Source organism: Condylostylus longicornis, unplaced genomic scaffold (assembly GCF_029603195.1).
Source record: "Condylostylus longicornis isolate FDR11 unplaced genomic scaffold, ASM2960319v2 ptg000118l, whole genome shotgun sequence".
NCBI classification, from domain to species: domain Eukaryota; kingdom Metazoa; phylum Arthropoda; class Insecta; order Diptera; family Dolichopodidae; genus Condylostylus; species Condylostylus longicornis.
Window position 1 is genome coordinate 95,725 of NW_026578086.1, and position 72,089 is coordinate 167,813.

Consider the following 72,089-nt stretch of genomic DNA (forward strand, 5'->3'; position numbering starts at 1 on the left):
ACTCTATTTCAATTTTTATTTATAAACAAAAAAATTAATTAAATATTTTGTAAAAAAAAAAATGTCATCTATACTCAGAAACATAATGACATTCTCTATTTAAACAGTAAATGTTTCATTTCTCATTTTATTCCATTTTCTTTCTTTTTTGCTTATAGTTTCAATTCATAAAAATCATTTAAAACTCATTTGATATTTTTATGTGGGACAAGAGCATTCTTTAAATGTCATTCAAAAATGAGATTGAAATCTTACACATAAAAAAAAAATATTGATGGTTCGAAGATCTTTTGACCATTTCTATTACATTATGAAGGTCTCAATAATAATTTTCATAAAATTTTATTTTAATACTTAAATGTTCTATGAAGCCTATTTCTAAAGTAATAAATATTTTATCAATATAAAAAAAAAAAGAAATTTTATTAAAAATAAAAAAATAATATAAAAATAAATTTTAATTTATTAAAAATAGAAGCATTTAAAATTGTAAAACCCTATTGAGTATTTGTAAAGTTGGTAAGAATTCCGGAGAGAAGTTTATGACAGTAAAATAATGGACAAGGCGTCGGTCTGTAATGATTGTACATTTAAACGTTTTTATATGTTAGTGATTCAGTCAGAAGTTTTACATGAAGTTGAGACACGAATAAAAGTTCTCGATAAAGAATATAAAGAGGCGATAACGGAACTTTACAATTATTCTTATACTTTTATCCACAAATTCGGATATGGCTATGTTGGGTAGTTGCAAGTTTAGCATGGTTAAAATTGCTACTACTAATGAAGAGATATGTGTAGATCAGAAATATATAAATCAGCAGGAAATTGGAACAGAAGGGATACGAATATTGACGATTCAGATATGGATCCTTGGAACAATAACTATGTAAGCAATTAGACGGTAAAATTAATATGAGAGTTCTATATTTTGATTAAACGAGAATGTAAAAAAAACATATATAAAAGCTGCATGCATGGAAAAGTTTTTGTTTGCCCATAGATATTAAGGTTTCTACATGCATAAGAAGGAAAAAAATAAAACCGTGCGACTACAGACATGGTTACGAAGTAAATGACATCTTCATTCATATTTTTTTTTCTTACACGAAACTGAAAAAGAAAGAAGAAGAGATTTATGATACCAATTTTAGTAGACATTTATTCCACAGTGCCGCAAAAGATAAAAGGAACCTGACAGTATTGAGGTGTGTGTTTCTATTATCATAAAAATTGTTATACATATGCAATAACCATTACTTGACATTTCACAGAATTTCACAATTTCATACAAAAATTTTCGTTTTAAGAAACTAAAAAATTACAAATGATAATCGACCAATCAACACCACTAGAAACACAGTTTTCATATATCACAAAAGACCACCATTGGGCTAGTAAAAATTCAACACTTTTTTTTTTATATATAAAAATTGAAAAAAATAGAAGAATTTGACACAAATTTGAGTTAAAAAAAAAAACGGCAATAAAAAAACGAAAACAAACATAAAAATGAAGAAGAAAAAAAGAAAAATAAACCAGATAAACGAAAAGATAAAGATGTCCAGTTCCATCAAAATATTTCCTGAGTTTGAGAGAAAAAAAAAAAATGTAATATAAATAACTGGGTCAAAAAAAAAAAAACAAAAACAAAAACAAATCAAATGAAGAAAACTTTCATCCCCATCTGTGCTATTAAAAATTCAACAATTTTGAATTCAAATAACAACAGCAACAAACATTTAAAGTGTCCTTACAGATCACATCAAAAATATATATACAGAAAGGGAGAGAGAAAGAGAAAGAGAGAGGCAGAAAAAAAAAACAGGCAGTATAGAATTTAATAATTTTTTTTTTTTTCATTCCATGCCATGAAATCTGAGCCTTCTGTCACATCCTATACATCCCTTAAATGTACACATCTCAATTCAATAATATTACAAAATGAAAAAAAAACCAAAAAAAAAATATACGTATTTCCCATCCTTGTTACGGCTCTTCATTTTTTATTTGTTTATGCCTGTTGTGCCGTTTATTTTAAAGGGTGGCCGGTGGTTATACAAACATGTTGAAAGAATTTATAGTAGGTATCTTATATATTAAGTAATTTATATGAATATTTTCTTACTTAATTTCAGAGTTTCTACCCAGGTTTATGGAATGAGCTCTGGATGTCATTTTATCTCCGGTCGATTTCCTTTAATCTATACCTTTCCCCTTTCCTAATTGCATTTTGGAAATTTTTATTTCTTAGTTCTCATTCCTACATACTATTTTTATTCAAATGTGAAGTTCTAGTGGTAATCAACAACTAATTACTTACAGTTAAATATTGGTGACCTCTGCCCACCTAACAAACCCTACATAGTTTTCACCTATGATAAGGTTAAAAATCCTTGATAATATATTTTTCTCATTTCTTAATTTTTCCATTAATTCCAATCTAAATACTTTCATTCACAATAACTATTGTATTTTTTCCTCTATTATATTAAAGTTAAAAATTTCATACAAATTGGCAATCTTATTAAGCAATCACATGCACGATTTTCTCCTCTTTTTTTTTATTAAATATATATATTTATGAATATATCAACACATACAAATGAACACACATTCATTCTGAAAAAGCAATATAATCCTTTTTTACTGTTTTATATATATATATATATATATTTTTTGTTCCTTCGAGAGTTATTGCCATATTACTGGATTTCTTTTTTTTTTTGCCATATTACTGAAGTTTTCTTTTTATGAGGCTCTGTTGTTGTTCTATTGGATCAATTTTTGTTTCGAAAAAAAAAAAAAATCACAAAAAATTGAAGAAATAAAATTACAAAAAAAAGTAACTTTTTAAAAGGAAATTAAAGGACTCGTTTTTATATCATCATTATCATCAATAATAATCATCATCATCAGCATTATCATCACTGACAATATTAACATCAAAAGAAAAATCAGAGCCGGCACATATGCGATGTTCTGAGGCAAACAAAAAATGTACAAAAAATAAAAGTGAAAATTTTCAAAGGAGTAATTTGGAATAATGCAAAAAAAAAATCAAAAAAAACAAAACAAGAGCAAAAATATTTTTTTCTTGTTCTCATTTTTGCTTTTCTTTTTTCTTCTTCTCTTACAAAATGTTATCCATGTAATTTTAAAATCCACTTTGTTGTAATGGTGTATATATGAGATTTTAAGATTTCTCTTCAATTCTTTCTCTTCAAACGACTACTAGAATTATAAAGAGTATACGTTAATTTGCCATACTTTTAACTTGATATAGTATAGGCATACATAGGGGTGTAGGTTCGCTTATATGGCATGGATAAATTTTTCATATAATGTGCGTGTATTTGTTTTTTAAATCAAATTTATTACAGCAGCCAGTAAAGGTATAGTAAATTTCATTATTAAATAGAAAGCATCCGCAAAAATGTTTTTCTTATTTATTTTTGCTCGTTTTCTTTGTAATTTTTTTGTTGTTGTTTCTTTTTACTCATCTTTAAAATATTTTTTAAGTACCTTATCCTATAAGAAAATTGAATAAATGGAAAATGATGATGAAATGTTTCAATTTAGTTTTTATTATATAATAAATTTAAAAAATAATAATAATAATAACAAGAGAAGAAAAACAAAAATTTTGCTCAAAGGATACGATAAGGACGATCTGAATGAGCAAGTTTTTTTTTTTTTTTGATTCAAAGTAGCTCTCTAGATGCACAGTTACAACTCTATGTGTGTATATAACGAGAAATTAAAATTAGAATTCTTCTTTATGCTCAGTTCCTTTTTGATTCTTTTTTATACTATTGAAGTTCTTTTGATGTCAAAAAAGTGTTCTCTTTCTCTCTCTCTCTCTTTGTGTATATATGCTATAATATGGAGCACACTTTTTATATTTAGAGAACTAGAGAGCTTATAAAGTAATTAATATTTTTTTATTTAATTAAGAATTGAATTTTCTAAAGTTTTAACTTTATCTTTACAGCAGTTTTGATCTATTATTAAATATTTACTTTGAAGAATTTATTTTTAATATTTGGTGTACAAGGAGTCCCGGGACTATATTATGTATTATCTATGTCATACACATGCTGTAGCTTTATTGGTGATTATTATTATTTGAATTATGAGTTGCAATCCATTACAATTTAGAAGGGTCTATGTAATTACCAAATCTGTTATTTATTAAAAAATTTTGGGAGATTTGCAAATTTCCTGTCCGTATTTCTAAACTGTTAACTTAAAGAAAACTTTCGCTCTGTTCGGCTAAATTTCAAAGACGTACACTTGACCGGCCATATAGCTCGTAAAGAAACTCTCAAGACAAGAATTATCAGTTATGGTTCTTTCTTGTTACAATGATTTTTTTAAACTGTTTCTGGTCATAATTATTCAAAAATTTTTTCTAACATCGTTGTATATTGCAAAAATATTGTGATGTAGATGATATGAAGAGGTTAACTCACGAGGTTAACTCAATTTTAAATTGTATGATTTGCTGTTGGCAATGTAAAAAAACTTGTGTATAAAAAGTATTTGTGACCTGCCTATTTTCGTTACCATAAGTGTAATATTCCTAATTATTTACTCTCTTATATAAATTAGTGATTGAAATTTGTCAAAAATTTTTTTTGTGTTCCTTACCTCGGGGAGGGCCTGATTATACATCCGTTAAGATTATCACATTGTTCTTTTCCATCCGTGTTATCTATTTGAGCATTTTCATTTGGAGTTTCACGGAAAATAGCTCATTTCTATTTGATTTTTTGGAATTTTGTACAATTTAAACTGAGAAATGCTGTGAAATCAGGAAATACATACGTCTTTTCTTATTCATTCATGCGTTTGGTTTGAATATTTTTTTAAAATATTAAAAAAAATTCTACAGTCATAACAATAATTGTCATAAATGTCCTATAGTTATACTTAAATTCTTCTTTGATTAGCATAAACACGGAAAAAACATTTCCAAATATAATTCTATTAAATTAATATTCCTCCTGTGAAATATTCCCATTGTCCTTGGGTGCTTTCAAGCATTTTTTCTTCTTTCGGTATCTTTTGATTTCCTCAAAATTTTTTTTTTTCAAATCAAAATATAAAGAGTATATGAAAGTCATATTTTAACTCATTTCCTTTAACATAAAAACAACAACAAAAACAAAATATTTTTCTTCCTTGTGTGTAGGAGAATAAACAATGTTACACAAATACACAAAATTTAGCTTAAAAAAGCAAATAAGCCCAAAAAGAAGAAGAACCATGAAAACATCAAATAAAACAGCAGGAGTTGCTATTATTTTTTTAAAAACTTCTCAAGATTTTTAAGAGTTTTTGTGGAAGTAAAAAAAAAAAATAACAAAAAATAAATGGAAGTTTATAACTTTACTTCCGTTTATTCAACTTTAACGAACCGTCAATATTATTGGCATATTATGAAAAAGCACTCGAATGCGAATAATAAAAAAAAAAAAAATAATATAGGAATAATATAGGAAAAATAAAAGAAACAAGAAGAAATAGAGTTGACCATGTCAACAACCCGCACGAATTTGTTAACCGTATTTGAAAGTATAAGTTGCCGTATTACCATATTAATTTATACAAAATTTCAGCACTATCTTTTCAATATTTTCTATAAGATATGGCCACACTACTATTGAAGTTTTATAGTTGACACAAGAAGTCAATAAATTTAAATGATTTTCCATGTGTCATGAACAGCCCAAATGTTTTCACTTTTTTCAATGAACACTTGTTTTCACGGAATTTCTAGATAGCTTCAATAATTTCTGAGATTATGCCATAAAACTTCAAAATTTATTGGAAGTTTTCAAATAAATTTTGAAGTTTTATTGGAAGTTTTCAAATAAATTTTGAAGTTTTATGGCAGCTACCCAAAACAGTACCACGATCATATCCAATTTAAATAGGGTTCTGGCATTTTCTATAATGAGCCATTTGTGAACATTTGGTGAATTTAGTTGAAATATTTTTCGAGTTATCGTTGAGACAGACGAACAGACAGAGCTAAGTCGACTCAGAATTGGAAGCTGATTAAAAACATGCACTTGAGCCTGTATCTTGTATTATTATCAACTAGCGTTACAAATGGTAAGGCAAGTTTACTATACCCTTCGAACATACATTCGTATGGGTATAAAAATTGGAGTCAAAATATATAGAAGGAAATAAATCCATTTAGCATTTGTAACTATTATTATTACTGTTATTATTATTGTTATTGTTATAACAATTTTTATTTATTCATAAATGAATAACATAGAAAAAAATAAAATGAAATATTATGTAAATTGTATACATATAAAATGAATGACGAAAAGCGTTTTGAGTATTAAAAAAATTTTTTTTAGATGGAAAAAAAAGGAAGTCATTGTTGAGAGTAATTATAAAGTGTTTTTTCTTTCACTTTTTACTCAAATTTGAGAGAAAGAGAGTAAATATAAAGCTTATAAAATTATAACTATATTATTGTTTGTGTATGTGTTGTTACCATTAAAATAATAATAAATTTAAATTTGTTTATAGATTTTTTTAGATTATCATTTATTCCGAATGTGAATAATTCACAATAATGGATTATTTATAAGAGAAATCAAAGATCATAAAAATTTTAAATCTAAATATAAAATATGCATAACATGTTTACTGTTAAATCTTAGAATATACAAAATATTGCATACTTCTTGGCGTTGTGAAATATTAGGGTTGTAAAATCGGCCCTAAGATCAATTTCCAAGCTCGGATCTTTTCAAAAAATTTATATGTCCCTTGTTTTAATACGAAGAATTCAAATATTAAATTTCAATCAAATCGGTTGATTATTCCTTTTTATGTATATAAAAATGTATATTTGGCCTGTTGTAAACGTTCAGTTTGCTGACACCTGATTTCTTCTAACACACCTTCTTCCAACCTTTCGCGAAACTTTTTAAAAGTTAGATGGTTTTGCGGATGATTGAGCTATCTTATATGAAATTTCATGTATAAGCTTTTTATAATATACGAAATATTGCATACCTCTAGGGGTTGTGAAGTCTAATATTTCACAATATTTCTACAGTACCATTATTTTTTCATCATACACCATAAAAATATTTTAAAATTAACACTAAAACAAATTGATTTGCCGATTACAATATTATTCTCGAAAACATATATTGGGAAGTTTGGAGGAATCAGAGCACTTTCTGCAACTAATTTATGTCATATTAATAAGCACACTTCACAGTTCTCAAATTATTTTTCGTAAACCTACAGGAACCACAAAAGAATCAACCTTTAATAGTATTTTCAAATAAAAGATTTTGAGATTATTTTTCTTCAGTTTTCTAACATTGTTCTCCAACTATCTACTGAGAAATTATTTGAAGTTCAGAAATTTACAGATTTTATTGAAATTTAGAATATTATTAAAACTCTTCAAAAGTTTTTAAACATTTCCTTAAAAAATAGAAAGATGTTCGAAACCATATTTTGGATTTCTCTCCAAGGAATTAAATTTCTAGTATAAGAGATCAATTTGAGTATGAAATTGCAGTTATAAACAGTGTAGAAGTTTTGTAAACAGGCACATGAACGGATAAAGGGACACAGATGAAGTCAAACTAGGAATTACTTGGAAAAGAAGTTTTAAAAATTTTATTAACTAGATTCTACAATGCTTGGAGGGTAATTAAATTATTATTCAGAAAAAGTGAAAGGGCTAAAAGGATCAATGATTAATTTTTTTCATTTAAAATTTAAATAAATTTGGACTTGTTAGAAATTTTAAGAAAACCGAAATTTATTTTCGGTTTAGTCTCGAAATTTTGGTATCATTGAGTATGCAATTTTGTTATGATCAACAAAATACAGGATTAAAGAAAGGATTTCTTAGATTATGTGAGATTTGTGAATGGCCTCTCAAAATTGTGAATACGACCTATTTAATTTAAATTCAATTTAAATATTAAAAAAGGTACTGCAATATTCAAAATGTAGTAAAATTACTATATTGCTATTATTAAAATTTTTTAAATATGTTCCAGGATACCAAAATAATTTTTAATGATAAAATTAAATTTTACGAAAATGAAGACAAAACTTTTATTTTCCTTAATTCAAAAAAGCAGAAAAGAAAAACCAGGAATAGTGGAACCAAACAAATAGAATTCTGCACTTATTTATAGGAACAAAAAAGATAGTAAAGGAAGAAGAGGTTTGAGGTATGAAAAAAATATGAGAGAAATTTTTGTTTTTTTTTTTCGAAAACATTAAAATTAATTTTAATTTGTTTTTCAACTCGGCATCTCATATTTTCAAACGGAAGACGCTAAAACTAGAACGGAAACTTTTCTTCTTCTTATTTTTTTTTTGTTTTTGCGTTTTCTGTTGTCGTTTTCTTCACGTTTCAGTTTTAATACAAAAAAAAAAAAAAATTTTAATTCAATAAAAAGGATTTTTCTGCTCCTTTTCATTACAGCAATCTTCCATTTCTTTTTGGTGCTTTTTTTCATGTTTTTTTTGAAAAAGTTTTCGTTGTTTTCAGATTCAGAAGTGAAAACTGTGCCAAAAAGAGTTATGAGAAGTTTGTCGTTTTTTTTGTTCTTTTGCAGAATGTTTGCAATTAGGTTTCCACTTTCTCTTTATAAAATTTCTGTGTTTTTTTTCTTTATTGCAGTTTTTGCTTTCTTTTTTGTTTTTCTTTTGAATAGTCATTTTTCCGGTTTCCTGTATTGAAAACGGTAGTACATAGTGTGTTATCCTTTTAAATTGAATTTGAATTATTGTAAAAATTAAAATTATATTGTGAAGATTTTGGGTGATTCGCTCTCTCTCGCTCTCTCTCTATATAATTGGTGGAATCAGTGGTGGTTAGATTTAAATGTTAGATCTAGTTTATATTTTGAACCACGGAAATTCAATGGAACAAAAAACGAAAATCTATTTTGTTTTTTTTTTTACAATTTCATTCGATTGTTCCAATTTTATTGAAAAATTTTTTTGCATTTTCCATTTCTGATTTGATTTTAATTTTGTATGCCATTCGATTTATTGGTAACTATATTGGAAATTTTTTTTCTTTAATCCTGTCATTTCCGAATATTCTCCCTGTATTTTTTGTAATTTAATTCTGATTTCTTGTTATCCTTGTATTTTTGCAAATTTTGTAAGTTTTTGTGTTTTTAATGTGTGTGAGTGTAGTCCAACTATTGTTCGACTCTTGTTAAATAATTTTTATGTATGTGCATGTGAGAGTATATGCATGGAATGAAAATTGCATAATATTCGGTTGGATATGATAACTAGGACATCAAGAAAAAATATTGTAAAAAACCTTTATGGGTTTTTTCTTTTTTTTTTTTTTGTTATTCTGGAGTGTTTTTTGAAATTTGTTAGTAGTAGTTTTCCTTTTCGCAGCTAAAAAACAGAAAATTTATTGTCGTCCTTAATTTTATATGTAAAATATGGTATTGTTTTTGTCAGTTATTATTCGCGTTATTGTTGCCCCGGAAATTTTTAAGAATTTGATAGGAAAAATCGTATATATATATATTTTTGTTTTTTAAACAATACTTTCATTAATATTGTATTTTCGATGGGGTTAAATTTAGAGAGAATCAAAAAAAAAAAAGCAAAAGAGAAAAAATAGTTTCCTGTTACCCGCGGTAAAACGCAATATTTTCAAAATTTATTTTTACTTGTTTTTGTTAAAAGGTTTTAGGTTATTTTTTTAGTGACATAAATTTTTTTTTTTTGGAAATAGCATTTACATACAATGTGTACTTATAGTAAGTAAGTACATAAATGCGAAAATATTGTATTAGGAAAATTAAATTAAAAAAAAAATAAAGTTGGATCAAAGCAATGGTTTGTAATGTAGCAATTTTCCTTTCAACAAGTGAAAATACTACTTTTAAAAATAACCTTTGTGCCTAGACCTATTGCACTATTAAAATTACTTTCATTCATATACGATACTATTTCAAAAATTGCATACCTCCACGATGAGCGATGTATTCAATCTTTGAATAAAACCAAAAAATTAATTGGAAAAATATGTTAAAATAATATTCGAATTTAAGGGTTAATTGAGTGAGTTAAGAAAAAAATAATTTCATTTTTAAATGGCATAGAATTTACCATTAGCTTTCTGCGTTTATAGAAATTTGAAATATCTTGCAGTTTCGGAAATATAAGATGCTAAAAATTCAAATTTTACGAAATCTCGTGAGGCGATAAATTGAGAGAGGGTGGAGAGGAATGAAATGAATTATTATGGAGAGGAATGAAATGAATTAGTGTCTAAGAGCTGCTAAAATTTCAGATTTTCACAACCTAGGGTCTATATGAAAAATTGAAATTAGAAAAACGACATGAAAAATTTCGGAAAAAACGGATTTTAGATAACGGTAAACTTTAACGATCACTTTGTATTTTAAAAGTTCAAGTATAGCACGCCGCAGTAGAAGAAGCCAGTCACTATTTTTCTGCGTTTGCAAAATTTAAGAAACGCTTATGGTGGCACTACAATAAATAGCTAAAAAATGTCTGTTTTAAAGATTGGGGGGAGGGATAACTTTTTAAGGCGGAGAGATTTTAAGGGAGAGACAGACGGCCGGACAGAGTAAAACTAATAAGCACTTTTTTTAAAGAAATTTTTTTGGAAAAATCCTAAAAATAAAAAATTCATAAAATTAAATAAATATTTTCGAATAAGCAAGACTATAAAACAGAATGATAATAAAACAGAAGTTAAAAAAAAAAAATTGCTGAAGATTAACGAGATAAATGAAAATTGCATACTGTTAGGCGTGCAATTTTTTTTTTCGTATTTAATTTATTTTGTGTTTTTTTTTTGATTTGTGAGTATAAAATCGGCTAAAAAAAAATTAAATGATAACAAAAATATAAATTATTTATGAACAAATATATTTTTTATGAGAAATTAGTTTCTAGAAAGTGAAGAAATAAATTTTTAGAGAATTGGAGTAAAAAAAAAAAGAATTTCAAGTTTTAGAGTTTTTAAATAATTTATTTGGTCAGTGAATTAGAATATAAAAATTGGAATTTAGAATACAAAATAGGAGTTACATGACGTGTATGTTGTAAGTAGATTAAAATGAGACCAGAGTAAAAATTTCAAAAAATTTATGGCTGCTGCTCTATTAAAAAATTTTTTAATATTTTTTATTTTAATGGTTCAGAATAATTCGGAATAATTGGATTGTTATTTAATATTAGAAATTTGGTAATTTTGAAAATTAATTGAATAAATTGGTTTTGAGTCGAGAAATTAATATCAAAGAATGTATAAGTAAATTTAAGTATACTAGATACACAGAGAAATGCGGCATATTGTTTATACAGAAGAGAAATCTGGAGAAAACCTAGATCTAAGAATAGTTAGAAAAATAATTCTATTAATTAGACTGATTATATTACCTACTTAACAATGATGTATATTTTGAACTAGAATTCCTAAATTTCCAATTATTCTGAATTCGATTTATTTTGATTTTTAATTCAATTAATTTAACTACATTATATAAATTCACAATATATTATAAAATTTTAGGATTTATTGTAAGATAACACAAATATTCTATAAATATGTCGCATATATCACACTTATCGCACATTTACGAGAACAATCACATATAAATCAAAATGTAGAGTCCCAAAACTTGCTTTTATTACTATTATAATTTATTCATATACTTGTAGAATAGTTCTACTACGATAATAATTTTATTATAATTTCCGGAAATTATAGTTATATTTTTGTGTTTTGTTGTTATTCTTCCCAATGTACGATATATGGAATATTTCTGTTACAATACAAAATTTGTGGCAAAAAACATTGCCGGACATACGACTAGTGTCGTATTTAGTTCAATTATCGGAGTGGTAATTTTGTCGAATTAGTTTTCATATAGAATTTATTATAATATTTTCAAGCTGAAAATGGAAAATATTTGAATTATATAAATTGGTATAATAACTCATAAAGAACATAATATTATTGTGAAGTTCAAAAACTTTCACGAATTTTAAATTAAATACTTAAAGAATAAATAAAAAAAATTTATTTTCTATTTCCGGACACGCGTGTATATGCAACCCTTGACCCGTATTGCACGGTGTTCCAGGCCGAAATACATGCAATAGAGATCTGTCTGAGAATCAATTTGGAAAGGGGGTATAGAAACCGCACCATCTATGTGTTCTCAGACAGCAGGGCTGCACTGCTGGCGCTCCGTTCAGCTCAGGTTACATCCAAGCTGGTCTGGAGCTGCCTTGCTGCACTTATGGAATTGGCATCGGAAAACAGAGTGATGCTCATTTGGGTGCCGGGCCATAGTGGCCATGCGGGCAACGAAGTTGCCGATGAGTTGGCGCGGAGGGGATCTGGGGCTGCCTTTGTGCAGCCGCTGCCTTTCTGTGGTCTGCCTTCTTCCGCCGTGGGGGCCAGGCTTGCCTGCCTACTCGCGGCGGAATGCAGTCGTCACTGGCGGGACACGAAAGGGTGCCGTCATGCGAAGGTGTTTGTTCCGGCGTGCTCCGGCGGATTCGCTGCGGAGTTGCTGGGGATGAGCAGGAGCCGAATTCGCACTATTGCGAATTTCTTCACGGGGCACTGCCCGGTGAAATACCACCTGCACAGGCTGGGGAAGTCGGGCTCCCCCCTGTGCAGATTTTGTGGGGGTGGCGATGAGACCGCCGTGCACATTCTCTGCGACTGTCCGGCACTGGCTGTTCGGCGCCGCAATTGTCTTGGACGTGGGTCCCTAAGTGTTCGGGAACTATTGTCCAACTCCCTTAGGGATATCTCCGGCTTTGTGATTGGGACGGGGATATTATAGACGGGAGGGTGGGGTGGCTACAATAAGTCAGAAATGGCTGCGGTGGCTTGGGGGGATGCTCCTGTCCCCACTCAGTTCCCTTGGAATCTACCAATCTACCAATCTATTTTCTATTTATAATAATTTGTACTTTTACGAGATTTATTTAATTTTCTCATTATTAATTCTTGAAATTTAATTGAATATAATTATTTCTAAAAAAAATATCCTATTGTTGTACTCATAATTATTAAAAAATACTCATTCATTTATTCTGAATAAAATTAATTTTGAATAAAAAATAAATTTAATGAAAAATATATTATCAGGGGGGGAAGGGGGGGGGGGAGGGTACTTACTCATTTTAAATAAAAAGAATAAATTGTTGCTCTCTGCTTTATTTTTCCGGTATATAAGAATTTCTTTGAAAAAATTTTATTTTTTTTTCAAAAATTTTTTATTTTTTATTTTTATTATATTGAATTTGTTGAATTTTTTTTATTTTTTTATTATTTAATTGTTAAATAGCACCACAATAAGAAGAACATTTTGTTGGTATTTTTTTGATATAATTTTTTTTTGTTTTTATAATAAAATTTTCACAAATTTTTTTCATAATTTTTTTTTTCAATAATTTTTTTATACTATTTAAATTCTTAAATAGATTTTTGGAATTTATTATTTTTAATTGAATTATTTTATTAATAAAATTGTGTTGAACATATTTTGCACTTATAATTTTTTTTAAAGTTTATGGGACGAGGTGGGGGACGAGGGAGCACGAATTAATTTTTTCGATTTACGAAATTGGAATTGTTTAAAATTTAATTATTAAAAATTTTCGGTATTTAAAGTGAATTTTTTTTTGAATATTTTTTAATTTGTAATTTCTTAATTTAATTATTTATTTAATTAATTATTTAATTATTAATTTATTCTTCTTTAGTTTTCAAGTTTTCTTATGAATTATTTGAAATTATTTATGAATTTTCAGATTTTATTAACAATAAATTCCTAATTTTTAAATAATTTTGTTTAAAATTTTTTTTATTTATTTTAATAATTATTTTAATACTATTTTTATTTTTAAATAACAATTTTCAATAATTTTCAAGAATTTTCGTTTTAATTTTTGATTATTTTTTATTTTATTTGATTTTCAATGGGCAGTATAAGTTGTTTAATCCTTGTTTTAGTTTTTAAATTTATTTATTAAAATTATTTTTTAATTACAATATTTTTATTTCGAATATAAAAGAAGAATAAAATAATTTCGTATTGAAAATGAATTAGAACAAAAAAATTGAGGTTATTGTTTACTTATTTTTTATCGAAAACAAATTCAAATTGTAATTGAACACTTTGTTTTTTTTTGCAATTTTTCATTCAAAAAATGAATTTTATTTGTTTTTCTTTCTAGGAGTAAATAATCACTTTGATATTTAAATGGAAATTATTGTTTTTGTTTTTTTTTCTAAAAATAAATAAATTTTTTTTTAATTTATTATTTTAATAATATAAAAAATATTATTGAAAATGAAAATTTGTTTTAGAAAATTGTATATTTGTGGTATATTAAATTGGGATTTCCCGGCCGAAAAACAATCAGAGGTAAAAAGGATTTTTTAATTGAATTTTTGAAAATTTTTAGCAAGATCCTTACGACAATGAAAAATTACCCAGTTGTAGATAAAAAAATTTTGAATATAGAATTTTAATTATTTTTAAATCCGTTTTCGGACCAAAATATTAGATCATTTTTAAAGGATTTTATTATTCAATTACCTAACACATACATTTTGATTATAATGATGGTTCCAGGTTTGATGTTTAATTTTCGATTATACACAATTTCGATATTTTAAAATTATGGTTGGAAATTGATTTATGTTCATCAGAATTTTCGGAAAAATCTGAAATGAAAAGAAAATTGTATTTAAAATTAAATTTTAATTATTATTTTTTATAAATTTTATTAATAAAACATCTTAAAAACCATAAAACTAATATTATGTACTTAGACAGGGTTCGAAATTTGGATATGAAATGAAAGAGTGTAGGACAGAAATTCAATGACTGCCGTTATATTTCTGATTTCATTAATTTCTTTATTTGCATTTTAACGCATATAGCATACATAGAAATTTTATTGAAACAAGATTTTTAACGCTCTATAACTGCAAAAACCTAATTGTCTAATTTAAAACTATAATCCGCTTATATTCTCTGTTCAATCCGTGTTCATTTCTATTTCAGTTTTAATGCTTATTTGTTTTCTCTTTTTTTTGTCGCAAATACTTTTCAATCAGTGCGTTGTACTCTATTTTCTATAGGTACTGAATAATTCTGTGTGAACAAGCAATATATGATCTAAGTCTGTTATAAAATTACAGTAATTCTATAATAATTTTAGAATTCTTTTCAATATTTTCTGGTTTTTTTCGTATATAGTTATAATTATTATAAAATTTAATTTTATATAACAGTATATACACATAAACATATATATAAACTCGCATCATACATTGTTCCTTGTTAAAGTTACCTATTATATATTGTATATAAAAATATAGTTGACGGGAAAAGAAAGCAACGTCGTTGTAACCTATAAAAAAAAATATCTAAGGAAAAAGATAAATCGAGAAAAAGAGTAAAAATTTTATTATTATTTTTATATTTAAATGGAAAAATTCTGAAAAAACAAAACCTTTTTTAATTTAAAAGAAAAAATAAATGTATTTTTTTCCAGTGTAATAATTTTATTTTTCTGTTGTATAGACAATAGAAAAAACGCAAGAACGTATTCTAAATTATGCGATAGAAAAATTTTAAAGCCTCTGGTTGTAGGTTATTAAATAAAAAAATTTTTCCACTTCCCAACCACATACTATAATAATATTGGAATGGTGAATATACGGATCTTTAATTAAGATAAAAATTAAATTAAAATAATATAAGAGTGTCGTCACCATATGGTTTCACTAATTAACATAAAGTAGTGATAGTTTTTCATAGTTTAAATTGTATTTAGATTAGATTGGATTGAAAAATAAGACGATGACATACCACTACCTAAAATATCTATTGTCCTAGACAACCCCCTTGAGACCCACACCCTTGATGAATCCGAGCAATTTTTCTGTAGGGATGTCTGACAACGGCATGTCCACCAGCCACATCTCGCCCAAACTAGCTCCCTCTTATGGACCAATGCTTCACTGAGAAGGTACACCGGATTCATAAATTGTATGCAATAACACAAGCTTTATGTATAATTTTACATTCGCTTAGTTACTCATTTTTAATATTCAACTGTATTGGTTTGATACATTTTCAAGGATATATTTTGCCACATATTCTAGGTTTGGGAGGAGCTAGTAACGGGGACGGAAATACTATGCAAAATGTTTGTATTACATGTTAGTGTTGAAATATTTTTCATTTCCTTTGGAATTTTAGCAAATTTGAAGAAATTATATACAAATTTGAAGGCATTCAGGACCGATTTATTTCGTTAATAACTCTGTTAATAAATTTCACAAAATTTCTGATAAATCTTTGTATCGAGTCTATAGTTTTGATTTTTCAATAAAATTTTCTAGCCAAGGTACTTTTATTTTTATGCAATCAGAAATTCCCACATTTTAATTTCTGCAATCTGAACACAAAAATGATTTTATGTAACATTTCAATTGTCTGCCATCTATTGAACAGCATTCGTAACCTAGATTCATAATATTTATGATTTCCATTTATATTTCATTTTCGTTTTTTTTTTTTTACAATTACCATTGGTTTTACATAATACGAGTATAAAAAACAGAAAGAGAGAGAGGGGGAGAGGGAGAGACTCGTAGTAGTAAAAATGTGATAAAACATAATTTCAATTGCTTCAATAACAACACTGTTCTCTAAAAAAAATTCTGACAAATATAGAAAAATAAAAAAATAAAATAAAAACAAAAAATATAACAATTTGAGTAAAGGAGATGGATGGATGAATGTTGGGAATGTAAAACAAATAATAATGTAAAAAATAATAAGAAAAAGAAGGTAAAAAAAAAAATTGAGAAAAAAAACTTAAAAATGTCCTAAAAGTCAAAAGTGGAAAAAAATGAGAGAAAAAGGAAATAAAAAAAGGGAAAGCGTTTTATTTGTTTTTTTTTCTTCTTTTTTTTTTGGTTTTTGAAACATTAAAAGCATCTCAAGTACCATTCAACTTCCTTTGCTCTCTTTAACTTCACTTTACTTGAACATTTTGGATTTTATTTTTTTTCTTACATTATACAAATATTTCGTGGGTAGGTGGGTAGGTATGTGGGTAGATGTGTGGGTAGATGGGTAGGGGTGTGGGTACCCCTTAAAAAAAATTTTTTTTCTATTTTATTATTTAAAATTTTTTTCTTTTTGAATTCCTAAAGTTATTTGTTTGTTTTAGCAACAGTTATTTTTATTAAATTTTACGTTTATCTTAAGAAATCTATTTAATCACCAGCATTGTTCTTGTATTTCGAAATTGCGGCGAATTATTACTCAAATTACTTTAATTTTCAGTTCAGGTCAGCATATTTTATGGTAATAATGTAAAAATTGCTGCAAAAATTTAAATTTCTAACTTTGGAGCTAATACTGTTGTTTTGTTTAGTACGGGCTCTGAGTTGAACAAATAGGCAATTTAATTAGCTTGCGTGTTTAATTAATAGAATGAGATTAGCTAGTTTCTACGAAATGTAATAGAAAATATAATAAAATTAATTTTTGTTATATTAATAGCCGTGTACATATTCCATTATTATCAGACTTCAATACTCCATTGAAATATCATTGTTCTATATTTTTACATATTATTACTTTTCATTTATCGAGTGTTTGTAGAGCAATTTACTAATTTTAACACTTATTTTTTACTCTGTCTTTGCCTCTGTCTCTGCCTCTTCTTTCCCAATATCACACATCTCTCTGTCTCTCTCGATTTTAAGGAAATTTGTATAAAACTGTTATACAATGTTTGAAATGCACATATTTCTTTTTTATAATAATAATAAGATAATGGGTGAGTGGATAAGAGAAAATTCATATTTACCACTTTTTTTTTTAAAGTATGTTTGTATATTTATATAAAAGTATTTGAAGAATAAAAGATAGACATTTTAATTGTATATATTTGCATATATGACTATTATACTTATAATACTTTCATCTCTATATAGACGTGCAAATATATTAATGTATACACATTTATTTGCACATTGTATATAATATTGTTTATGTATATTATAATTTTGTGTTTTTTTCTGTAAGTGGCATATAATGTAAAATGTAAACTGAGGCAATAGGACATTCAGAAAATTCAAAACAAAAAAATATTATATAACAAATAAAGACAGAAAAATCATGAGAACAAGAATTAAAGAAACAAGTGAAATTAAAATATTTTTTATAATAAAATGGCGGCCATATACCAGTATATACCAAATGAAAAATACAAAGTACAATAATGCAAAATACAACAAAAATAAAATTTATTATGAAAATTTATATTGAGAATCATAAGCAAAAATCTACCTTTTGATATGCACACATACATAATAAATGATGAGAAAATTCATACTTACATTCACACATACACAAAGTCATATATGTAGAATTTAATATTCAAACAATAATGTAAAAAATAAATAAATTGTTTCGTTTTTTTTTTTATGTTTGCCTACTTACAAATATTAAAACAATTGAAATTTATTTTATTTTATGTAACTATGTATGTACAATATGAGTGTCATAATTATTTATGTCACAATAATATTCACATATAAAGTAATTGTTCTAAAATATCACATATACTATGTAATTTATAATTTATATACAGAGTGATTTGCTTAAATTATACACTAAATTAAATACTAATTTAGAATCTGTTTAATTTTTCAATATTTATGGGAATAATATTTTTAAATTATAATTAAATTTTGTGTTGTTCAAATGGTTACCAAATGGGTTGTCAGCAAACAGAAAAAAAAAATATTTTTCGAAAATTCATGGTTAATTTCGAAATTATTTTAATATTGAGTAATTGTATACTCTCTTTCTCTCCCTCTCTCTCTCTCTTTCAGTAAATTTATTCGTTGAGAAAATTTTGCATTCAATAATTTTTCATTTGAAATTGACAACCTGGCCTGATCAATTTTTGACATATCTTAATTCTCTTATTTCAAAGAATATTAAAAAATGTGTCCGGTCTGGTTTATAACTGATTATATCACCGTAAAAGTCGTCATGATCGCTTAGAAATTTTATTAATTAATTTCAGTCCAAAAACAGCTTAACATTTCATTATTGCTGAATCTGTGTCATAAATTCCGATATTTGCTATTCGATACTTAAAGATTTTAGAGTGTTCTAAAGAAGTTTGTAATTGGAAAATTTTCTAATTTAATCCAAATATATTCCAATTGCATTCTATTGGAAACTGTATAAAGAATTTGCTTGTTTGAATCTTAAAGAATTTTGAAAAATGTTAAATTACATGGCAATAACATCAAAATCTAGAATTTTGAATCAAAACTAGAATATATAAATAAGTAAACTTCAAATAACTTATGTGTAGTCAGAACATTGTACATAACCTATGCATAAACCTATGTAATTGAGAAAAATTTAATTGAGAATTTTGTGTGTGTGTGTGTGCGTGATGTCAAGTTAAATGTAATATACTTAAACTAATTGGTAATATTTTTTCTTTCCACTCAGTTATATTTAAATGTATATAAGACACGCTATACAAACCATTTACAAAATTCTGCACATAACATGCTATACGTAATATAATAGGTACAGTATGTGAAATGAAAGAGCATCAAGAAATCCGAGTTATAAAATTCTACTTTTTCTAGTTCCGTTCTATTCTGATTTTGTTACCATTTTGGACTACATATTCTTTTTTTTGTTTTAGTATAAGAGAATGAAAGGGATAGGATTATATGGTGTGTATGACGATGATGACGATGACGATGGTGCTATTTGTTTTAATTAAAATTAAAATAGAGGTCGGTTTTTATAGAGAGGAGATTTTTTTTTTCTTCCTGATTTTTTTTTCCCTCTTCTCTATTTTATTTTTTTATTAAAGATAATTTTTTCATTTAAATTAAAATAAAACTTATATGTAAAGTAGGAAAAACAAAACACAAAAGTGAAAATTAGAGAAAGGAAGAGAAGAAAAATTTAGGACGAAAGGATTTTTTTATTTTTTTTCAGAATTTTAAAGATATGGAAAAAAATTTTTTTATTTTTGTTTTGCTGCGTGTTAAATGCTTTGTGTATGGAAAATGTGTTGGAAAAAAGAATTTTCATATTATAATTTAAGAAATTTCGTATTTAAATATTTTGTTGAACTAAAAATTAGACTAAAATTATGTATGTATTCTGTTTGAGTTTGAATTGTAATTTATTTTATGTTTGAATTTTAAATTTAAGAATTTTTTCTATATTCTCTATTATTCTTGTTAAAGTAATATGCAAATATATATATATATATATATTAAATTAGTAAAGGGTGGTGGAGGAGAAAATTTAAAAGCTCTAATAATGTAAAATTATGCGTTGGCGACAGAAAATTAAATATTTTTTCAGTATACAATCATATTATTTTTCTCGATTCCATAAAGGAAAATATGGAAATTTTCTTCAAGAAGCAACAAAATGCTTAAATTTTTTTTTAGAAATAATATTAAAATATTTCACGCAAATATTTAAGTAATTTTGAAAGTAAAACAGTCAAAATGATTGGTAGTTTTTTTAAGAAATTGGGTCAGACAAAGCCCCTTGAGTTTCTCAGGCCGTTTTTCTATGATTTTTGTATCATATTGTATAAAATTACTCTTCTATCGCTATATTGTTAATTTTTCTCAAAATATTTTAATTTTTAAAGACGAATTCCTTTAAATTAATGTTAATTTTATTGCTGTAGTACAAAATATTTCTGATAATAAATAAAAGTGCCGTGTTCCAATAGTTTTCGCATAAAAACATTTTCTATTAGTATTAAAACATTAAAATTCCATTAAATTTCCAAAAACTATCATGTATTAGGGAATCTTATTCTTCTTGAAAATATTTTTCTGTATTTCACTATTTTTACGAAGGAAGTAATAAATGTATAAATTCTTTGCAAATTATAAAAATTTTATCATAAATTTTTCAATCGAATTAAAGACAATTAATTGCGCTTTTCCAAATTCAGAAATTTGAATTTTTTTTTCCTTTAATAGAGGAGCATTCGAAATTTATAAAATAGTTTAGCTTAAAATATATGTAAAATATTTCAATTATTAAAATTGAGAAAAGAAGCAAAGGACTAGATGAAGTATTGAAGATTGAAATCGGGGATTTACCATAATTCTACAAAAGAATAGAATGACTTAAATTGGCGCATGTAATCGTACACTCAGTAACAATCTGGTGTTTAGAGAGTGGTAACAAAAAAAATGATAAATTTATGCTAATTCGCTTGTCCATTCGAGAGATCCATGACCCAAAGTGCAAGATAATAAAACTAAATATAAATTTTTATTATCACACTCAACCTAATATCGTAGTAATAAGTAAAGTAGTAATTAAAATTAGAAGGTCTAATTGGCTTTTGTTTTAACTAATTGAAAAAGCTATTCAAATTAATAACAACATTTATTTATTTATTTATTTATTTCTCTGAAGAGCAAGGTCTGCTCGTATAGAGTGTACAATGTTTAATTACATAACATACCATTATTTTTGTATAAAATTACATAATAAGTAAGTTAAATTTAAAATTAAGAACAAATGGCAAAACAAAATAAAAAAAAAAAAAAAAATAAACAATTAAGATAAGAAAAATAAATTACAGTATTACAAAATGTTTGTTTTTCTATAGAGATACATATACGTATAGTTAATACAGAGAAAAAAAAAAAAAAAGAAATTCTATAAAAGTTAAAAGTTTCAAATAGTTATTAAATAATAAGAAAAAGAATAAGAAACATTCAATTGATTAGAGAATTAATTGAGGACAAATTAGATTTATCTATTTATTTGGAAGCAATCTCGGATGTTAGTTGCATTATTAACCAAGATGAGTTATTAGATGTACGATTTTAAATGAAATTTGAATGATTTATTTTTTATTGTTTTCATCCACGTAGGAATTTTATTGTATTCTGATACAGCAGCATTATATATTTTACTGGATCCACCCTTGTCTGTTCTGTAGTTTGTAGCAGTTCTTGTTGGATAGCTGTGGATCTGGGTTCCTTGTGTAAAGTGAGTGTTTGTTAAGATGTGTTTTTGTAAAATATTGTGTATATATTCAATTTGTAGCAGTTTTAGTTGACGTTTGACATGAATCAGATTAAGCTTTTCATATAATTGGTCAGATGATGTTCTTAATGGTAATTCATATAAATTTTTGATAGCTTTGTTTTGCAATACTCTTATTTTGTCTAAGTTTTTTTTCGACCCAGGTCCCCAAATAATGATTCCATAAGTTATAACGCTATGAAACATACTATAGTAAATTTGCCTTTTTAAATTGTCAGGTATGATTGAAGATACTTTTTTAAAAATAAAAGCTATTTTCCTGCATTTTTTACTGAGTTCGTCTACGTGATAATTCCAGTTTAATTCATTGTCAATTTTTAAACCAAGATATTTATAGGTTTTAACCCTTTGAATGACGTTATTGTTATATTTTATATTAAGCCTTTCGTTGTTATTTGTGTTGAATATCATGTACTTTGTTTTAGCAGTATTTATTGTCAGTTTGTAGCGATTCATAAGTTCCAGAATTTTTTTATTATCACAGTTAATTTTATTTTGCATATCGTCATAATTGTCGTCAGCGTATACAACAGCTAAATCATCAGCATACATATATATTTTACCGTTAAGGACAGTGTTGGCGATTTGATTTATATAACACAGAAATAGTGTTGGCCCCAGAGAGCTCCCCTGAACAACACCATAGTCTATATCTTCAATTTTACTTTGTAGGTCTCCGTTTTCTGTGTATTGTTTCCTGTTTTCGAGGTAGCTTACAAACCACCTAAATTCGGTTCCAGTTACTCCTAAACTGCGTAATACTTTTAATAGAATATTTCGATCCACTGAGTCAAAAGCTTTTGCCAGATCGAAGAATACTATGGCTACTTTCTTTTTGGCGTTCAGCTCTTTTTCAATATGGGTTATAACATCAAATAACGCAGAAGTTGTGCTAGATTTCTTTTTAAAGCCGTATTGCCTTTTACTTATTATATCATACTTCTCTAAATAGTTATATAGCTGAGTATTGACCAAAGTTTCAATTATTTTTGAGGTTATAGATGAAAGTGATATCGGTCTATAATTTGTAATATTATTTTCGTCACCATCTTTATATATGGGGACAACCTTACTAATTTTAAGACAGTTTGGAAATGTACCAGTTTGAAAAGAAGTATTTATAAGTGACGCTAGGAATGGAGAAATTTCTTTCTGAGTTTCCTTGAATATATTCACTTGAAAATTGTCATATCCTGCTGACTTAGTTTGCTTTAAATTTAGTATGCAATTTTGCACTTCAGATAAACTGATTTCATTAAAGTAAAATTTACTTGCCACTTGTATTTTTAAATAGAATACCTCATGTTGAATTACTTTTGCTAATTTTTTACCTATGTTACAATAATAGTTGTTGAATTCATTTAATTTTCCGATTTTGTCATTATTGGAATCGCTTTGCTTGTAAAATTTTTTGGCATTAAGTTTTCTAAAGCATATTATGTCTTTGATGTTATTCCATGTCATTCTAGGGTCATTTTTGCATTTTTTAAATTTATTCAATAGTTAGAAAATCTTCATAATCACTTTGTAAACCTTTATAAAAATATTAAAATAATCGTAAAAAATAGCAATTTATCATAGTTCCGATTAGAATTTTTAACAATAAAAATAATCTACAATAAAAATTTTAATTCAACTATCAAAAAAATTGCATACTTTTAGGCGCATTTAAAAATTTTATATTGCTTTAATAAAATATCTAATAAAATATTAATTTTTAAATATCAAACAAAATTATTTTTATTTTTCACACATTAAAAAATAATAAAAATTTTTAGTAAAAGATGGTTTTTTTTTTTCGTAAACATTGCAGTAAATTTAAACTGTTAGTTTGTTGTAGCACTCTATATAAAAAAATATTACACAATAATAAAAAAAAAATGAGGAAAAATTGCCTGGAAATTGAAAGGACTGGGTTAAATTTTTTCATTATTGTAAGAAATGAGGGCCATAAAATAGAAACGATAGTTTTTTTGTTATAGTATAGCGCCCCTTTTTAATAATTTTCTTCCCAATTTTTTTTTCTTTTTCCTTTTTACTTTATGTATAGTCCTTAAATTTTGTTTTGCAGTTTCTTTTTCGCCTAGTTATTTCTAAAACTTATTACATAACACTAAAAATAAGCAAAAAAAAATAACTACTAAATTAAATAAGAACCTATAAAGTTGATTTTTTTTTTGTGCCTGTTTACTTGCTTGCCGAAAACCTTTAAAACTTTTTTTGTTTAAGGGTTCAAGTCTTTATAATGTAGTTTCGATATTATGGTGTAAGCTGCTATTATAATCTGTGACTATATACTTTATTTCCTCCTCTTTAATTTATTATTATAATTTGTAGATATGTGTATGTTAATAGAGAGTTTTATGTATATATATATATATAAAAATTAATACTATACAGTTTAAATGAAAATTTTGTTGTAGTTTTATATAATATTTAAGGAAATCTTTGTGTTGCTAATGATTGTATATAAGATTATAGGTGCTTTTATAGTACAGAGTGTTTGAAAATTTAAAAAAAAAAATTGTGTGCTCCTTTAAAATCAAGAATTCGTATGTTTCTTTTTTAAATTTCTAAAAAAATTAAGTAAATTTTTAAAATTTTATTCTGAATTAAGAGAAAATGGAAAATATTTCATTGGTTTTGGTATAGTCTTAATATAGAATTGCATCTGTAGCGAAAAAAAAATCAGCACGTTCAAAAATTTTAAACTCCTTTAAGAAAAGATGATGTATTTTAAGGGGGCATTGATATGAAAATTGAAAATTATAAGAATTGAATTAAAATTTGGACATTTTAAATTAAAAAGAGGCGACTTCCGCCATCTATACTCGACTGCCTCTTCTTATAGTTGGGAAAATGAGATGATTAGTACTTGAACAAAACTAGTCTTCTTCAAGTTTTCAAAATTTTTTAATTTGATGTAGTTTCCGTACTTAGACAATCGGCAGCTCTTTAAAACGTGCTGTCTTCTCTGTGTATACATCCAATGCATACTGGGTGCTCTTTGCATACCTCTCTTATTATTACATCATCAATATTTTTTACAATATTCTAGAAAATTTTGTTCTGAAACTTCTTTAAAGTGTTAGGAAGGTTCTGTTTATTACGTTAATAAATATTAGCACAGATTCAGATAATTGTGAATTTATTTTCTTCAGTATAGAGCTGTTTTAGAGGGTAAAATAGTAAAATTTTCCAGAAAAATAGTATTTTTATGTACAGTGGGGTTGGCCTTTAGGAGACACTTCAGAAGCTTGTCCCACACCTATTGGAGTGCACAATAGATCATTCATGCTAACCGCGTTGCACTAAATTGCGCTCATTCGTACAATCTACAAGAGGTGTTTCAAATTTTCTAAACACCTTCTAAATACACAATATTTTGAATGTATTAATATCGTTTAAAGAGTCTCCGATCCTATTTAATTTTATTGGTTAAGAACATTTTTTTATGCCAACTAATTTTATTCTCATTTCATTTTTATTATTTTTGCTATAAATATCTTTAATGACGCTGAAACACAAAAAATATTATAAAAATCCGAAAAGAAATAAAAATGTCCTTTAGGAAAAATGTGTATAACAATCACATAAACATTTATGGAAATCCTTTTTTTTTCTTTTTGGAAAGTATTTAAATTTTTCTCCTTCGTTTTTCTCTATACAAAATGAGAATGAAATGAATTAAACCGTGACTATGAAACTCCAGTTAGTATATGAAATTTAGTGAAGAAATATAAGGAAATTGTAGAAAGCTGGAAATCTTTATTTAAGCTATCATGGGATAACTAGATAATGTACTTAATCTTCAAAGTTCTAACGAGATTTACATACTACAAAATTGGAATTAGTGAAATTGTCTGGGAATTTATTTAGATAATTTCAACGAGTTTGGGGTGAGGGTTACGCCTGGCAATAGTGTCTTGGAACATAAATATATTTATAATGAATTATACCATAATATTGTGTTGCCTCTATGATCATATGTGTTCCAAATTGTGGTTGTGGGTGTCGGAGATAAGGCGAGTTGTATGAAGAGAGTCTCGAAATTTTTGAGGTGAAATTGATTTTATTTTCGAAATTTGTAGTTTAACAAATATTTTAGCTCAAAGCTCAATTTGCACCGCAGGACAGGATTTTAGTTCATGATTGGCTGTACCATTCATTTGAAAACAGTAGATTTGCTATAAAATATATATATGTATAGGGATGCCACACAACTTTCAAATGTTGAGCTCTAAAATGATTTATTGCGTGCTCAAATTATGACTTACGGTTTTAATGTGAAATTTTAAGGTCATACTGTTATATAGAATTCTAATTCTGAACAGTAGCATGCTTTCACAATATCTTAAACATTTTAATATTACAAATGAGCCACAATAAATTTTCAAGGTTACGGTGCTTCATCATCATAACAATTTGCAAGTGTTATAAACGATGAGGCACTATAAATTATACCTTTTCAATTTTATTAATTAGTTCAGTTGTATAACATTTTTCGAAATTAATATTAAAGGAGTAAAGAAAGAAACTCTTTATTTGGTTGTGCTTCTTTGCGCCTTTTTTTTATCTTGTTTTTCTTGGTTTTTCTTGAAATAATAACAAAATTTTGTTTGTCATAGTATCCTTTCGTTTTATGTCCTATGTACATAAGCCATACATATATACTACATACTGCTCTATATTGTATATATCAGTATATAACACTAGCCTTGAAAATTAAATTTTTACTTTAGATTCAATATTTTCTGATCTCAATTTCTACTTTCTTTTTATTTATTTTCAGGACTTGTTTTTATAGTTTCAGATTGGGTTAGGGTTTGTTTTTATAATACCATATAAATTGGAGTTTTTATATATTATGTATATACGTGTATAACATTATTGAAAGCTATATGTAAATTTTTTTTCAAAAAAAAAAAAAGAGAAGAAATAAAGGATTAATTCAGATTAAAGAATGGTGTATATATAAAATAAAGGATTCTGTTGATGACAGACATTATATTTTATGTTGTTTTTAGCTGATTTTGAGAGTTTTTATATTGGAATAGATAAAAGGTATGTACATATATATATATATATATATATATATGGGATTGAAAATCGATATATGAATTCGCTCTGTTTCCTATGTACTCGTAAATAGATTATATTAAATAGTTTAGAATGGAGTTTAAGGATTAAAAATGCACACTCAAATAGGCTTAAAATATAAGGAAACTAAATTAGATTCAAAATTAAAATTTTACTGGAATTCGTAGAATTTTGTTGGAATCATTAAATCGGAAAATATTTAAGCAATTTAATAATTTCATATTTTTAGCCAAAGTGTTAACAATCCGAGAGTTCCTAGGCAATATGTCATTTAAGAATTCAATTTCTTGTTAAGAAATTCTTATGAATTTCCAACAAAATTTAATAGAAATTACAAGTTTTTTTATTTACAATTTCGATACTGTTTAAAAATCCTTAATTTAAATTATGCAACCCCAGTTCTTCTCTTATTTAGTTAAAAGAAGTTTTCATTGAAAATTCGATTAACTTGGTTATTATTTTCTTTATAAAACTACTTAGTTATTTTCCTTTAATAAAACCAATTTTCTCTCGGCATTGACAACCAAAATTCCTATTAAAAAAGTTTTATAAGAAATTGAAGTTGGAAGGGGTGAAACACAGGGAGGAGCAAATAATGTTTATGACATGAAAAAGTATTAAAAAAGTGAAACTTTTTTTTTCTCTCGAGGGAAAACTATTTTTGGGTGTTTAATCTATTTTTTTTTTCTTCCTTTTAATTTTTTTCTCACTTATTCCTTTTTTGCGCAAAGTATAAGAAAAATTAAGGAAATAAGAAAAAAAATGAAAAGGATTTTCATTAAAAGGATATGTTCAATATTAATCTCTTTTTTTTGTTTTTTTTGTTGTAATGAAAATTCAATACGTTGATTGGTTAAAAAAATTGTTTTCAAAATTGGACCATATTTGATTAATAGGAATTCGTTTGTTGTAGCCCAGACCTTAAAATTTAGGCTCTAAACTGGGAATAAGATATTGAATTAAGGTAGGGAGTCATTTATGAAAAATTTTTATGCTTAACATACTTTTGAACAAGAAAATTTTACGAGTCTTAGGGTATGTAGTCGAAATTGTTGAATATTAATTCTTAAATCTTAATTCTATTCATTCTTCCAAGAGAATTTTTTGAAATATTTTATGTAAAAACTGGTATAATGGTAAAAAGGTGCACAGAATACTTATTTCTGGAACACAATTATATTATACAAAGGCTGGACAGATTACCGTCGTTAACCATCTACGGCTCTTCTTTAATTCTTTTTTACAAATTATGCTTTATTCGCCTTAATGAACATCTTTTGCTCAATTCTTTTATACAATCATACATTTCCTAGAATGAGAATATTATTTCCATGAAGAAAATCTTAGATTTCTATAGAAACGTTTTCGAATTTTTTAACTAATTTAAAGGGAAAGAATGTTAATAGAATTTTTAAACATCCTGCGTAAATAAAGTGTATGTGCTCTACAAAAAAAAATTTTACATAATTACTATTGTAGTAAGTATACAAAAAAAAAAACGAAGAGAAAACTAAGAAAAACTAACAAGAAACCTTAAATAAATAAAATAAAACAAGAAAGAAAAAAAAAAGGTCTCAAGGGTCAGTCAAATATTTGCAGAGTTTTTTTTTTTGCTTTCTTTACCATGTTTTATTGTGATAGGATTGGAATTTTTTTTGTTTTATTCTTTTTGCGTTCTTAAACTAAAAATAAATGGAAAATATTTTTTTTCTTTTTCTTCTCTTTCTCATTTCTTTTCCTTTTCTATATCATGTTCATTATTAATTTTACTATTTTTATTATGTTCTACTTTCTAAAAAAAGGATATGCAATAAGATGAATTTTAATGTGTATAACACTTTCCCTCTAGAGAGAATAAAAATTACATACATTTAGGCGTATATAGAATTCGATTTCAAATTTCTTACCCTAAGTATAATATGGTGTCTTTAAATTGTGAATGAAAATCTAAGAATAGTTAAGTATTTGTAGAAAATAACCAAGTGATTCTTGTATAAGAAGAGAAAAAAGAACAAGAAAAGAAATAAGATCAAGAGAGAAAATTTAGTTTTTTGTCCAACTTGATTCAATCTCATTTTCTTCTTATTTCCATCGGAAGAGCACCTATATATTTTCTTATTTTAGTTAAACTATTTCAAAGGGGATTTGTAAATGTTCAAAATTCGGAAAAGTATTCCTATAGATTTTTCCCTAATTCTTGTTTGTTTCAAATCTCTTGTTAAGGTACTCTTTTTAACAAAATCTGTGTTAAATTATTTTAGATTAAACTGATAAAGTGTCTTTAATAAATAAATGGAATTCTTTTCGATTTTTTGAGAACAAGAAAATAATCCTTGTAAAAATAAACAAGACTAAAATCAGGAATAAAAACAAAAATAATGTAAAAGATTACAAGAGAAAAAAATTTTTACTTTGATCTAAAAAAAAAAAATATGAAAAAAAAAATGAGAAAAAGAAGAAAATCCTTTGGCAGGCATTAAATTTCAAGGAAATCAGGATATTTTTCATTTTTAGGTTTTTTTGGTTTGCGGTCTTTTTCGGCAAAAAAAGCAAGAAAATAAAATGATTGAAGGTGACAAATTAATCCAATGAAATTGGTATGCGGACAATTTGGTTTTGGATAAAATTCGAAAAAACAAAATTACAACAACAACAATTTTTGATTAATAATTTTCTTGGAAAAAAAAAAACCAAAATATTTTTGATTATTTTTGAAAATATTTAAAAAAAAATTGAAGCAAGCTGAGGAAAGAAATTGAAAAGGGGGTTCATCGGACTAATGAAGAAATCGTGCAAAATTCCGATAATCTAAGAAGCGTCTGAATGAAATTAACGAGAAGTTTCCAAATGGGTAAGAGAAGGGATAAGAAACAAGTAAGAGCATTCATGAGTCTATAATACAGGCATTGTCACAGCAGAGAATACTTGCATATCAAGGGTTTAGAGAAAGATAGCACCTGAAAATTGTGTGAAGAAAGAGAAGAAAACGTCTTCTTTTAGATTATGAAGTTTGAAATTCAAGATGAAGAGAGTCAGTCTTATTGGTAGTAGATGGGCGGAATACTGACCCCCCGGTATATACTAAAATTAATTGAGAAAGTAAGTCTCCGGATAATATTTAAGTAAATTTGAGAAAGCTATAAATTTCACAAACAAAAATCAAAATTGCCTGAAATTCAAAATTTTTCAATTAATTAAAGAAATTTTTAAGTTATTTTTTTAAAGTAAAAATTATTAAATGTGAGACGTCCGTCAACGGTCTATCATAATTATCCTCTGTGTCACTTAAGATATCTGTGATATTTTTTTCTTTTTATAACCCAATTATATCGTATATATACAAAATTCATAAATCTAAATTCATCACGTTTCAATTTCCATTCGCATATATATGAAATATCCGAACATATTTTTATAGTTATTTAAGTACATCATATTCATACTCACGTATAAGTTTGATAGTATTATTTTATTTATATAGAAATCATATACCCGTATTAATTCAGAAAAAAAAAATCATATTTTATTTAATAAACCATCAATCAACGCCATATTTAAAAATATGAATTCCATTATAGCGAAATATGGGGTAAGAATTATTAACATATACACGTCATAATTTACTCAGAGTGTGAGAGAAAATTATTAGTATAACAGAAGAGAAGAGAAAAGAGAGAAAAGAGTAAAAGAAGACATCTAAAATCCTTGATGATAACTAAATGTCTAATTAGAAAAGGAAGAGATGGAGAATAACAGAAAATCAATAAATATTTTTTTTATATTATTACAGAGGAATGAAAATTTATTCGTGAATATTATGTAAAATAGATCTAAATAAGTCTGAAGAAGTTTGTTACGAAAGACTATTACTAAAATAATATACGATTTGTCATAAAATTTATGAGCTCTTTTATGATAAGTTTTCAATGGCAGCCTATTTTTAGAATACTATAGAACACCACTGAATTCCTGCAATGAGGAACGATTGTACGTACCAGAGAAATTTGGTAATTTTTGTGATTGTATAAACGCAATCTACAAGAACAGCCACTCATAACAACATCTTCAAGAGTCCAAATTTAACTTTCAAATATTTAACCATCTTCGTACAAAATTACGTACCCAGTCTACCTATTATAAATTTATTTCAAATTTAAATTATTCATTCCGGCTCTGGCATCTTCTCTATAATAATATTAGAAAAACTATTTTAGTTTCTTTTAACAAATACCATTTAAATGATAAATTGCGGCATTAAATTTGAACACCATTAAATTTTAGATGAAAAAATAAAATTTCCTTTTTCACTAAAACAAAAAAAAAGGATATAAATCCTGAAATACTGAAAAAAAAACAATAAGAAAAATTTTAAATGAAGGTCAGTTTTCTTTCTAATTTCTCTATATAGCATTGTAATTTTTACATGTGTAGATATTTACATGATGTTTGTTAATATTACGTAAAGAAAAAAATACTACTAAGTAAGGAATAAAAAAAAAACTAACCAAAAAAATTAAGAGAAAAATAAAAATGAACATGAAATTCGCAACGGATGCTATGAGAATAACGAAAACACACAAAATACGAAAACTTTTTAATTAAAAGCGGAAAACTCGTCCCCAGCGTCTACCAGACCAAAAAAAAAAATAAAGGGAGAAATAAAATTTCCTTCATTAAAATTAAAACATTTTTCTTCCAATTCATTTCAATTACAAAAAGACAACATTTAAAAAAAAAAATATTGCAAAAGTAATTTTCAGTTAGGACTTTGGAGAGTAGCCGTACTCAACAAATTTCTGCGACGGAATCAGTAGATCACTAATGTCAGGCAACTAAAATATTTAATTTACTCAAATTATGAAACAGATTAGAGTATCAGTGTAGTATTATCAGAGCTACTATTGCAGGAACAGCGAAAAATACGAAGCTCGAAAAACTTCAACAACGAAACAATATTTCCACTATTTTGGAAGCTGTTGTTATTTGAAAATTGTAAGAAATTCCGTTTCTAAAGGCTGCTATTAAATACAATTCGTATGTAACAAAGTGCAGAATCGATTTTGAAAGAAAACATTTTTTAAAAGTAAACCAAAACACCAAAATTTTTTAAAAGTATGCTGTTTTTCGGGTATGAAATTATAAATTACACACTTAATCATTTGTGTGAAAGAGCCAAAACAATCATCATTGAGACACACAAAATGCGGCTATCAGAGTAACTGACAAAATCGTAATTAATTCATGAGGGATGGAAAGGATAGTGAAAAGCTAGCTAGTAACAGTAGAGTTTATTAATATTTCAGACACAACAAATAACTTTCTTGATGTGCTGGCATCCCTGAACAAGTAAAACGAACATAAAAATTAAACTAAGAGAGAAAATTTTATTTTTTTTTTCGTTCACATTTTTATTTCTCTTTCAGTTTTTTTTTTCTCGTGATTTCTCAATAAATTCTTTGTTTTATTAAATTTTTTTTTTTTTTTTTATTGCCCAATCTTACACTGGTGGTTGGTAGTATAGTTATAATATAAACAAATAATATAGGTGGTACAAAACAAAAAAAAAAAACCGAAATTTTAGCTGAGGTTAGGGAAGAAAATTTTTTAATTCCAAACACAATATTTGAAACCTTCAAAAACCTTAAGAAACGGCAAGAACAGAGAAAGGAAAAAAGAAATAAACGTACTTGGTAAAGCTCTTTGACGAATTTTATATACCACCTAGCCACCTAGCTATCATTATTTCTTTTTTCACCACGTTTCCCCACCGCCTCTTCCCAATTTACTCAATTTGTAAGTTGATTTAAAAAAAAAAATCGTTTCGTTTACCGAAAAGCATACGTCGGTCGTTTACGGTTTTTTTTTAGCTTGTGTAATTCCCGTAAGGGACGCAAAACAAATAAAACTTTTGTAATGAATATTTTTTCGCTTTACTTCAAACAAAAAAAAAAAAACAAAAAATGAGAGAGAAATAAAAATATTTTTTTTAAAAAAAAAACCTCAGTTGAAATTAAGGGAAAAAAAATATTGCAGATAAAAAAACAAACTCAGTAGTTCAGTAACAGTAAAAACTTATGAAGAAGCTCAAGTAAAAATCTCATGTCATACTCATTTTTTTTTTCTTTTCCTCTCTCCCTGTCTCTCTTTTAATAATTTTTTCTTGCTACTATTTCTCTAATTTTTTTTGTTTTTCTTGTATTATTGCATAACTATACCCAAAAAAGAAAAACTTTGTCATATTCTCGTATTGATTCACAATGGTATAAAAAAAAACAACTGAGAGAAAAACAAAAATTAAAATGATATCAGAGAAAACTAAAAGAAAATATTGTACAAAAGTTATAATGAATCGTCTCAGCATGATGTTCACTTCTCCGTAACATAAACTAAAAATATCATATAAAAAAAAAATATAGAATTGAAAATAGTTGGAATGGAAAAACACTGAGCGGTCTTGAATTTCAACAAAATTGATTTGGTTTATTATGAAAATGACAAATTTTCTAAAACTTGCATTAAAGTCTTGGAGTATTCAAAGGCTCAATGACTAAAAGGCTGTAATCACATTGAATTCGACGATGGAGTTGATTACATAATGGTCTTTAGTTTTTCCATCGTTTTGCAGATGAACGTTCTTTCTTTAGGAATATTCGTTTTGAAGAAAACTTATACAAGCTGGTTTAGCTCAAAATTTTAAAACTCTATACCTAATAGAGCTCAATCTTGCTCAATTGTCTAAAAATTCTATGAACTTCAATAGTTCGGCTTGAAAATATGTTTAAAGATTTTACAAAAATTTTTTTGTTCAATGTGGTGATTTATTTTTAATAGATCTCTAAAGTAATAGACTCTAAAGTTTTTGAAAATTTCTCATATCAATTGTATTGTTGCTCTTTTCAGAAGAAGCTATAGTCTCCTACCAAAATACTAATTCAATGTCAACTGAAGTTGACCGTGTTTTAAAGTTGTCGTCTGCTACCATTCAAAACACTTACAAAATATCAATATTACCTCGATTTCATGGTAATTCTGATATGAAATTCTAGAAAAAAAAAAGAGTGCAAAAAACAGTGCCAAAATAAAAACTGAATGAGCATAAAGAAATTTTTTTCTCCCACTTTTACCATGTAGTTCAAGGCCATTTGGTTCTTTGCTTTTTTTTTTGCTTTTTCTCTTAACTTGCATTTTATGTAATGTAGAGGGAAAACAAAAACTACCTACACTCTTCTACTGTAATTCTTACACTTGCTTATGTAGAAAAAATTTTTTTATATACGTATGTACATATGTACATACATATTTTAATACCCTAACTGAAAAAATGTTAACTGAGCGAAAAAAAAATAAAGTTCATAAAATTTTTCTTCTTCAATTCACAAAATGAATGTTTTGTGCTTGTTAAATGGTTTTATGTTTGTTTTCTTTTTTGTTGTCTTGCTGAAAATTTCATTTACGCAAAATTTGCATATAAATAGGCGCTGTAGTTAGCGTAATTTATAGAGGTGAACATTGAACCAAACAAAAAATTGATTGAATGCAGATATTATCAAGTTTTTTCTTTAAATTCTTGTTTTACTGCAATATTTTAATGTCAGCCTGGGTCTAAGATCACATTTTTTTTTGTAACATTTAATTGAAATCATTCAATTTTATTGTTCAGGTGTAAATAATGAAAATATTATAGAATTGTTGATGAACGAATATTTTAATTTGAATATTGTGTTGCCATAGATGAATCAAAAGTTATGTACAACATTGCGCGAATAGTTCTTTCTGTATATTTATCCTGAACAATACGTTATCCTAAATAATATCCTGAATAAATTTGAATTTTAAATTTTTATTAATGGGACACGTGACTCTTTGTTAAAATATTTATTTGAATTTTAGTAGTTTAAAATATTTGTAGTTGAATATTTTAAAATTGTAGTTATATCAATTAAAATATGAATAATATTGTATAGGAATAAATGATGGAATGGTACATACTATGGTGCATGACATTTTCAACTCTATACTTACACTAAATATGATTCCTTTCATATGCCTGGTAATATTTTATAATTTTGAGTTGATGGACTTTTAAATAAATTTTATTTGTAAAAGAGATGGTATGAGAGACATAACGTTAATCTTGTGTATAAGCTGTCATAATTACAATGCATACAATAGGTTAATTAATATTTAGGGAATAAATTTGAGTGGCAAACTTATATGAAGAATTTAATTCCAACTTACGTAATCGTTAACCTCTTAATCTGACTTAAGTTAAATTTGAATGTCTTAAGTATGAATAGCATGCAATTCCAGAAATCAATTCCAAATCATGCCTTTCCATTGAGCCACTACATTTTACAGAAACGAAATTAGGCAAAGGTTAGCCACTAAATTTTACAGAAACAAATAGGCAAAGAAATCAGTTAAAAGTTTTATGAGATTACCCAGTGAGTCTATTAGTATCACAATCTCAGCTCAGAATTGTATTGCTCAATATTGGTCCTTGCTTTAAGCTATAAGTATTTTCACTTATTTTTATGTATAAAACAAAAACAGAACCTGTACACACGCTTTCATACACGAATACATAAAAAAATATAAAAAATTTACGTAATATTTTTTTTTTCTATTCTCTGGAGATTTATGAAACGATAATAATAGAAGGATAACAAGGATAACTTTGAAGTATGTATTTTTTTATTTTTTTTTCTTTATTTCTTTTAACTTTTATATTTTTATATTTTTGGGATTGCATACATTATAAAAAAAAAAAAAAAAATTCAAGGTTAAATTTTTTGTTAGTATAGATAGAAAAAAAATAACTGTTATACACATGTAGTTACGAATCCTATACGTACATAGGCGCATTCAATCATAAAAAAAAAAAAAATAAATTTATTTCGTTCTGTTTATTTTATTCTACCCCTGATTTTTTCTTTGTGATTTTATGATCTATGATGGTTTTTGTGTCATTGTAGTGAATATTAAATTAGATAACAAGTATAATAGCACGGGTAATGATACATAGAATACCATTATAGGTAACTTTTGTTGATTTTATACATACGAGCAAGAATATGTAATAGAGCAGCTATAGGAGAATATTTATAGTGCATTTTTTGAAATTTGATCCTTTCTAGCACTCAGGGCTAAATCTAGACTTCTCGTTCATTTTAGTCATTCAATTCTAATCCTCTGAGTCTATTCAATTATAATCTTATGAGTCGAGAAACCTCGATATTTACATGTTGTTCTCAACGTACCCTATATTTCGTGACACTACTACTTTCCTCATTTACTTGGGAATACATTGCGGGAAACTGAAAAATATTTTAAATTTCCAAAATGAGAAAGTTTCTTCATAGCTTTACGTATTACATTCAAATAATTAACAAAAATAATCCGATTTGTTATTATTAATATAGTGCGATATTTTAATAAGGACTCAAGACTGTTAGCTAAATTTTGTCCATTAAAACAGAAAATAAAAATTATTTTTGGTAAAGGTCACATATATTTCAATTAATCCACTGATTTTTAGTAAATTTTTTAAAATTTCGAATTCTATTAATTTTAATTAATTTTAGAAGCAAGTTCTTTAATAAGATCGTTGAAATCCCTGTAGAATGGCTGTGGATTGTTTAAAAAAAACAAAACATTTTTGCGGAAAATTGGCAATATCTGAGACCTAATATTAACAAATTTTCAAAAAGTGAGTCAAGTATTTGAGCACTGCCCAGAAAATTTTCATAATTTCAACTACAAATACTAAATCAATTCTAAAAAGCTAAGCACAGTAATAGTGCTTATTTTTTCCAACAAAGAAGACCTCGTATTCTTATTGTATAATGGGAATATAAATATGAACACACACACTTATACACAGTTATACGATTTATTCCATATAAAAATCATATTTCATTTTTTTTAGTCCTTGAACTTTAGATTTCACTTGATTTTTTTTTTTCGTCCTCCATTTTTATAGCAATATGAATTTTTTATCATTTTGAATATTTAAAAAAAAAAAAATTATTAAATAGGATGCTAAAAGATTCTCTTTTTTTATTTTATTTTATTTAACGGTTATGATGGAAAAATTTCTACTAAAATAACGGTTTAATTTTGTGGTTTTTATTCAAAGGATTTTTCTAGTATTTTATTAATAATATTTTTTGTTCATGTTCAAATTCAATTTGGAAATTTGTGTGAAATTTTGTTGATTTATTGAAAATGTGGTAAAAAACCTAGAAATTAACTACAATTTTATATGGGATTGAAATTTTTTTTCAGAGATGCTAATGAAATTCATTATTAATATTTGTAATTGAATGGGAATTTGAAAGGAAAATTTATTTAATGAAAGGAACCAGCGGAATGGAAGAATTTTATGTGATTTTTGTAGAATGTAGATGGTAGTTTTATTTTTTTTATTCTTAAATATTTGTTTAATTTTTTTAATTGTTATATACCTTGGAAGAATGGATGCAAATGCATATTCTTTCATATTCTTTTCAAAATTAAAATTTTACTGTTACATATACTTGCAATATATTATAAAAATTCTTATTGAATTTAATTATTTTACTTAATTTTAGGCAAGAATGGAGTAGTAGTAGTAGTGGCACCTATACAGAAATTACAATATTTAAAATTGCATGCTATTAGTGAACCACTGAATAGGCTTAGAAATTTTTTATTGTTACAGATAACAATTACGATAACAAGAGAATAATGGTTAAATTCCTAGCTAAAGCAACTTTTCTCCCAACAATTTATACAATACGAAACATCTGAGACTTTTAATTGATGGTAGTAAGAAAGGCCGCCCACATGAATTTCATGCACTAGGTTAACAAAAAGACCCATTCGTTTAAATTAACATTCAGTAATTCCCAATGTAATATACAAACCCGAAAAACCATTTATAATAACTGATCAACCTTCTTTAGTGAATCTCAAGAGCCATGATCAATTATTAACTTTTAAATTTGAACATTATGTTAACACTTTTTTAAGCATAATTTTTTTGTTCTCAGCCCGAATGTATGCAATTTTTCATAAAATACATCTATGTCAATTACTACAATATCTAGATAGTGCGACGTATAATTTTTGGTACAACACAATATTTTCAAGGGAAAATTGCTATTTTACAAAACCAAAGATTTTTGATTCGAATTAATAATTTTATAATTTTTACTGATTTATACAAAATTTAATTACTATCAGAAAATTGATATATTCATTATTTATTTATGAAATCTAATATTTCCTCCCTAAAATATGCAAATTATTATATTGTATTTAATCAATTGTATGCAAAAATAAATTGAATTCTAAAAATCATAAATTTAAAAATGAGCACACAAAAATAAAAGAAAAAAATTTTTTACTATTCAAAATGAAATTTAGACCAATATTCCATAAAAATAACCAAAGATTTAAATAAATTTTTTTCCTTTTTTTTGCTTTTGTCCCGTATTTTTTTTCCTTACATTCAATTTTATGTTTGTTTGTTCTATTATGCTGTATTTAAAGCATCACAAACTCACATACACAAAATGTGTTGGCAAAATTACGAAAATCACATTTATTAAATGTTGAATGAAAACCACAACCATTTTGCTTTTTATATTTTTTCAAAATTTAATTTTATTGCAAATTTATTATTTTCGATATTATTATTTTATCGTAAATGCATGAGCCCCTGGCCTCCCCTAATACCATGTTGCTTTTCTCTTCATTTTCTATGTTCTCATTTTTAAGAAATTCAATATAAATTTTGTGTAGATATTTTAAACCTTGCCCTCAATATTTTATTAGATTAGATCCTATAAACAATTTTTATATAGGGACAAAAACAAAAAGGATTGAATTACCAACAAAAAAATTTATTGCTTTGAAAATAATATTAAAAAACTATTTATAAAATATTAAATTATTCTATATATACATATACCTACTCTGTATAGAGCGAATAGAAAAAAAATTCTAAAAAAATTATGTGACCACATTTCAAATTTAATTTCCAACCAATACATTTGTGTTTTTCTTTTACATTTATTCTAAATTGTATTGTAAAATTAGAAAAGGACAAATGTTTGTGTATAGAACAGTTAAAATAAAATCTAGAATTTTTGTTTTTGTATATAACTAAATTTTTGATTTGTCCTAGTTTTTAATTTAAAATGAGGAAAAAAATTCAATTTTCTTATATTATGTATAACAGATATTTTACCAACACACACATTATATACATAAATATGCATTGTATATAATATTGACATGGATAATCCTTGACGTCACAGAGTAAAAAAAATCAAAAAAATAAAAAAATTTTTTCTTTAGTAGTTTTAACAAAAAAAAACTACATTTAATATTGCTTTAATATTGTTATACTTCATTTTTACTATACTCGTATATACTGTAATACACTATACTGTAGTGCAAGAGCATCAGAATAATAAAACAATAACAAAAATTATAACGAGTAACAAGAACAATAAATAATAATAATAAAAAAAAAATATATGTATAACAATAATCAAGGTTATTTAGTATATAACATAAATTTTGTTATATATTTGTTATACTACTACCATATATATGTTATACTACTCATATACATATATAAATAGCCAAGTTAACCTACATCTTACCTCTATAACCATTATATGAAACTATTAATATACAAAAATTATTACATTTAAAGGTATATAAACTATACTAATGCACACTCACATATATGGTATACATATGTATACCCTTATGTGTACTACATGTATGTACGAATTTTATTTTTGGGGAATTTAAAATTACATATATTGTATGAGCATATGAATTATTCTTTAATAAAATACACAAAAATGTACACAATATATTGTTATATATACGATGTATATGAGTTTGTTATTGTTATAACAATATAACTAGCATTCATAATAATGTTATACTACGGTATATAGGAACATAATATTCTTCTTTTAATAATCTAGATAATATAGAACAATTTATTTAGTTACTCATTGTATTCATGTATGTACAAAATGGAGAATTTTAGTGTACAGTATGCAGTACGGACGTACAGTATGTTTAAAAATTGAATTGTAATCAGTGAGAAAATTATGTAATTTTTGTTTGAGGGGAATTGGTTTTGTACACTGTCTTCGATTGAATTATTGGTCTATTTATTATAAAATGTTCTCATTACCTTTATAAGGGTATCGGATTTTACTAGATGTTGGGCTGAAAATTCTTGTTAATTTGCTTGAATATCACATTAATATTGCATTATTTTAATTACCATTAATAAGATTATTAAATTTTTATTAATAAAAATATGAGTAAATTTTTTTTGCTTTCTTTTTCAGATTTTCATTGGAAGTGAAAATAGACCCGAAGGACCCGAAGAGGAGTTGAGACCCGAATAATGCTTTCAAATTACTGAAATTTTATGCAAAACATCAAAATTATTCTTGTTTTTATTGTATAGATAGATAACTCCGGAATCAATTAATTTCTTGGCGAAAAAAATTGATCGTGGACATGTTATTGATCCAGATATTCCGCTTAAAAATACCTTCCATTGAATCGTCTGGGTACGGGCAAAAATTTTTAAATGATTCTTTAGAAAATTACAATTTTCGTCTTGATTGTAGTAATTTCTGCAGCTCTGTAGTTTTCGTCTTGATTGTAGCATTTTCTGTTGGTTGCAGTATAAAAATGGCAAAGAAATGTTTTTTCATATAAAGTGAATTATGTCAAAGTAGTCAAACTGATACCTAAATGATGGAAAATTTAGATTTTAAATATCACCATAAAAAATCCTTTTTATTTTCTTGTTTCTCATAATTCAATAACGGCAAGTAAATTAAGAATTTCACAAAATTTTAAATTTATGACCTTGTTTATGGTATTTTCTAACCAAGACTAACTAAAATTTGCAATTATGAGTCCTCTTCAAGATTAATATTTTGTCATTGCATCAACCTATATGAATTACATTACATAGATGTCATTCTCTATCATATAGCATATATAAATTTTCAAAAATTTATTACTTTTCACCTTCTTGACCTCGAAATTTTGAAAACTAAAAAGGAGGAAAATTTAATATGAAATCCTTTATAACACAAGAACCACTTAAGAATAGAGATTTTTAGTTTTAATTACAATTATACTGCATAAAATTTTTATCTAATTATGAAATTTATGACATGATACAAAAAAAAATTTGGAATTTTATTTCATGATATTGTTCAAGAGCCATTCATAAATTTTCGCATATGATTCTTCTATCATATCGGCCAATTGGAAGAGATCTGTTAGAAATCAAAAATTTTAATTTTCTAGTTTATCATACAACAATTTTGTGCAGGGTTCTCTCTTCTATATTAATACAAAATCCAAATTTTCTAAGAGATTAACTGTAAGAGAGTGTGTAATTTAGTTTTTGCTTTAGAGAATTTGAGAAATATAAGGTAAATTATAAGTTGTAGTGCATCAATTTCTAGATTCTTGACAAACTGAATCCTCAGAGATAAAAAAATTTTAAAATTTACATACAATATAATTTCGAACCAATAGAGTGCTATGAATAGTAATTTATTGGTAATTTAAAATTTTTGGAATCTGTAAAGAAAGTATTCTGTTTCAATTAGTAAAATGTAGAAATTGTTAAAAAATTCAACTTTTTTCCTTTAAATTCAGTTTCCTTAATGAATTTTCACTGATCTTTGTTTAATAGACTTATAAAAGCTGCGTTAATGCCGATATTATTCAAAGTAAAAATTAGAAAACCGAAAGCCTTAATAAAAATTATTTTAATTGGAATACGTGATTTTGAGAATTACAAGGGATTAATGAAAGGCTAAACTTTATGATACGCGACTCGTATTACAGAATTCGGTAGATGAGTACATGTATAAGATCAGTAATTAGAAAAAATTGTACAGAAGGTAAACTTGCTTCTTCAGTTTCATTATGTTCTTTAAAATTTATGTAAATTCTTCTCTCTTTAAGAGCTTTATTGCATGACAGACACCCGGTTCTGTCTATGAAAATTTAAACCAAAATACACATTCACATACACAAATAGAAATACGAACTAAGTTATAAGGACAATTTTTAATATTATTCGTTTTGTTGTTAATTTCAGTTTAAAACATTGTTATAAAATTTTGGAAAACAAAATACAAACAAAAAAATAATAAACAAAAAAATGAAAAATCATAATTGAAATTTTCACCTTGAAATATTTTTTTTTGTCATTTCGAGTGGGTGTCATCCTAGTCAGGTCATGTGCTTTTAAAAAAAAAAATATTGTACTTATTTTTTTTATTTATCATCTGGGAATTTTGTAAATTTAAAATTTTTCAATATACATGCACATATACATAGACAAACACATACATATATGCCACATGGATTTACGGTATATAAAATAAAAAAAAAAAAGGTTTTTTATGTTTTATGAATTTTTAAAATCTTAAAGACTAAAGTGATAAATTTGAATGAAAAATAATTTTATTTGAAAATTTTGGAAAGAATGGGGAAAAGAAAAAATTTCTGTTGATTTATTGAAGGATATTAAATAATTTTTTTATAATAAATAAATTTACAATTTAGTCCTTGAAAAAAATTCCTATAAAATATTCTTATTAATCCTTAATAGTCCATGTGATTTTTTTAATAAAATTTAGATTAAAATCACAAGAGTAAATTATTCATAGAACAGTTTTCATTCATGTATTTCAAGAGGATCAATTAATTTCAATTAATTTATTTAAATATTATGAATTGGAAAATTAATTTGGATTTAAATTTTTTTGTTTTTTTTTTGGGTCACGGTTAATATAAAAAAATGATTAAGTTTGCCGGTCAGCTGATTTTAATTAAATTGAGTATAATTTATGGATGAAATTGGAATTAGAGAATGGAAAAGACTGGAAAGACGAGGTAAGAGGGCACTGTGACCACCTTAAACGATCTATTATGTCCAAGTGAATGGAGGAACATTTGGTTGATTTTAATTTAATTATTATAGAATGTCGTTCATTTGTTCAGAATTCCATCGAATGAATTAAAAATAAAAATGTTAAATGATTAAATTGGAATATTTGTGAGCTCTTAATTGTGATTATTACTAACTATTCATGTTAGTTAGTAATAATCAAATTATTGAAGTTAGACTATAGGAAAAGAACTATATAAAATTTAATTCTAAGTATAGAATCTTATATAGTGCCAGTTTATTTTAAGCCATATTCGTAACAAACACAAATAGCCGCACATAGGCCAACATGGACCATAGTATATATTTTCCATATATAATCAGTATTTATAAATCCAGATATAAAATTATTAAATTTTCATGGAAATCACTGTAGCCTTAATTGTGATTTAGAACTTGTGATCTTACTGTACGAAACTCTTATAATTATTTCATTCTCGTAAAATAATTAACATTAATCCCATAATAATTACCAGTTTGATTATTCTCCAATAATAATTATCATTTTTCTCTATAGCAATAATATTGCATACTATTAGGTACTCATACCATCTTTAATTTTTCCCCCATAATTACCCGATATCAACATTTCCCACATTAAACAAATTAATTTTCAAAAAAAATCAAAAACTCCATTTTAGTGCAAATTTAAAATTTTTAAACGAACTTTTCACTATAGCTCCAATTTCACTCTCATTCCAATATTTATTTAAAAATTTACAAAAATATTTGCATTTTAATGAAATGCTATGGTATGGGTCTAAATATTTATTCAAATATTTACAAAACTATTGTATGATACGAATAAAACTATGAAAACAAGTAAACTGTTATATGCATATTGCAAAACCAAAATACAAAAATAATATTGTGAAGCATAACAAAAATTCTAAATCCAAAAATTTCTATTTAGCTATTGACGTAATAAATAAAACTAGAACTAGATTATTAGAATTTTATTTAATTAAAAATTATCAAAATATGAAATACTCAAATGTAAATATGAATATTCATAATTCGTATAACAGAATTGCATTTTAATAATGACGTCAGACATTTTTTTTAGGAACTACTCCAAAATATACGTAATATTATAAGAGAAACACACACGAACTATAATAATATAGATTTAAAATTTAGAATATTTATGAACAATGTCAATTTGATTCAGGATATTTTATATATATAACTAGTTATTGTGTAAGTTAAAAAGGACACATTTTCATAATTATGATTATAAAAAATGATTTTAAATACACTGTTATACAAAAATAATATTATAAATATTCATACGGGAAATAAAATTAGTCTGTAAGCAAAATTCAGAAATTTCAATTAAAATGAGACTATTGTCATTTTTTTTTTGATATGAGACTAGAATATAACAGTTATTATTTTAAATGATAGTTATAATAATAATTAATAAAACTATTAAAATTTAAAAATATTTTTATATGGAAATAATTTGAAAAATGTTAAAAATTTTCAATGGAATTTCGTGCTCATTTAAAGAGGATTAAAATTTAATAGAAAGGAAATTCATGGTCAGCAAATGTTGGAAATGGATTTCATTAGAAATTTTTTCTCATTTGTCTAAATTTCATTATTGTTAATTATATTTAATATTAAAATATTACAATTTTTTTCAATAATTCTTAAGTTCTTAAATAATTGCAAAAATATCGTAAAAATTTTAGTTCTACTATCAAAATTTATCAAAATTTTACCAAAATAATGTGGAAAAATATTTTCATTTTATTATTAAAACTTGAATTTATTATTAAAACGGAATAATTTTATTATTGATAGTTGGCTAGTTTTTAGTGTTAGTCTCTGAATTTAAGAATATTTTACCCAAATTAAACCTTGCAAATTCAGATTTCAGAAAGTTTCCATTATCACATATCCTAGAAATGCTACAGTCTTTATAAATTCATTGTTAATTTTTCAATTTGTTTTCGCAAAGCAATCTGTTTTCGGAATTTTTATTAACTAAACTTTGTTTCTAACCAAAAATCGGAATCAACATTACATTGAATATTTGGGCTTAACAACAATTATTTATCAAAATTTCATTCACCTTGGGAGGAATGATTTTATTTTTCTGAGCATTAGTCTCAGGAAATAATGACCGAATTTTGAAAAACCGATTTGAATTCTTATTTTTTTCCTTAATTTATAAGAAGTAACTAAACTGTTAACAAAATATAATTGACAATAATTCACATAAGAATATTCAAAAAAAATTGACATCAAATAAATAAAATTCAAATGAAATGCATTTATTTTCATTAAAAAATCTAAAAATCTTACATATTTAAAATATTTACATATAAAATTATTTATGCCATGATAAAGAAATTGAAATAAAAAAAAAATGTTTTAGAAATTATTTTTCCTTTTTTGAATAACGTAATTTTTTATACAAAATTTTTCCATACAAAATTTCCATACATTTTATTAACAAAAATTTTTTAATTTCCATTTGAATACCTTCAATAATAATTCAAACAGGCTTCATACATACGACCCTCAAACAGATACACTCGATATCCATGTTTTCCATATACCTAAAATCGACAAATTATCATTTTGTTTTTCTACAAAAAATTCACTACCCTACTTCTACCTATATGGTACTTCAAAAAAAAAAATTCTCTCATCCGGAAAATATGATCAAAAATAATTTGTTTTCCTTTCTTTTTTTTAATTTTCTTATCTAAAGCACAGAAAATCTTTCATTATTTATTTTCAAAAATAAAATCATTGCTTTTTCATCTTATAAAATTCAAATCCAAATAAAATGAAAATCAAATTCGAAATCGAAAAAAAACTAATCCAAAAACGAATTGTGATGTCCTTGATTTCTAAACCATATTTAAATATTAAGAATAATTTCATATACATATATATATATATATATATATACAAATTAAATAACATTATCAAGAACAGCACAATATTAAAATATGAAACAAGATCCTAACGCAGAAAAACAACAACAACAAAAAAATAAGAATAAAACGCTAAAGAGAAAAAAAAATCAAATCAAATGTCGTTATAAGAAATTTTCCATTACAGTAAAAAAAAAAAATAACAAAATTATTATGCAACAATGTTTCCAAAAAAAAAAAAAAATTCAAATTTCTCTTTTAATATTAACAGGAAAAAATGAAAATCGTACAATTTGTTCTTCGAAAACAAAAAAAAATCAAAAATATTTTGTGAAAATAAGATGAAAGAGCAAAGAAGAATAACCACAGTAACACACATAATATAACAGATAATAATAAAAACAACAACAACAACAAAAAAATATAACAAAAACCAGAAAAAAAAAATACTCGAATATCCTTGACACTTGTAATAGGTTTGTGTACCAATTATTTTTTTTTTTGTGTATTTTTGTTGTTGTTTCTTGTATCACAACTTTTGTATTGACGTAAAAAAAAAAAATCTATATTATTATACGTATAATATTTTATTCATTTATGAATACCTAGCTACATACATACATACATCACAATATTTATTTAAATTTTATACATGAAAATTACAAGTAGTGAACAAAGCATTGAAAAATTTCAAGTCACTTTCTTTCTTTTTTTTTGTTTTTTTGAATTAAATTTTTCCTTCATGAATTTTTGAAGGATAAAAAATTTTAATTAAATTTTTAAAAAAAATATTTTTCGATAAAATAGTTCTTAAATCAATACTAGCAGCTATACAGGAAAGAAAATTTATAAATAACAATAATTTGCATACTTTCAGGGGCAAACATTTTTTTTACTTAACTCAGAACTCAAGTCAATATTGTTTATTAAAATTTGTTTTTATTATACTATAATTTTTATGACGTCATTTAAAAGAATTTGAATTTAATATTTTAAAAAATAAATTTTGTAGAAGATTTTTTTTTTATAGAAATAGTCTGAAATTTAATACGAGTATAACAAAATTTTAAAAATAATTAAACAAAAGTAAGAGTAGCTAGCCATTTAGTAAAAATTTCAAATAGAAATTTAGATATTTTTGTTTTTGTAAATTTTAAAGAAAAGCTATTAAAAATTATCAAATTAAAATTTAAAAATATTTTCATAATTAAAAGTTGAAATTTTTTTATAGCTTTAAAATTTGAAGCATTTCTACAATTATTAAATTTTAAAAATACAAGAACCTAGACTAGCCTAATAAAATTTTTAATTTAATTCTAATTTATTTCAATAAATTATTAATATTAAATTTAGTGTGCACAATTAAATAATTTGTAAATTAATTTTCAATAATTTAAAATTAAACACGTAAAAAAATATTTTAAAGTATTAAAAAATTTAATTTACAAGTAAAAAAAATCACATACTTTTAGGGGCTCGTAATTAATAATAATTTTTCCTCTTTTTTCATTTTCCTTTAAGTTTTCTTTTCAAATAAATTATAAAATTCTTAGTTTGTTTTTCAAAAATGTTTTTCAAAATTTAAAAATTTTTCTTAATTCAAATTTTTTATTTTTCCATTTCTTCTTGGAATTCACATATTTTTCTAAATTTAATTAAAATTTATTTTGGTGTTAATTTTTACTGCTCTCTTTGTTATTTTTTTAAATTTAATAAAATAATTTTTAAAATTTTTATATTTTTTTTTTCTTTACTGTCATACAAACGGATTTGCTTTACATTACAATTTTTTTTTTTTTTGTAATTTTAAGAATTTTTTCCTTTAACCCTAAACATTTTTTTCTTTAATTCAAGTACATATTTTTTTTTTGCTTATTTTGCAACTCTTTAAATTTTTAATATACCAATACGTAAAATGTATGAGTACATAAAATAGATATTATAACAAAAAATTATTACATAAACACACGAATACGAATTTAGTATAACAGAATTTCAAAAAAACAAAAAAAAGAAAATAAATTTTAGAATTTTATGACGACTTAAGGAGTCAGGACTACTTCTCTTTTATTTTTTAGAATTATTAAAATAATTTCATAATTTTAATTATTAATAAATTTTTATTTTCTTGTTTATTTTTCTATTTTTTTTTTTTTTTTTGTTTCCAAAAAAATTTTATTTTAATTTTTTAAAACACTTAATTTTTTTCAAAAAGAAAAAAAAAAAAATAAAATAAACCAACGGAGACCTTATATTTTTGCTTTCTTACTTAAAGAACGATTCAGTACGCGAACTTCCAAATCCGTATCTCAACTAAACTGACCATTGCATAAACGAATCTATTGAAGCCTTCTCTAAAAACAAAAACATAAAAGAAAAAAATAATAATAAGAGAAAACGAAAAAGAAAAAAATTTGAGAATATTTTTTTTTTCTCATTTTTTGCATTTATTTTATTTTTTCTTTTTTATTTCTGGTATTTATTTTTTTTTACATTCTCTACTCTTTTTTTTTATTCCTTTTTCCATATGAACAAAAATATTTTTATTATCAAACATTTCAGAAATGAAAAAGGGAAATTTTTATTTACTTGTTTTTGTTTTTATTTTTCTCCTCTTTTTTATATAACAACGTGCTCTCTTGTACGTATATTAAATACAAGAGAGCACATTATTATATAAAAAAGGGGAGAATAAGATTTGGGAAATTTTATTGTAAAAATTATTATGAAAAGGATATTTCGAGAAAAGTTTATGAAATCACTTTTAAAAAAAGTAAATGGTAGAATAGAAATAATCAAATAGAGAGAGTGAGGGAAAGAAAGAGGAAATTTAGAATATGAGAAAATTTACTTCAATTTATGCGCATATGAAAATTAAATACCTATTATTATAGGTTTATTCTAAATTCCCCTCTTATTTGATAAATTTATAACATTAAGTTAATCGCATTAATTAAGAGTGAGTGAAAGAGGGAGAGAGAAATTAAATAATAAAGCTTTTAAACTTATTAGTAAAATTTCAATGTACAATTTGAAATTCTAAAATATTTTTGTGTTTTGAAAAGTTACAGAAGAAGGAAATTTTTTCAATATGAAATGTTATGTTAGCCGTAGCGATTTCTTTCTTTATTGTTCACTTGTCACGTATTCTTTGGCCGTCCAACACTTTTTTTGCCCTACGGATTCTGCTACAATACCTGTCCTGCGATGATTTCAGGTGTTCGTTGCAATATATGCCTGATAAAACACATAATCCTATCTAATAACACCTACTTATGTAATTGTACCCAATTATTAGACTTAAATATTGGTAAATATTTAAACAGTAATAATATTAGAATAACCAGTGTTACGAAACCCAAATTCTTGTAACACTGTTAGCGTATAACTATTAGGAAAAATAGTTTGAATAAGAATAGAAAGAATAATAAATAGAATATGACAGCAGAGTTCCCATACATAAGAGAATATAGCAGTATATAGGCAATAGGCAGGAACAGAGTACAAAAATTGAAAATTTCTATTCTAGCTTTCTGTCTTACAATACTCCTATTAATAGACTATGCCAATGCTGTTCAACAGAACACGCTTTTCAATTCAAAAATTGAAAAAAATTTTAATTTATTACACGTTTAATTTTAAATTGCTTCGACCGCTATAATTAAATTAGCACATCATACTTAAAAAAAAAAGAAAAAACAAAAAATTACAAAATTCTAAAAATAGAAAATTTTACAGAAGCTTTGTTTATTTGTACCAAATTAATTTTACATGAAATTTCTTATTCACAGATTATGTAAATTTTTTCTCGAAAAAGGATATTTTCCTTTTAAAAATTTTTATAAAATTAATTTTATTCTAAAGTATTTTCTTAGAATTTAAATGAAAAAGGGATTTTCCTTTCTTATTATTTTTTATTTTATAATAGGAGGGATAGGGATTTTCATTTATCCAATTTCATTGAGTATATTATCCTAACCACTTGTATTAGCAATATACCCCTTAACTATTACGTTTGGGATAAATTATATTCCCCTTACTTTCATTTATGATTATTATCTAGAAGTGAAAGAGTTTAGGAGAAAAAATTTTTTGAGAGAATTTCAATAAGAATAATATGACAATTTAGGAAAATTTTCTTGTTTTTTTTTTTTTTGTTAAACTTGTTAGACATAAAATTAAATTCAATATAGTTATACAAAATTTCATATTTCTATATATATGTATGGTAATATAACTGTTATACTATCTATATTTTGTATAATACAAATATATTTATATTTATGGGGGATTTTGAATAAAATTGTGATTGTATAAGATAGAGAGAGAGAGGGAGAGACAGAATATATAAGAACATTTTTATAGCCCAATAATATTATGGTTATAGATCTGTATAAAAAACACTACTGTCAATAAAAGAATTTTGAATATTTTAGTTTTCTTTTATACATTTTGAATATAAGGCAAAATAGTACTCTTAAACTCGTGCACATTCTCAGCGACTGTCCGGTACTGGCTGTTTGGCGCCGCAATTGTCTTGGACATGGATTCCAAACCGTTCGGGAACTGTTGTCCAACTCTCTTAGGGATATCTCCGGCTTTGTGGTTGGAACGGGGATACTATTGAAGGGGGCGTGGGGAGGCTACAATAAGTCAAGAATGGCTGCGGTGGTATGGGGGGTTACTCCTTTCCCACTCGGTTCCCTTAAAAATCTACAATCTACTCTCAAACTCTTTTACTGTTTAAATTGTTTGATTTAATTTGAATTTATTTGACTATTGGCTCTGCAATATGTCTTTGGTTACAGGCAAGTGGCAAGTATCTGTTTTTCGGAAAACCAACTTTAAAGTTTAAAGGTTTAGTAAGCCCAAAATTTCTTTCTATACGAGTTCAATAATATTACGTTTATATTAAATTTACATATAGGATTTTATAAGTGAAGTTTTAGTTAAACCTCATTTCGTAGGCTCAAAATTGGATGGTAGAGGGGGGCTAGCGACAATGAGGTTTAAATTCAAATATAATAAAATAATATTGAGTATATTCCACAATAGCAAGGAAATAAGAAAATTATATTGTGCTGAGAATCATGCATATTTTTCGATATTAAATTTCAATTGTATTCCCAGTTCTAATTTTTCTCAGTAGTGTCCTTTTTCCATTAGTTTATAAATATATATACACAATTTTACGTGATATTATTACATTTTTTTTCCTTTAGTTTTTGAATAAAGGATTTCTTGTTTTTAAACTAGAAAAACTATCACATATAAAGGAAGCAGTAAAAATTTTTTCCAGTTTTTTATTATTATTTTTGTTTTGTTTTTTTCTTTTAATAATTTGATAAGAGATTGAATTAATCCCATTTATATATAGCCCTCTCAAATTAATACAAAATATGTATTGTGTTGACTCTGGTTAGTATTTTTGACATATTTGTAAAATACACAACCACGTATACCTACATATATATATACATATATGAAGAATATGACATTGTATATTATAGGTATTTGTAGTTGTAAACGACGCTCTACTTCTGAGTAATATGTAGGTGTATGTGTGTGTGTGTGTGCTTATTATTTAATGGGATATTTTTATTAAGAAGAATATGAGTGTGTGTGTTTGTTGGGGTATTCTTTTATAATAAAATTTTTATAGAAATAAATTTATCAAAACTATACATACATACTTACAAATATATTAAATATTATGTAAAAATTTTGTATTTGCATAGGATAGGGATAAAATCACGTTATGACCTTGAGGCTTTTTATGATTTCGTTTTCGCTCATTTTTCTTTTATTTTGTTTTTTTTTTGCCTACTATAACTTTGTTGTCATTTTTGCTTAGAGTTGGAATGGTTTTTCTCTTGTTTTTTTTTTCTCATTTTTATTAATATGTTGCCATGTTGTCTGTTAAGAAGTTTTGACTTATAAAATAATATTTTATTTATTTTTTTTTGGTATAGAAAATATTATCAAATAAATAAAAATAAAGAATGGAAAAAATTTAAGAATCTTATATTTTAATATATGAAAATAAATAGCTATGCATAAATGTGTGTAACAAAAATTGGAGTATACAACTATAAAATGCTATGACATACGTATATTATAACAGTACATATGAAATATATATAAAGAATATTAAGTATATTCAATTCACAATAGTATAGAATGAAGTGATTTTGTTTGAAATTCTCATATGAAGTATTTGGATACTAACAAAGAGATTGAGTAGGTCATTGTAATACAAACGTTTAATATTATTTTTATTATTATTATTTTTTGTGTCTTGTTTGTTTCTTTAATATATTATTATCATACCACTATATGCAATAATAATTTTGTGTTACAACACTTACACTCTACTACATTTCTATATCATAATATTTTACAGAATATTAAAGAAAAAATTTATAACTTAATGCAGTAAAGTAAAAATTTAATAAAGAATAAATAATAATAAAATTTGTAGATCTTAAAGAGGCTTTCATTTGAAAAAAAAGAGCAGAGAGAGAGAGAGAGTAAAATAATTTAGTATTCATTTTGCATAAAAGTAATAATTGACAACATACAGTAAAATGACATACAATATAAGCACTATTATGAGCAATAAAAGTTTTCACTCATTTTGAGAAGCAAAAGTAATAGTGGAGGAGTTTTAATGATAACCATTAATAGTACCACTATTATGAGCAGCCAAAATATTAGAATATTTTAAGCAGTGAAAATTACTGTTGAGGAAATTTTAATGATAACTGATTAATAGTAGCACTGTTACGAGCAGCCAAAATATTAGAATATTTTGAGCAGTATAATTAAATGTTGAGGAAATTACAAATATAACAACTAACTGGTAAATTTGAGTTTTTCTGGCACTGAGAAACTCTTACATCTTCAAGTTTTATTAGTTATATGATGACACTGCATATGCTCAATCATTAATGATGTTTACACTTAATTATATTCGTATAACAGAATATTACCCAAAATCAAGACTAAATTTTTCTCTAATTTCTAAGACTTTATACACTTTTCTTAGCATTTTTTCAAAAACTCGCCCTTAATATCATATGACACAAGATTGCAGATTAAGATCACAACAGAATCACTTAAAAAATATTAAATAAATAAATTATTTTTATTATTTTCTTTGCTTTCAGAATTAATGTGTATATGTGTATATCAATACTAAAAAAGAATTATAATATATTATTATAAAAGATTATAAATCAATGACATTGTGTGTATGATAATAGGAAATTTTATTTATTTAGAAAGGAGAATAAAGGATAAAGAGGACGAATATTAAAAATATTTCAAAGGCGCGTATTAATAAAATTAAATTTTGTATAACAGATTAAAAAGAAAAAAGAAAAAAATATTAAAATTTTTTTAAGTTTGATAAAGTGAATATTTATATAATATTTCACGCTACTAGAATACTATCAGGAAAAATATTATTAGGGCTTACATTGGAGCACTAGCTCACATAACATTTGAAATAGTAGCGTTCATAGTTTCAGCATTAGAATAGCAATTATATAACTATTACTGCCCAAATATTGTTTGATTACTACAAATCAAACTAATATTTGGGCAGTGCTATTTTGGTATTTATTATAATTTGGTAGGGCAGTAATATTTGGTCTTTAATAATACGAGAATATTATTTTTGTTTTTATACTAATGTATAGGATCAGCTATTACAGTATTAAAGTAATATGTTCTAATCGAATCATTGGAACTCTTGTCCAACTCCCTTAAGGATATCACCAGATTTATGCTTGGAACAGGGATATTATAATTGGTATAGCCACAATAAGCCGCGAAAGAGTGCAGTGACCCGGGAGACTTCTCCTGCTCTATTCGGCTCAATTAAAATCTATAAAATATATACAAAAATTGGATTCATATAGCTATTAATAAATTCAAAAATATTATTAAAACAACTAATTCAATAATAATATTATTTTAATCTATTATACTAGCAATAAAATTATACTAGTAATAAAACTAATATCTTAGCTTAAAAAGAACATCATGCTGATTAAATCAACTTCAAAAACAAAGAGGGAAAAAATTCTTGTATCGCAAAGTTTTTGATAATTCAGAATATTCTCCCAATCTTGATATAATTGGCTTTAATATTTTTACAAATACAGAATTGTGTACAAGTTGTTTTGTTGGAATTTACACAAAAATATTGTATTCTTTAAGAAATTCCAGATGTACTCGTTAGGAAATCTGAAGAGAGTTTATTAGTTGGGTCATTGTGTTACTTTTCAACTAAAATGGAAACTTTTCTGATTCATTTCTATAAGAAACATTTTGTATATGAACAATGCAACATACTTTCTTTTATGTAAAAAAATTTTTATATATTTTTAATTACAAAGTTTCTTAACAACTTTTCTCCGATATTTAAACAATTTCTTTTCAAATCCAAAATATTGCTGACTTCAAATTCTTTTTTTTTTCCATTATAATTTTTGTTTAATTTAAATTGAATAACAGAACTATTGTTAAAATTGACACGAAATTTTCTAAGAAAAATCATTTATCAAAAAAAATTTTTAGCCTAATTGTATGCAATTTTTGCTATTGAATTGTGATTTTTATTAATTTTTTTAAGAACAAAATATTTCTGAATTTGTTTGAATTGAAATTTTTTGTTCTCATTTTTCTTATTTTCAACTCATACCCCAAAAATAAAGTTAAGAAAAGATTGTATTTTTTTATTTGTTGAGATTTGTTAAAGGCGAAAAGTTAAAAGTACTTCAAAATTTTCCGATAATAACTACAGTAGCTATTTGTATACAATATAAGAATTTTAAGTAAACCAATATATTATTATTTTTATAAGAACAAGAACGGAAAATAATAAAAATTGAAATAAAATCAATAAAAATAATAAGAAATTTTCTTATAAGAATTTCATATTTATTGAAAATATAAATGAGGGACGAAACAGCACATATACACACAAGTAAAAACTTTCCTTTAAAAATTAAATATTATACAAAAAGTAAAAAGTTTTCAATAAAAATAAAAGTTATATTTTGGTTCTTTTGTGCATTTCATAAGTAATACAAAGTTTTTAATTTCTTTGTTCTATTGACTAAAGCATATGATCTATACGTTAACATCCTTTACATTTCCATTATATCTTAAGGCATTCAAAACAAGAAAAAACAAAATCAAGTAAATGGGAAGAATTTTTGGAAAACTTTACTATAAAAGAATATTTTCACTTATTTGGCAATTTTCCATTTCAAAAAATTGAAAACAATTTCCTTTCAATTTCAAGCACATTTTATGTCTAATTAAATACAATTGTAAAAACACACACACATATCATACCATAATAAAATAATATAAAATTAATTTTTATCTTATATTTTTGTATATTATTGCGTCTAACCCCTATTTTATTATTTTAAAAATATTGTTATATAAATGTGAAATTTTTCGGAAAATGTTTTCTATTTATTTAATTTAGCAAACAACTTATTTTTTTTCAATAAAATTCACATATTCTTAAATAGCAATTCAAAAATATACGAAGAGGAATTAGATGGTGCATAAGTGAAAATTAAATAGAGTGATAACATTATTATAATATTATAATATACACAGTATACCATACATAGCTACATAGTCATAATTTATAACTTTCATAATAAATATTTGTTGAACCAAAAATTATACTCTCTTTGATATTATTTTAATGAAGAGTGACTCAGAAGTTGGTGATGATAGATATTATTATGAGAATCGTTACTCGGTAGTAAAAATGTGAGTACAAGAAAATAATTAATCTGTTATATCAAAATTTCTGTTTGATAAATGTGTATAACAAATTTTTCTTGCTTTGAGAGCTCATATCAGTAATAATTTCATTATTATTGAGAGAATATTATATGTAGTGTTATAAAAATTATAAACTGTTATACAAATTATAAACTGTTATACAAATTATAAACTGTTATACAAATTTTAAAATATTATAAAAATGAATTATAAACTGTTATAGAAATTATAAACTGTTATACAAACGAATTATTAACTGTTATACAAAAATAGACTTTTGCATTATAAATATTGCATTTTAAGTATATATAAAAAATAAATGTTTTAAAAAATTTAGTAGCTATTTTTTTAGTATATTTAGTATATAAAAAACTTTTAATAATCGTATTAAGCAAAATTAAATTAAATTGAATATGTTTGAGTTAAATATAACAAAATCAATTTCCTATCTTTTTTGCATACCTCATTAGTTTTAAAAATTAACTGGATCAACTTGTAAAAGTTGATATAGAAAAACAAAAAAAAAATTCACCCAATTTTTAAAAGCAAGGCAACTTTTATATTAATCTTTTTCTCTTTTTTTTGGGTTTTCTGGTGCTGAATTGTCAAAAAATAAAGTGTTCTTATTTATTTTCTTCTTCTTATTTAATTCAAACATATAAGGGAAAACAAAAGAGAAAAAAAGAAAAACTTATTTTATAATTTTTTATTTTTTTTTCTGTTTCCGCATTTCTTTTTCTGTTCTGTTCTTTCTATCAATGAAATTTTGTATATGTAGGTACCTTACTCCACAATTTTTGTAAATAATTTTTTGTTTTTTTTTTTAAGAATTTTCTTCTTTAAGAAAATCGGGTATGATTGTATAAAAAGATTTCATTTTCAAGCCTTAAAGGGAAAAGAATTTTTTTGTTATATCGGGAATGTCTTTTTAAATATGTTTTTAATAAAAATATAAGGAAAGTGTAAAATAAAATTAACAAAAGGATTTTAAATAAAGCTGAAAATAAAATTAAAAATAAGAAAAAAAAAAAGGATAATGTATGAAATGAGTACAAATGATTTTTTTTTTTCAATTTTCTTATGTGATAAGAAAATTTCGTATATAAATTTAATTATTAAGAGTAATAATTGGGACAAAGTAAATATTATCAAGATTTTAACATTATAATATTGAGGTTCATTTATAGTTTGAATAGTAAAATAGAATTTTCTATATATGCAGTAGGAAAACAGAAAGAGATTTCTATTTAAATTATGGTTTTCGACTAAAAGTAGTACAATTAACAAGCAAATAAAATATTTTATAAATCTTAGTGCAGAATTACTTCATTTCGTTCCTAGTAGGATTTTAATTATAATTAATTTAACTTTAATTCTTGTTCTTTGAATTTGTTGCCTTAAATGTGCATCAATAATATTAATAACATAAATGTATATTATAGGTCTCTAATATAACAAATTGAGTATGAATTAATGGAAATATGAAATAAGTCAAAATTAAATTAAAATTTTGAATTTTCTAGTTTTCTTATTCAAACACACTCTACGCCGCCTTTTTCTCTCCCCATCCTCTATTTGCTTCATTATTTTTCTATTTGCATTCTTTCATTACACTTTCTCATATGATCTGTACCTACATTATGTCAATTCCAATTTTAAAAAAAATTTCAATGTTTATTATTAATGGCACAACACCATTATTATTTACACTTAAACTTTAATTTTCAAAACATTGAATTTAACCTAAATAAAAATATTTGGCATTAAAAATAATTTTTTATTAAAACTGAAAAAAAATTTTTTTATATAATTTGGCAAGCAAAAAAAAAAATAATTTTTCTGCAATTAAACAAAAATTTTTTTATAAAAATTTAGGAAAAATAAATTTCTGAATCAATAAAATTAGGAGAGAAAAAACTTAAGTGTTTGAAGAAATTATCCTTGGTTCTACAAAGAAAATGGGACAGAATTTAAAGTATAAAATTAGACCGTTTCCGTAATACCAAACCAAAATGTTATGAAAACCAAAAATAATGCGAAATGAAATTTAAAATAATTTTAGTCTATTGAAAAATGAAAATTTTAGAAATTCATAATTATAATGGTATAGTTATTAAGAACCTTTTTAATTATATTTTCGAAAATATTTGTTTGTGCTGCATTGTAAAGGTGGCATTCTTTGAGAATTAAATTATTGGTAAAACTAAATCTAGCATCTATTTCTTAACATTTGTACAAATAACAAATACAAATATGTATCTGAATAGTTCTAATAAATATATACAAAGTTCCAATTTATGCCTAAACCCATATTGAATAGACTTGTAATTTACACAAACTAGAAATTTTTCGAATAAAACCGAATTTTGAGTTTATCGCATGAAAATTGCTAAACATCGCTAGAATTTTCACTTCTTTTGTGTTTCAATCCTCAAATATTTTACCTAGATTTTGAAAATTATCTTTCAAAATTCTGAAATTTGTCCAAATATAAGCCATTGAATTAACTAGAATTTATTTTAAAAGGCCATCGCTTTAGAATTTTAAATTTTTAAACCGTGAATAAATTATTGCGTATTCGAACAGTATTTTCGTATTTAATCAAACATATTTTAATAAAAAAAAAATTCTCTGATATTTAAATTCATAACATAGTACAGTTATTTAGCAATACTAACACTGTGTCGAATAATTCAGTAGTATTACAATTTTTATACTAACAACGATAATAAAAAAATTTGTCAATAAATTATTCACTTCTATTTTCTATCAGTATTACCACTTTAATATTACTGTCATGCTTGTAAAATTAATTGGAATGATAAGCAATTTAACAATTAAACTCGACAATTCGAGTTTTTCCTCGACAATAAGAGAAAATATATTAAGCAATAAGTGCGTACGAAACAAATAGAATTGAAAGTATGTGGCATAACACAAACATTCATTAAACAAGTACTCCAACCAATTATACATCATGCGAATAAATGTTGTACTATCTTGACATTGATTTTTATGTCAAGTTTATTTATTTTTTTTTTTTTTTATTTAATTTAAAAATAATTATATATTTTTTTGTTTTTCAAAAAAAATTTCCCAAAACTTTTAAAATTGAATAAAATTTTTTTAAATTTCCATTTTTCTCTTATGTGTGTGGTGTGTATGTATGTAAAAATAAATTAAATTTGTTTGACTTTTATTAAAAAAACGAAAAATTTTTTTATTTTTTTCTTTAAATGTTCAACAAAATTTTTTATATACACTGAAAAACAAAAAAAAATTTAACATTTTGCAAATTTTTCTATATTTTTCTAAATTCACAAACACACGTACATTTTTTCAAAAAAAAACAAAAATTTTAACACAAAAATTTACAAGGATTCTACAATAAGAGGCAAAAAAATTTTACATATTAAAATATAAAAGTGATGTGTGAAAATAACAAACAGGACTAGAAAGGATATAAGAAAAATACGAAAAATATCAACAAAGAAAAGCAAAAGAAAATTTTTTTTTTATTTGAATTTTTGTCTTTTGACAGTATTTTTTTTGCAATTTTTTCTCTTCTGTGCGACTTGAAATCTTCCAAGTATTTTGTTATTTAAATTTTTTTTGTTTTCTGATTCTTTTTCCTTAAACAGAAGTCAAAATAAGGTCCTTAAGAGTATGAGAGCAGTTTTTCCTTTTGTTTTTTTTTTTTTTGTATATTTTCGTTTTTTTCCTGTATTTCATGTTGACAGAATTTTGACTTATGTGACTTTTAAGTTAAGTAAACATATTTTGTTCTCCCCCCACTCTCACCACACTTCTTTTTCCTTCTCTCTTTTCCTATTATGAATTCAATTTCTCATTTACCCACAATTATCTCCCTTTATTTGAACAATACTTTCTGTATTTTGTGTTTTACTGTCAAGTGAAAAATAAAATAAAAAACTACAATAAAAAAAATACTAAGCTTTAAAAAAAAAAAAATGAAAAAAAATAAAGGATTTTATGTTTTATTTCTTCACACGACAACATAACAAAACAGAAAAAGAAAAACAAAAAATTTTTAATATACATACGTGATATTTTTGTGTGTAGGTGAAAGTGTACATTTAGTTTTTTTCTCCCTTGTATGTTTTTACATTTTGTTTTTGTTTTTGAATATAAAATTGAAAAGTAATGACTGTGTTTTATAGTAAAAACCAAATTTATGAAGAAAAAATGAAATCAGGGGATATTTAAGGATTATTAAGACTTTAGAAGATTTTCTTCATAAGTGTTTTTTAGTGCTATTGAAGAAGAAGCAAAATAAATTCGAATTCGTTCCTTTCGGTTTTATTAAAGGCCTGTGATAGAGAGGGGTGCTTGAAAAATTTAAGACAAAATTCAAAAATCATAAATGAAAAAATTGAATAAAATACAAAATTTTCAATAATTTGCCTAAATTTATGCAATAAAATTTGTTTATTTTCTCATCAATACTTAGATTTACAAACTTTAAATTGAAAAGTATTGAAATTCTAGTAAAATATTCAAAAAATTCTAGAAGAATAACAAACTAGTCTTCCAATGAATTTCATTTTTAAGTGTCCTATTTAAATTTTAATTATTAATCAACCTAATTTTCAATATATTATGTAGCACCAGATATTAAAAGTCTGAATATTTGCCCTCCCCTCCCTCTCTCACATAATTTTCCACGCAATTTATATTTTAACCTCAGTCCTTTAAGTATTCAACGGAGATATTCAATTAATATTGAACTAAAATTTTAAACCACTTAAATAATGACTAAAATTATTAGAAAATTTTAAAATATTAAACTGCATTTTACATTTACCATTAAAGATTTTACTAAATTGTTTATAATTTCATTCACACTACCTCGCAACATTGAAAATATTAACTATGAATAGGGTTTTAATTCCATAAATATAAAACTATTTGTATAATAAATAATAAATATTTTCAATATTCACAAATATACCAGTATTAATTAAGCCTTAAGTACCTATGTTATGTATATTGCATGAATGTAATGTATATAGAAAATGCAACCTTATCTATTATTTCCGAATTGGTAGACATTTAGTCTGGGTATTATAGTCACCAATTTCCTTCCTTATTCAAAATAAATGCTATATACTAAATTCAATAATTGTACGTATTAAATAATATTTGAAATATTCAAATATGAAAATAAAAGGCAACTAATTAATTTCAGGTTTTTACTATTATTTTTTAGAAAAAGTAAAAAAGAGCAAAAGTGGGTAAAAAAAGTAAAAAAGAGTAAAAAAGGGTAAAAAAGGGTAAAAAAGGGTAAAAAAGGGTAAAAAAGGGTAAAAAAGGGTAAAAAAAAGTAAAAAAGGGTAAAAAAGGGTAAAAAGAGTAAAAAGGGTAAAAAAGAGTAAAAAAGAGTAAAAAAGAGTAAAAAAGGGTAAAAAGAGTAAAAAAGGGCAAAAAGAGTAAAAAAGGGCCAAAAGAGCAAAAAAGTTTAAGAAGAGTCAAAAAGTTAAAAAGCTAAATGGTCTGCTTAATGGGAGTAAAATTAATCATCCCAAAAGCAGACAATCTCGATTTCTACAAATGAAATGCGTATAAAGTATAAAGCCCAATAGAGATCTTCGTTATTCTTCTTCTAGCTCAAGTAAATTACCTTTTATTAATTATAAGATTTTTTTTTTTGAAAATTTGTCAAAATTTATAAAATTTTATATAAATCTTTTAACATCCACATCCCAGCAAAACCTACTCATTATTTGTTTAACATTACAATTGTTTACCGTTATTGTTATACACGCGCAATATTAAAATAATATCATACCAATATATAGAACTGATCAAAATATAATAAGTAATTATAGTTGTATTTAATTATAAATGCCTGACATAACAGTTGATACACATATATATATAGTTGTATAACACATATAATATAGATGAATCGTGTAGGTTTCATATATAACCCGAAATTTCCTGAAAATTTTATAAATTAAATTTATTTTATATTTGCATATTATTTTGAAATTTTTTTACAATTACTAATATTATTATGGAATGTATAAAATTATTGTGATTCCTCGTTTTACATACTTTAATATTCCATTCTCTTTATATATGTATTTTAATGAAACAAGTGTGTTTGTATGCATATTTATAAAAATAATTATAACCGAAAAACAGTTATACGTGCTCATACGTATATTAAATTGTTTTAAGCACATTATGTTGTCTGTAATCTTTTATTCATTCATTATTACATTAATAATTTTGTAGAAACGGATGTTATTCTCTTTTATATTATAGTTTATTATTTTGTATATTATGACACATACCTATATAATAATTATACATAAAACGAAAAAGAAATAGAGTTGATCTTGTCAACTCTGTGATACCCATACGAATTTGTTATCCTATTTGTAAATAAATATGCCATAACTGATTATGGGACAGACTGTGACTTTAAGTTGCCGTATTAATATATTAATTTCGTATTACCGCATCGCCCCTACTAATATATTCGCTTGTGTTAAATATTAATATTACAGCTTTTATAGTTTCTGAGCCAAATAAATTTTGAAGTTGTATGGCGAACCGGTACTCCGATCATGTCCACTTTAAATACGGTTCTGGCACTTACTACAATAAATCGTTTGTGAAAATTTGATGAACTTAGCTGAATTAGTTTTTGAGTTATCGCTGCGGCGAACGGACGGACGGACAGACAGACAAAGCTAAATCAACTCAGAATTCGACGCTGATCAAAAACATGCACTTGAGTCTATATCTCAAAGCACTGTTTCTTTAGCGTAACAAACGGTAAGGCAAATTTAGTATACTCTTAGAACATATGTTCGTACGGGTATAAAAATATTATATTTTAAATAATGGTAAAATTTACTAAATTCAATTAACTGTAATTGTGTGTTTCTAGAAAATTAAATTTAATTGTTTTTTATTAAATTTTCTGGAAAAAATGTTAAAATATTAGCAAAACGATTATCTAAATTAATTATAATCAGATTTGTTTTTTATAAATAAGCATAATTTTATTTAGTTTTTCGAATTTTTTTCAGTTCTAAAGGAAGTAGGATAAATGGAGGAGGTAGTCATAGGAATTGTATTTTAAAAGAGTGCGAATTCTTTAACCGTTCACGTTTTGTGAAAAACTAGTAGTATTTTTCAGTTCAGTTAGCAAAATTCAAAATTTTAGAAGCTTCAAGTCTTCAAATCATTTCCATTTTAAGGGCAACAGTTTGTTGTTGGTGAATTGAATGAAATTTCAAAAATTAAGGTACTTGAATAGGAACACTAAAATTAATTATCGTATATTATCATTGTATAACAAAAATTTCCAAGGTTTTCAGTTAAATTATATAATATAGAAATAATTTTAATCATAAATCAAAATTTCTCTACAATATTTTTGAGTCCTTTTCAACAAAATCTTTAATAACTTTACGTAAAAGAAATAATTATTGTTCTTATAGTTTCAATACGCAATATTAATATTGTAGATAGATGAAAATATTTAGGCTTCATAAATTTACGAGTATATTCTACAAGGTGTTTTAGAATATTCTCGTCTCGGAAGAATATTGAAAGTAATAAGTCTAACTATAAACGTCATTTAAAACTTTACTGGCTTTTCATATTTCAAACGGATTTTTTGCTCTTCTCTTGTTTATCAGAACTATAATTGAATTCACTATCATTTGGGTACCTCCGCACAGTAACATAAATGGTAACTAAAGCAAGTTCGCGCTAGACGTCTAGACGGAGAAAGGCCTTTTTCATGCGCCTGTATAGTGTGAATCAAAAGAAAAGTGACGAATTTCCTAACTAGAGCCGAACTGCAAAAGATTTTCTAATATTCATACTCATAGTGAAAAAAGAAAAAGACGAAGACTTAAGAGAGCGTTATTTACCACCGATCAACAGGTTTCAGGTGTAGGGCAGAATTTCCTGTCGGTATATGATAAATAACAAAATGTATAATATCATTAGGAAAACTCATACTTCTCAATATATAGATCAGAATATTTGAAATCAACAGACAAGACACGATATTCAAAAAATATATTCACTACTTAATTTTTCGGTAAATAGCTTTCATGCCATTGGCTTTCCCATATTTGTAAAACTGTTATAATTAACATCACTCTGTAATATTTTAAAACTATTGTTATAATATTACAATTTGTGTATGTTATACTATGTATATATATTTGTCTTAGATATTATTATACAATTAATATGGCACCTATTCTATTTAATTATATACCTATAGGTATTTTACAATTCATTTACTTTGATTGTATTCATGCTCTTTTCTTATATAATTTGTGTAAATAATTACAAAGAAATTAATATTGAATTTACATACACACACATACATATATTCCATTAGATTCTTATATGTATATATTTATGTAAGAATATAAAAGAAATTTCATAAGATTTTCATTTATACATTATAATATTTACCATCCTTACACCCACTTGATTGATTTGAATTGTAGATTAGTGTGTAATTTTGTATAACATATAAATGATATGAGAATAAGAAACAAAATATCCTGCCATAATAGTTTGGTTAACAGAACAAAAATTATTAAACAGGTGGTATTTTCAATAATAATATAAGTAAAGAATGAATTAGAAAACTTATATACATATATGTATAAGTTATATACAAGTATTATGTGTGTTTATCCTAAGTGGAAATAATAATTAATATAATAGGGTGATAGATGAGAATTAATACTGTGTATAACAGTATATATGCAATGTAATTTAAGAATAGTGAGAAGATATTTTTTCTAATTTTAAATTTTAGTCAAATGCCAAAAAAATTGTTTATTAAGTACAATATTCTAAATATTTAAATAATTTAGAGCTTGTGTTAGAATGGCATATTATAAACATCTAAAAAGAAAACAGGTGAGAAGAAATTATAATTGAAATTGTTTGAATAAATTGAAGTAAAAACCTGAGAATATTAAAAATAAATTGCACAAAATTTGATACCAAAATCCAACGTATGACCTTATAAATTTTTGACAATGAATCTATTTTTACACCAGTCTGTGATTGTTTTTTGTCCGTTTGCTCAACATGAGAAAAATATTTAGAAAATTTGTTATATTTCGTAGCATATAATGTGGACAGAATAAGGTTTTTTCAATAATGATCACAACAAACAATTAGAATTGCTTCATCTCCTTAAAAAAAAATTAAATTAATACGAATCCACTAGCAAAAACTAGCAAAATATGGCAAAATATGAATGTCTGGAGGGTGGTAACTGCCGTACAACATAATCATAGAACGCAATTTATTATAATTGGCAATGGAAGAGTTAATAACCCCAAAATTTTGATGTTATTGAATATATGAACATTTTAGTAAGCTGGATACTTGCTTAAATTATTTATTTCATTATATAGGACAAGTAATTTACACACATATGTACATATATTTTAATAATATTATTTAATGGAATATTTACTTGTTTAACTACCTACAGATTCTAGGTAATTCATGCCTACTAGAAATTTGTTTTATAAATTATAAGTTGGTTGCCATGAGAAAATTTTGTATTTATTCACCTGGTTTAAGTATTTAATTGTTTAATAATGAGATAAAGTTATTATTTTAAATATAATAATAAAAATTTTTTATTAGTTTTAGTTAAAAAAATTATTCAAATAACTCATATATCTACATCCTCACAAATTGATAAAAAAAAATAATATTATAGTGCTAATATCGTATATTTACTCCAAATCAGCTTATGTGTGATTATTGCTTAAAATAGACTATGAATTATTTTTTTGGTACAACATATTTGAAATCTACTTAATAAAATTATTTTTACAGAAGGTGAGTTTGAAGAATTTCACATTGAAGATTGGCATTAGATTCTTCAGTAGTCACATTGTATTTCATACTGTTCTCAATATAAGCAGTTAACTAACAAAAATTAAAAATATTTTTAATTTAAATACAGTGTTTTTTTAGGATTCGGAGACGACTGTTTTCAGTATAGAGAAAATGGGATATTATACACAGAAACGAAAGTGTAAGTGACTCTTATTTTATTTAAAATATAATAATGAGTGCATTTACTGCTCATAATTTTGTTCGAATTGAGTAGAGTAGGCTATTGCCTAATAAAATAATATCTTTTCATGAAAATATTTTCTATTGTACACAATCAATTAAATGCATGAATGCAAAAGACCAATTACTGTCGTGCTGGAATTAAATCTCATGAAAACTGAAAGCCCTTGTAAAATAAAACTTTTATTAATTTATTAAATACTCAGAACAAAAACATTATTCCATTTTTTTCCATTAAACAAAATAATTGGATGCATGTTTACGACCTTCATTTCAATCAGTAATTAAAACTGTTATACAATCTAAAATATTATAATATACACTTTTTTTTTGCAATCCACTTATATTTTCTTATTTTATCAAAATTCAAAAAAACTTTATACAAGATCCTTTTTTCAGATTTAATTTAATGTTGTGTTTTTTTTTTTGTTTTTCTACTTAAAATTTCGTTTTTGCCTATTTAATTTTACCTTTTAACTTTTATATTCAATATGGTGCATGTTCAAAAAAAAAAAAAATTCTACAAATTCAATTATGTTTTTTTTTTGTTTTCTATTCTTCTTTTTCACTTTATTTTTCATTTTTTTTATTCATTTTCTATTTTCTCTAAAATATCCTTGATCCCAAAAAAAAAACAAAAGCAAAAGCAAAAAAGAGGTCATATCAAAGACAAGAACCTCTATTTTCTGATAATAATTTTCATCGTTATCATCTCGTTTGCTGTGCAAGGAATAATTCATCCGTCTCAAATCGTTACTTTCATTTTTTTTTTGTTGTTGCATGTTTGGTTTATTTATTTTTTATTTAATTTTTATTTTTTAGGCACCAAATCGCTAGTCTAGACATGATTTACCAAAAAAAAAAAGAGAAAAAAAAAACAAATGCTCCAAAGGGAGTAAAATGAAAACTTTTGCTGATATTCAAGTTTTTTTCTTTTCTTATTTTTGTTTGAATTTTTTATTTTTATTATTCTTTTTTAGTTTTATATTGTTGTTTTAGAATATATTTTTGACCCCATTAAACTCAGCTTTTACTTCTTTAATATTCAAACAAAACAAAAAAAAAAACTCACCATACTCTCATTTCACTTTTACTCAAATATTTTCTATAAAATTTTTTTATTGTAATAATTTTGTAAAGCAGCTGCAAATTACTCATCTCTCTACTCTCCTCTTTACTCTCCTCTCTACTCTCCACACTCTTGTTCACTGTCTTGTTTGTTTTTAAGTAATAGAATAACATTAATGATAATTATTTTTCATCTCTAGCTAGACCTTTAGATATTAAAATGTTGAGGTGGTTTATTTTATAACAAAATCTCAGAAAAAAAGAGAGAGTATTGTTCAAAATAAGTTTATTTTTATTTTTTTTTTGTTATTGTTAGTGTCCTTTAATTAGAAACGTGTTTGCATTCTTATTAAAGTAATTAAAAAAGGATTTTATTATTTTGTTATGTCAAAAGTTAATGGTACAAAAAGGTTTCATATTTCATTGTCAAATTTTGTTTTGTGTTTTTTTCTTTTAATATTCTTGGTTGGTATTCAAGCGATGAAACAAAAACCAAAATGTTGACATATTAATTTTGTTAATTTTATTTTTGATTGTTTTAATAATTTTGACTTGCATACATAAACGGTAAAATTATAATGAGAAAGTTTTTTATGACAGAAAGAGAGAGAGAGATTTTGAATAGCAATAATTTATTTTTACTGTCATGCAAATTTCCTTTTTAAAAAAATTAATAAAATTCATGAGATTTTTACCATCATATAGGAATTGTTGTGTGTAGGAGATTTGCGTTGAAATTTTATTTGACTTTTGAAATTTTTGAATGTTAGATAATCAGAGCTGAAATTAGAATTTCTTAACCATTTAATTTTAAAAACGAAATCATACTTAAAATTTACGAAATCGAATTTAAGCATAGTAAAAATTTAACTAAAATATCTTGGAAAAGATTGTAACAATCTACATTAGTCAAGTTATTATTATAGATAAGTGAGGGCCTTGTCTTGAAATATTAGCCCGTAAAAGCTATTAACATTCATTAAAAATATAGATGTTAAGAGTTTATTCTAGGGAATTCATTAATCGGTCGAATCGAAAAAATTGATCTATAATCTACATTATATTTTTCAAAAATTAATTGTTATACAAGCAATTCGATTTATATAAGCTATTCATAAAAAACACTATATACAAAATCAAATCAAATGAATAATTTATTGGCGAAATTCAGAAAAAATTATTTAATTTCGAGCATAATCATTTAATAAATTTATTAATTGTTATAAATATCGATTTTGTTATACCATAAATATTAAAAATTTCTTGATAAAGTTTTTGAAAGAATATAACACTTATTAATAAAATTTATTATGAAATTTGTATATGAAATCTAGCCGACAATAAAACCAATATTGAAACAAACACAAAACAAATGAATAAATTATTATTCGAATTTCGTCTAATAATGGCGATGGTTAGAATTTATAATATATAGGTTGGAAATTTATTGTTATATGCAAATATTTATAATGTTATATACAAACATAATTGTAGTTAAAATACTGTATAACAAATTGTATTGAGAAAAATGCTTTTGTTTTAATGACATGAACAATATTAATATGAGAATAACATACGTCATTTGAAATTTGATAGGTTTGAATATTAGCTAAACTAGTCGTGCTTGTATTATTAATGATTATTGTAACGTTGTGTCTGTAATTTGTTTATTATTTGAGTTAACATAGAAGTAACAGTAAAGTTAGTAAATTCTTTTATTTAAGGAGAGAATGTACATTCATAGCAAAATGTAGAGGCAAATGGTGAGAGAATGAATTTATTCTTATCGATTGACACGTCTTCAATATTTTCTTTGTTGAGAATGAGCAAGGATATTGTTTTTTTGAAAATAGTGTAGGTATATAAGGAACGGGTGTCAACATAGTTATATAATTTCTAAGAATGTATGTATAACATTTTACTTTTACATTGTCACACATGTTCATATTATTGTCGTTATATTGAAAAACAGCATCCTTTCGTAACACAATAATAATTTTTACTGACATCAATTATAATTTATGTTGTAAGTTAACTCAAGCCATGCAAAACAATTTAATGTATGTATGTATATATATACAAGAGAAACGTAGAAACACGTCAATTTTCAAACGTGTTTTATTAAAAAAAGAAAAATATTTTGCACGTGCAAGTAAAATTTATTAAAGACTAAACTAGAGGAGTTAAGTCTTGTTTTACTCAAACTTGTGTTTCTATGTTCTCTTTTTGTTTTTACTTAGTTCTTATTTTCATTTACATATTCGCTGATTTTATGAAATATTACAGAGAGTATGAGTTTTTTGTTTGGTTTTAGGTGTGCTCATATTCGGAATGTTTCTCGCTACTAGCATGGTAAGAGAAATGAGAAAGAGAATAATTTGTTTTGTTAAATGCAAGATTACATGCTGATTAGATGTAAGATATGCTGAAGACCTCGAATATTAATTCCAATTTTAATTTTTAGACACAAGTACAAAATGAGAGACTCTGAAAGCCTTATTTTTTTCAAAACACAACATAAGTCTTATAATCTAACTAATGTTTGCTATTTAAAATATTGACAAAGTTAGGAATAATTGCTTGTGAACATCCTTATACAGAGATAATATGGAAACTATTAACCACTTGAAATTTTTATTCTAAAAATTTTTTAATTTAAATATTAGACATATTGCGTTCATGTGCGCGTTCTCCATGTCTTTTAATAATAAATTTTAACGTATGACGACATATTATTTTCATTGCCACATTTTTTGAAGAATTTCAAATTAAATTTTTCGTTCTCTGAGTTGATTTTGATCGAACGAAAGTTTTGCATAAATTTAGGAGAAATTTTTATGTAGGCGTTGAAAAATGTTCATGTGTGTAATACTATTTTATTATATTGGAATTCTTTCCATGAAACCGAGAAAAAATAAGGTGTTTAATTTATTTTAATAATTTGTTTTTCTCTTCGAAAATTTATTTATGCAACAGAATTCGTAAAAAAAAATTAAGAGAAGAAATTTTATGATTTTCTTTAAAGAAAAAAAAACAATATTGTTAAATATTTATTTAAGGACGAAATTAAAAAGTTTATTGTTGCGGAATTTTAAAATGAAAGCAAAAATTGGGATGCAAAGAAAAAATTTGTTTTGGAACCTTTTCTTTGTACACAAAGTGTTGTCTTTTTTTTACATTCAAACTATCATAATGAGAGACAAAGATTAATTATTTTCTTGTCAAATCAAAAGTTTGACATCAAAGAGAAAAAAATAAAATTTTAAATTAATTAAGGAAAAATACGAAAGTGTGTGCGGTTTTATTTATTTTAGATTGTTTTAATTAGTGGTTATAAAATGAATTTTCGAAAATAATATTAAGACTCTTTTGATATTTAAAAATGATTTCTAAAAATTGAACGTAGGATTTTATGACGTTCATTAAATTATAACTCAAAAGTTCGAGGGTTTTTTAAAAAAAAAAGTCTGGTAATGGGCCTATTTAAGAAAAGTAAAGTAAATAGAAATTTTTTTTTGGAAAATTATAGAACTCTGAGAAGGTTTTCAAATAACATTTTCAGAAAAAATAATATTATTGATGAATGTAAAGTAAAAATTTAACACAAGGTGAGTAATTTTGAAAGTAAGAGAGTAGGCGAGTTTATTTTGAAAGTAAGAGAGTATAAAATTTTCATAAACAAGAGATGAAATGTCCTAAACAAATGCAATAAAAAGAAGCTTAATGTTTGATTGTATCTAATTCAGCAGCTTCTTTAATTTAAAATTTTAATTCAAATTTTAGTACATTTTTCAAAGCTTACTTAAAGTTATGACTCTATTAAGTGTCTATGGACACAAGCGCATGCATTATTCAAAAAATTTTGTGAATTTTATATTGTTACCGTCTGTAAATCTTGAATATTTTGATGACAATTCCAATTCTACTTATTGTTCCGATAGTGAGTTCTAATTTGGCTATATTAAAAAATTTGGAATTGAAATTAAACTCAAATAGTGAAGCAGACAATATTTTAATGATAATCGATTTAATTTTTAAAATTATTACCGATTATATACCGATTAAATTAATTAATTAATTTACCCTATTCATAATTATTACAAGGTCATTCAATTTCTTTTACTCATATAGAACGCGAAAAATTTCATGAATCGAATGCACATTTTAAAATCTAGTTAATTTTTTAATCTAGTTTTAATACTCCTCTCTTAATTATAATAAGAAATACTTAACAACTTTATGCTCTATACCTTTAAATTTAGACATTGATTTTTTTTTATTTGCGGAGGATGGTGGAAATCATCCCTTTCTTTTATTTTACTACTGCTACAAAAAAAATGGAGGTGGAATTATAATTTTTTCTTTGAAGATTTCATGATAATAAAAATTAAAGAAAAAGAATAATATCAAAGAGTTTTTTTTCGAAAAAAAAACAACTCAAATAAAAACAATAAGAAAATTCAAAGAAATTCCCATTAGCTCTCAAGGACCCCTTTAGTCTTAATTTTAATTTTTATTTTAAATTTACTGATACTTTATATCTTGTAAATTTTTTATAAAAAAAAGGATTATTTAAAATAAAATTAATTAAACAAAATTCAAAAACAAAAAGAAAAATTCAATTTTAAAAGTAAAGAAACTTTTAAGAGAAGATCTTTTGAAATTAACGTACTTAATTTAAGAAAAATTCTCTGAGAACTCTGTAATTTTTATTCATTTTAGAGAGCACACTAAAGAAGCCAAAATTTTTTAGCATTAAGAGCAATAATTAGTGTTAAAAAGAACTTTAATCACATATTTTTTAGGAAAAAGTTTAAAAATAAATTATACCCCTAAAGGTATGCAATTTTATTAATCTGCTCTTTTAAAAAATACCCT

At 24.8% G+C, this 72,089-nt stretch overlaps 1 long non-coding RNA gene across 1 annotated transcript; it reads right to left on the bottom strand.

The window, feature by feature from the left end:
* Positions 1-13,212: 13,212 nt before the first annotated feature.
* Positions 13,213-48,510, bottom strand: LOC129614727 (uncharacterized). Its single transcript, XR_008697397.1, has 2 exons — positions 47,678-48,510; positions 13,213-14,770 (listed from the first exon to the last, which is right to left on the bottom strand). It is a non-coding gene; the product is annotated as an uncharacterized LOC129614727 (long non-coding RNA).
* Positions 48,511-72,089: the final 23,579 nt, after the last annotated feature.